General features: G+C 40.2%; 2 protein-coding genes and 3 long non-coding RNA genes across 5 annotated transcripts; 1 reads left to right on the forward strand and 4 right to left on the reverse strand.

Annotated features, from left to right (window-relative positions):
• Positions 1-14,273: 14,273 nt before the first annotated feature.
• LOC112844902 (uncharacterized) lies at positions 14,274-15,238 on the reverse strand. The gene is made up of 2 exons (XR_003217664.1): positions 15,053-15,238; positions 14,274-14,814 (listed from the first exon to the last, which is right to left on the reverse strand). It is a non-coding gene; the product is annotated as an uncharacterized LOC112844902 (long non-coding RNA).
• A 9,026-nt stretch (positions 15,239-24,264) lies between these two features.
• On the reverse strand, positions 24,265-25,965 carry LOC109201355 (coiled-coil domain-containing protein 106). Its single transcript, XM_019357004.2, has 4 exons — positions 25,803-25,965; positions 25,055-25,201; positions 24,732-24,941; positions 24,265-24,636 (listed from the first exon to the last, which is right to left on the reverse strand). Exons 1-4 carry the CDS (start codon positions 25,909-25,911, stop codon positions 24,320-24,322), a joined length of 783 nt encoding a protein of 260 aa, XP_019212549.1. The 5' UTR covers positions 25,912-25,965; the 3' UTR covers positions 24,265-24,319.
• Positions 25,966-26,013: 48 nt separating this feature from the next.
• LOC109201353 (uncharacterized) lies at positions 26,014-28,670 on the forward strand. Its single transcript, XM_019357002.2, has 5 exons — positions 26,014-26,211; positions 26,619-26,676; positions 27,013-27,069; positions 27,149-27,356; positions 27,460-28,670. The coding sequence occupies exons 1-5, from the start codon at positions 26,205-26,207 to the stop codon at positions 27,919-27,921; spliced, it is 792 nt and encodes a 263-aa protein (XP_019212547.1). The 5' UTR covers positions 26,014-26,204; the 3' UTR covers positions 27,922-28,670.
• Positions 28,671-34,443: 5,773 nt separating this feature from the next.
• LOC102076413 (uncharacterized) lies at positions 34,444-37,424 on the reverse strand. Its single transcript, XR_267898.4, has 3 exons — positions 37,245-37,424; positions 35,138-35,222; positions 34,444-34,805 (listed from the first exon to the last, which is right to left on the reverse strand). It is a non-coding gene; the product is annotated as an uncharacterized LOC102076413 (long non-coding RNA).
• Positions 37,425-60,126: 22,702 nt separating this feature from the next.
• Positions 60,127-64,883, reverse strand: LOC112844904 (uncharacterized). Its single transcript, XR_003217666.1, has 3 exons — positions 64,822-64,883; positions 63,676-63,708; positions 60,127-60,800 (listed from the first exon to the last, which is right to left on the reverse strand). It is a non-coding gene; the product is annotated as an uncharacterized LOC112844904 (long non-coding RNA).
• Positions 64,884-72,089: the final 7,206 nt, after the last annotated feature.

Consider the following 72,089-nt stretch of genomic DNA (forward strand, 5'->3'; position numbering starts at 1 on the left):
AACGTCATGCACTTTTTCACCAGCCACATGCAGCAATAATGCTCTTAATCTCGCATCTCCAGTAATGTTCATTGCTGTGGTGTAGTTTTCAAACCTTTGAAGCCATTTCGTCCAGCGAGGTCCGACGGAACCGAGGTCGGTCTCCGTGTCGAAGGGTGGAAGTGGAGTAGCGTGTGTAGCCATGTTCTTGTCTCCTAAGCTCCAGGTAGGGCAACTTCCTTCGTCTTGCTTTGGTTGTAGCCTTTACTCGCCAATGTAATGTTTGCATTCCTCAAACATTAATGATGCAGGGTTCGTACGGGTGCTTGAAATCCTTGAAAATGCTTAAATTCTAATGTCGTCTTTTCAAGGTTTGAAAAGTGCTTGAATTTCAGATGTGGTGCTTAAAAGTGGTTGAAAATGTAAGTGTATTTCATTCACAATAAATAGCTATCTGATTGAATTGTTTTCTTATCAGATAGAGAAATAAAATGAGACGCAAAAGCAAAATCTCCCCGCCTGGGCTGCCTTGCGTCTGTTTCAATATGTGACCCCGCCCCTCCCTCGGACAGTCGGGGATGAGTGCGCTAACATACCTGTAGGTTGCTGTTTTAATGAGTGTTTGATGGAAAACAACAATGGCGGAGTTTGTGTTCTCCAGTCGCATGATAGGTGAGTCCTAGTAAATAATTTTCCAGTACGTGTACGTTACACATGCTATTTTTTTTAAATTATGGTTATTATTTTGCTAGCTATCAAACTCGCTGGAGAAATGATTGAAATGCACTGAGTGTGATGCAGTATGGCAGCGCTATTACGGAATATGCTGTGAACTTAGCTAACATTCCTTAGCAGTAATATGAGTTAATTTACTCAAGTGAAAGCTTTAAACATTAGCCCGATACATAACTAGCTAACTTAAGGCTTTCTGATTAACCCTCTGGGATCGACGGACCCAGAGTCTCCATTTCAACTTGGGTCGAACGTGCGGACTTCAAGCTATATACCAGTTTTTAAATTGTGTTGATAGGTCACGTAAAACCGATGTTTTTTTGGGGGGGGGGAGGGGGTTCTGAATAAAACAGTGGCGTTTATTCCGGGAAGAAACGGTAAAAACGGCATTTTTTATGGAGAGCGCTAGCAAACACGCAAAAAAAAAAAAACACTCCTTCCCTATTGGTGGAAAAATGTACCATGTCGACCAATCAAAAAATGATACGGCAACATGTGGTATTTGGTTGTTGGGAAGAGGGAGAGAGCGAGTGAGCGAAAAAGAGAGAGAGAGTTTTGATACGTGAGAGATTTGTGATGTTTATCATGTTTGGAGTCTCAAGTTAGTGTGTTTTCTTGTGTAGTTAGTGTGTAGTGTAGTCGTTTTGTTTTGTTTTGTGTGTCAGTTCTACTAGTGAACGTCACAGTTGCTGCAACTGTGTGCTGGAAAAGCTTAAAAAGGGACCTTGAAAGTGCTTAAAAAGTGCTTGAATTTGACCCTGAAAAAAGCGTACGAACCCTGATGACACCTTCAGTATTTCCATTCTTTAATTCTCAGGCTTGCAGCGGCAACACAGTCTGCAGCGCTAACTTGTTTATCTCCCATTTTTCGTTGTCCCTCTTTTCTGTATTCTCCTTCCGCCTTACATTTGACCTTTCAAAATAAAATCTCTGTAAACATCACAACTGTGTACCTGGATGGTCTGCTGATAACTGGGACTTCACCCAAATACTCAAATGTTCTGATATTTGTTCTTTGGGTGTTTATTCAGTTGTTGTTTCTTTGACATCTCGCTCACTCACAGCATGATGTCTGTAAACAGTGTGAGCAGCTAGCTTGTCTCTGTCCAAAGATAAAGAGCAGCTGTACCTGGGCCTCCTTGTTCTGATGGTTGTTTGTCCATAACTGACATCTTCACTTCTCACCGCTGAGTAGACCACAGCTGAATCAGTCTCTGTACAACAAGCACATTAAAATTACTGCAGGTACAACTGCAACAGTACTGTGATATTATTACACATTATTATTTAGTTTTATGTGGCTTTTTGAAGATATTAAGTGTTGCCTTTTTATAAACCACGATATCTTTTCACAGTTTTTCCATCCTAACACCTCTGCTGTGAAACTCAGAGTGACCACAAAGAACTGTGGAGTTTCTGAGAAATGCACACTGAAACTCTTCAGAACAGAGCTCAAAGCAAACATGTTCTCACAGCATGAACACTATTATTAGCCACAGTAAAACACACTGTGCTGTGTCACACAGTGTCACCTGCTTCAGACTAAGACCAGTGAACAACAGGAAGTGGCTGCTGTGTATTTTTCACAACTTCAAAGAAGACAAAAAGTTTCATTGCATTAAAAAACATTTGCTTTGTTCTAAAACAGAGTATTAACAGAAATTAGTCAGTGGGCACTAAAACAGCCTTGTTAAAAAGTGAATTCCTCATTAAAAAAAATCTAAAAATGAAAATGCAAAAAAGTCAAATTAAGACTGATGGCCTGTACATGTGCCATGTGGAATATTGCCTATTTAGATTGAATCCATGATGTTCTTGTTCAGCCTAAAAACATATCCATTTGATTGATTAGTGACGGCTGCAGAGTCAGGAAGGGGAACTCTGGCTAAGTTGCCACACTGTCAATGACGCTGCTAAAAAGATGCATTGTGTACGAGCGTCTTTATTGATTAATCCTCTGTTTAGGTAGAGAATATTTCTACTCTTGAACTGTGGAAATATATATGTTGAGCAATTTTCACTCCGTTTGCAAATATACTGAGAGAACATTAGAGATGTTTAGAAGATTTATTTTTTGATATATTGTTGGCTCATGGGCGTAACTTTGTGCTGAACTGTCTAAATAAATAAATATATTGGTTTTAAACGAGGACCACTGGCATTTTTGCTTGTCACCTCTCCACTGCTGTATTCAGAATCAGAATCAGAATAATTTATTAATCCATAAGGAAATTATTCCTAGATGGCAAAAATACCACATGGAGCTTATTTATGTATATATTCAATCATCTACATCATTGTATTGACACCAATAAACTATACCAACAACTATTCCTACATGACCTCGTAGAGCTAAACCTTGCTGAGCTAAGTATTGATGGAACCTACACTCTTCAATAATCCATCTATTGCTTCCTCCTGTTGTCTGGCAACAGCTGAAGAAAGCTGTGAAGCTACAGTGTTTCATTTTGAGCACAGATGTTTATGGCATGGATGTGTACCTGATTTTTTGCATGTGCCTAGAACCTGAAGAGAGCCTTTTTCCAATTTCTAAAGCCTGCACTCACAAAGGCAGGCTCACACTTGCTTGCAAATGTTGACTGATTTGAATAAATTTGGACCAGTAAAAACACAGAACCCCTTGTAGTGGCACTGTAATGCAACCAAGGAAAAGTTGTGAACCCTTTTTGTTTAAAAGACAACACACATTTAGCTCGCTTCTGCACTGCTATAAACTCAGGATCAGGTTGTGCAGGTGATGATGTCTGAAACATCAAATCCTTCTCTGTCCCTGTCATCTGTGTTTGGTTCCTGACATGGGGCTCAAGTCCCTGTGGTAAACATGGCAAGAAAACTTGCCACTCTCTGAAATGACTATATTTTAAATGATTGTATTGCACATATTAACCCACTCCCTACATGCACACAGCACAGCACACTGCCAACCCCCCTCCACCCAACTGAATCATCTGTAAGCCCCTTCCTCACATATACGGCATATTGTTAACGTCAAACTTTGCAGTGATTTATGGTGGCAGACGTCGACAAATAGGGGAAAAAAATATTTTCCTTGCATTGCAATTATTTTACATTTACATTTTTTGCAGATAAGCTAAAGAACAGCTAACCAGATGTTTCTGTTACTCCTCAACTCACCATCACCGTCATAGACTACATCTTTTTGTAACCAACAAGCCTACAATCAGTGTTGGGGAGTAACGCAATACATGCACCAGCATTACGTATTTAAAATCCAATATATGACTAACTGCTACAGTTCATTACAGTTACCGTTATAGTTACTGTTTAAATAAATAGAATACACAGCGGTCATTTCTGGTTTCATATGTTAGTTAGGCTATCCCCTCTCTACACTGAAAAAATGGGAATTGGCAGGCTTTTGAATTTGCACAAATGAATTTAGTTAATGCTACACAAGCCTTTCATGTTTCTCTTATTTACATGATTGAATAAAGTACCATTTACTTGATTATAAACAATACTGAGACTACTTATTTTTCTTGCATTGATTTAAAGTGACTAAATTAGAATACTAAAACCATTGTAATCATGTTTGACCACAACCGGAAATGATGCAATATATTCAAAGACAACAACTAAATATGATTGGATAATAAGATCTAGAGTCTTATCCAATAAGACAACAACATAATTTAAGGAGAGCGCAATTGACCGCCAGATTGTGGAAGACTGTTTTAGCCACATGCAACCTTTGACACTGAGTCAGGCATACTGAGAAGGTAAGTATTTTAAATACATTTGTTTTAGTTGGGTACGTTTTCACAGAATTGTTGTAGTTCATGCTATATGAAAAGTAATCTGTAATGCATCTACATGTTGTTTTTACAGTGCTAGCTAAAGTTGGTATTAGCTTCGTGGCTAAAGCTGAAAAATAGTAACAAATTGCACATAGTCGGGAGAAAGCAGCTGTTGTCAGTCAGATATGGAATTTATGTATGTGACAGAGAGCACTGGCGTTTTTGATAGCTTAGCAAGTTAAAACGTCACTGACAGAGCGCAATAGTGTTTGTGTTACTCGTGCTAGTTATGGCTACAGTGGCTAATTAGTCTGGCTGTAACCGTCAGAGTTTAAGAAGCTGGGAGCGCCACAGTGCCATACCTTAATTCTTGCTGCTGACATGCACTCGAGTTATAATAAGGATCCTGCCACCTTAGACGTGGGTTTAAGAACCTGTGCCCACAAATGCCAAATCATTTTTCCATTTAGTCATTGTTTTAGGTGAAGTGTCACTTACTTGACTATTCTATTGGTCAAGCCTAAATAATATAGCAGATATCTACAAAGAGACAAGTTTGTTCAACAGAGTATGTCTTATTAAGTGATGTATTGTGAATTTTCCAACATTGTCCTAACAAAAATTAGGACCCTTTTTTCCCCCTTTTTTTCTACTTTGTGTAGAACATATGCCAGCTGCTTCTCAAAGCATTATGTATAAATGAGAGAAAGATTGGTATTTTAAAGAAACCATTAATGCTCTTCTGGACTGGAATACCTTTTTTCAATTAAAATTAATGTTTTTTGTGATGGTGGAATTTTTACCTTTATGATTACAGAAGTCAAAACATCAGATGATGATAGCTTACCATCTAAACTCCCCATCTCTTGGCAAGTCTGAATTAGAGGTCTCAGCTGTATCGGCCTTTCTAGTGGATTTGCTTAAAGAGGAGATAGCTTAAGTCATTAGGTACATATTCCCTGACATTCTAGAGGTCAACCTTGCACAGTGTGTGACATTAAAGGGCATAACTTGTAGAAAGGGAATGGTACTGGCCCAAAGGGCAGCAGGTGGATTGCCAGAATATTGGAAAACCATATCTGCATTGTACCACAGCATATTCTACATTGTCAGAGAGCTTGGTGGCTGGTACAGAGAGCACGACAGAGCTTTTGAGCTCAGCCCAGTATCCACAAGAATATTCACTCTCGTTTCACTCTGTGAACTCCTTGATACGTATCCATTGGTTGACTATAAGATTGGATCAGTCCACATTGTGACTTTAAAAAGGTATATAGAAATAAAAGGTGTTCAGATAAGTGTAATAGGTTCAGTCGCATGTATTTCATTAGATAAATTCTTCTTTTTTTTATGTCTGATCTTTATAACTTTGACTATTGGGTATGGATAGCTGTATGAAAACTAAACTGAAATGATTCTTTCTGAATCTCTGATATGTAATTCTTTTTTTGCCTACAGAGTCCTATGGGGAGTCCTGTGGTCCTAAAGACTGTTTTGGCTGACGGAACCTGTCGAAGGCTCACTCTCTAATGGAGCGCCTGAATCAACTGAGGATCTCATCGTTGAAGTCAAGAGACAGGGTGGTCTTCAGGGCAGTTTCAGACTTCAGTTTATGGATTCCTTGTTTGGGAATGCGTTTCTTAACCTTACCTCGGTTTCAGAAGTAGCAGACAAAGGGACTCTTAAAGCTATTGACATGTCAAAGCCCACCACATGGACATAAAAAGAGTAACAGAGTTGGTGAAACTCAAGATGGAAAAGACTTTTTCATACAGAAGACATGAAGTTGTTCGTGATGCACCAATGGTGGAAGCTTTCATGGCAAGATGGCCTGCTCTATTTGATTTCCATGAGGTAAGGTTTGCCTCATACACGGTGTTCTTGTGGTATTAGCCTAAAATGGTTAAGGCACAGTTGTTATTTGACAGCCCACTTCTTCAGCATGAGTGATTGCAGCCTTCTTCCAGGTATTAAACCTTTGAAGCTCATTTCTCTGTGCTCATGTTTTCAGATCAACACTGAGTTTAAGAGAATTGCCACCATCCCCCCTCAAACAAAGTTCCCGGCTCAGCTGGATCTCCACTTGGACAACCTGGTGAAGTTGGTCAATAGAAGAGGAGAGCTCGGACTAATACTGGAAAGAATTGTGGCACAAATGGATAATGTAAGTGATAAAGCCTCAACACTCACTTAACATGATCCTCTTTGGATGAAACTTTATAATTGTGGAAGATTTCAGATGTTTTCCCATGATAAATTCTCTCATTTTGTATTTTTACATCTGCTTGTTTTTTTAACCTTCAATTTGTCAACTTATTAATTGCCAGTAAACCTATTATTAATTTGTGTGCCTTTACTTTAAAAACATTCATGTAAAGTACACTATTAAAACTTAAATGAAGGACAAGGGATGAATGAAGATGCTAATTACATACATTTCATTTCAGTGTGAAGATGATGATGCTGAGTGTGTCAAGGGAGTGTGTATCTACATGGGTGAAGACCCTGGCATGCTTATCCGGGAGTATGTGGTATGTACTTGTCTTTTTTTGGTCTTTTTTTTTTTTACTTTCCACAGTGTGTCATATTACTTACTTGGCATGAAATGACTAACATGGCTTCTCTTTTACAGGGCATGGAAGAACGTGCCATCAATGAGACTGTTGAAGACACCACTGTTCGAATTTATCTTCTTAAAGAGCAAGCTTCAGCAGATGAACAAGAGTTGTCCTTGCAGGCATCAGGGTGGCGAAGAATTTGGATAATGTAGCATTTGCTGTGATAATGCTATTTGGACTCATGTATGCATTAAACCTTGCCTACCCTGCTGACCTCCGCTACAACTTTGACGTTTTCCAGAAGGTTTTCATGGAACTGGATGGAGCTAAACTCTCTAAAGTTCTTGCTTTCAAAAACCATCTGTTTCATTGAGAAGTCAGAGACTGCACTTCTGCAATTCTTTGCAGTTTTTCATTTTGTGTTCAGTAACATTATACTGCTTATGTTTTTATTGCTTTCCCCTCATGTGACTGCAATGCAGGAAGATTTTTCCTTCTGGTATCATGTTGTAAGAAATTTTTACTGATGTTTTTTAGCAATATGTTCTGAGTCAACCTTAATATCCTGCTTACATGTTTAAAAGGAAGATTTAAATTCATATAGGTGTTTGGTATTAGTTATGTAACAATGTCATTTAAGGCTCAACTTAGTTGAAATCTTGTACAGGTAAATACTTGTACAGAAGCTGAAACTGTTGTCAAATAATACACAAGTTATATTTGTGTAAATCTGTTTATTCATAAAAGTGTGTTGCTTTTTTTCAGGTAGTCTTAATTTAGTTTAAATTTTCAATTGTGTAATTAATACAAATGTTATATGTAAGAGATGACAGGATCATCTATAAGCACTTTGTTTTATTTGCTGCTAAGGTCAGTTTTTTGTGAAATATTTGCAAATGTTTTAAATTTTTCTTTTAGTTATTTCTGCAGGCTCTTTAAAAATGTGTTAACAAGTTTATATGGATGTGATTTTGGACTTGTTCAAAGCTTGCTGCTTTCACTGCTGTTACAGTTTAATAAAGGTGAATTGTTCAGTAGCACTCACAGTCTTTGCCTTTTTTGTCAATAATGATCACTTAATATTTCAATTGAAAAAATCAAGTAGGATTTAAAGCCATAATTTGTGTTGCAGGGACATAATTGCAATGTGTTTACATTACACAATATCATTGCGTACCACTGGCAATTAAAAATAAGTTGATGTTAAACATTAAAATGTATTGACATTATGCAATACATTGATATTATGGTAACAGATTAATATTAGTACATCAAACATGATTTTTTAAAGTAATCTGATGTAAATAAAATACTTTGATTTGACAAGCATTAATTACTTGAGGGAAAGTGGAAAATTAAGTCAGTCATACTTATTCATATTATGTGGGACCGATGTACACAATAAAATCAAGTAAATTGAAAGAACTTTTTTTTTCAGTGTATGCCTTCTCCAGTTTGGTGACCTGCGCCACAGTTGGGTGCAGGTTTAGCTCAGTTGGATGGGCATCTATCATATATTGCATGGCTGAGAGTGGCCGGTTTGAGTACGACTTGTGGCCCTTTTTTTTACTCAATTTCCATCTGGGATTAATACAGTTTCTCTGATTCTGAATGCTGGAAACCCAAACAAAACACGCAATAAGAGGCTCTAATGCAGGGGTCGGCAACCTTTCTGATGATGAGTGCCATCTAAATTTTCCTCAGGAGTCAATGTGCCATATGATTGCATTAGCAATAAATTTAATAATGCTGTATATGAACAGTTACACACTATAAAGAACAACTTTCTAGAATTATATTTGTTCGCAGATGTTGGCAGCTATCAGCGAATAGTTATCAGCTATTTTGAAACAAAAAAAGAAGACGCAAGAACTCCATAACAGCAAATGAACTGTACAACAGAAAATGCAAATGCTATTTATGGTCTCCTCACAACAATGATATGAAAAATAAGCTGTGCCAACATGGCATGTTTGTTAATACAGAGATACATATGATAATGTGATCTCTGGTCTCCCACTCAGAGATACAGGTCTCCGAGTGTCCAGGATTCAGACGGCTACCTGAGAGAAAATCTGCTCACACAGATATGTAGAGCCAAATACTGTCAATAAGGCCTCTGCAATGTTCTGAAGACAGTTAAACTTGTCAGGTAGTGATGTCCAGCAGGTGAAAATGCAAGCTCCATGAACACGCACAGCTGTGGATTCCAGCTGCGTTCGTAGTTCTGCAAACTTTGACCCCCACAGAGTCGAGCTTTTCAGTTCAATCAGCTGCATTTCGATGCCCACTGTGTCCAGCCAGTTAATGCGAGACAAATCCAGCTGCTCATTAAAGTTTTCTGGTTTGATCAGAAAAGAAAACATTGGTCCAGACACATGAAAGTCACGAAAACATTGTGAATTCTGTCTCGAGTCTACAGATGTATCCGTGTATTTCTGTGGTGCTGATGCTGTGCTGAGCGGAGAGCTCCTGAAGCATTTGAAGTGTTGGAATGTGGAAATTTCAACATCAGTTGAAAAAACTGCCAGCTAGTAACGTCCCTCTCACCAGTAGGCTAAGTTATTTTTAGCCAATTACAAGTTGAATCTGATAGTTGGGGTTGTTAGCTAAGATATCGTCATTAAGAAGTGGCACAACTAATGTGTCTATGCGAGCTAATTTGCGATGTGCACCGCTGGCCCAGTCATTTATTTTTTAATGCACCTTCTCAGATTAGTTCACTGCGTGTCGTGCCAGCTGTGGCACGAGTGCCCAGGGTTGCCGACCCCTGCTCTAATGTAAGCATCCTGTTGGTGTAATGTTGGTGGCGTCAGTTACACAATGGACCCAGAGCCAGCACAACAGAGCCAGCAGTGCACGGGGAGGAATGCATTTCTTGGCAATTCCAACACCACTTCATAAGAAGAATGGGATGGACGAAACTTCAGTATCGTCGATGTACCATATTGCGGTTTTGTCGGCCATGAAAAGGTTCAACAGTAGTACAATCTCAGCAGCTGCAGCCTCCACTTCACCATCGCCGCAGCACATGTCCAGCTAAATTGCTGGACATGCTGGTAGGCAAGAAGTGAAGCAGCTCATAGCGGTGAGAAGTGACTGTCAGGGGAAAGCAGTTTGCATTAATAGATGATTAATCATGCAACTACTTTGCTGGCAGTAATTGAAATGTTTAAAGAAAATCAACAAGCTATTTAGGCAACAAAATTAATAATTTTATTGGGGGGGGTTATATTGGCTGGATCTCATTATTGGTGTGGTCATAACCCCCCCTAATGTGCCTGGGCATACTGTTAAGCAGCTAGCTAAGCTAAGCCCTCTGCTGGTGAATAGCAGAGAACATCAAGCTACTAGAATGTCTACAACACATATGGTTCTACTGCTCTCTTTACTTTTCAAGGCATAAACATGAAAGACTGCAGCAGATAATACACAAAACTAGTTGAAAAGAGAGTTTTTAGTATTACTTTTTTATCAGCAGAATGATCCCAGACCTGAGGAACCTTTTGTCTCAGCCTTGCTTGGTGACCCTGAGCTCTACTTTCTGAACTCTTCCATCATCACTGGGAAAAGTGTTTGTAACGAGTGCTTTACACCAGTTGCTTTGGGCCGCATCACTCTACTTAAGCAGCCCAGTGTTGCCTTTCTCAATGTTAGGATATAACTTTAGCAACTTCTGACAAGCTTGAAGTGTGTGTAAATGCTTGGATTTCTAGGGACTTCAAAAGTGGTCTGCGAGATGCTGCACTTGCCGCCATTGCTATTTATAGAGATCCTTCCCTGTGAACTACCAGGAGTACATGCCTTTTGAATGAGGAGTCAGACTGGACTAAGTATTTGAGGTGAGTCTCTCTTTTCATATCGGCAGACCAGTACAGCATCTGCATCACTGCAGCCGCAGCACCTATCCATCTGTCGATCTCGGTCCCTGTTCCCCTCGGCTGTGAACTAGACCCTGAGATACATAAACCCCTTATAATACTAATTATATGGTTCTTTCTGTACACACCCTCCACTCAGGGCAGGAACTCGTCCCTGACCTTGAGTGGGTACGTCATCATTTTCCAGCTGAGGACCATGGCCTCAGATTTGGAGGTGCTGATATTTATTCCCACCAACTTCACACTCTGCTGCAAACCATTCCAGTGCGAGCTGGAGGTCATCACTGGAATAAGCCAAAAGAACCACATCATCTTCAAAGAGCAGAGATAGCTATGCCACTTGCCTATGCCTAGAAATTCTGTCCATAAACATTTTGAACAGAATCAGTGAAAAGGGTAGTCCTGGAGTTCATCATCCACCGACTTATGGCTGGCAATACAGACCACGCTCTTGCAATGGGTTAGACACTGCATTCTCCCAAAGCACACCCACGGGACCCCCAAGGTGGGACATGGTCAAATACCTTCTGCACAAAATACATGTAGACTGGTTGGGCAAACTCCCATGCCCCTCCAATATCCTCGAGAGGGTAAAGAGCTGGTCCAGTGTTCCACAACTGGGACAAAACTGCATTTTTCTTCCTGTTTCCGAGGTTCGAATAACAGACGGACTCTCATCCCAGCACCTAGGCATAGACTTTCCTGGTGGAGACTGAGGAGTGTGATCCTCTCTAGTTTGAGCACACCCTCTGATCCCGCTTCTTGGAGATGAAAAGCACCACCCTGGTCTGCCAGTCGAGAGGTACCCCTCCCTAATTTTCCCTTTGTTTTTGTCAGGAAAAAGTGAAGAAATAAGGGAACACGTAAAATGAGCATCTTCCTGCATTTCATTGGTATTAGAGACTGCACAGCTAAATGCAGAATTTATAAAATTAGGAACTGGCTAAAGTGATACCTGTTTTGATTTCCTGTAATTGTGAAGAACAAAAGGTTATAATTAGAATTTATAGTTAGGATTTATAAATCTTAACTCTCTTAACTCTCTTAACTCTTACATCTCTTAACTCTTAACACTCTTTCAATGATGAGGATGTACACATCCTGGACAGGGAAGAACGCTGGTTTGAGCGCGGAGTCAAGGAGGCCATTTACGTGAAAAGAGAAAGACCATCTCTGAATCGAGGAGGGGGCCTAAGGGTACATCTTTCGCCATCTTACAATGCTGTGATTGCAGCCATTCCCCAACTCTCTGTGAATGGTACTCATGGCCATTGATCAGTGTTCTTTGATCAGTGGGTTTTGGTCAGTGATTGTTGATCAATGGTCATGGGAATTTGCATAATTATGATTAAGGAACTGACCTCACAGCCCATTGTTCCCTCAGTGGGCTGGTTTCAGTCATTATGCAAATGTACTGTTTATAAGGTTTGGGGAAACCTGCAGTCAGCTGAGACTGAAGAAGTCACTTGGATGAGTGACGAAACGTTTCTCCCACAAAACGCTACGTCCAGATGAACAGAATCAACTTTTGGAGATTTGGATATTTTGGTTTACAAGGTTACAAAACTCATTTCACAACTACGCAAAATATTAATGACCACAATTTCAGCTCATAGAGCTGGTCTGAATGTGTTCAATGTGTTCTGCTATTATTATTTACATGTACTTGTTCAGTTTGTCATGTTCACTCTTTAATGACTACATGGCACATACATTTATTTGACTTTCTGTAAAAATTAACAGCGTGTTAGCTTTCAGGGTGATTTTTTGATTTGATTTATTTGATTTTATTGATTAGCATTCAAATATCTCAGTGAATACAGAATAATGATTACCATTAAATACACATGCATGCAAAATCCATCAGTATTATCCAACATTTCATCCACACTATCAAGTTTACGCCTCTTAAACAGGATTTTTCTTTTAAGTATTATTAAAGTATTACACACACACGACCAATGTAAAAAAGTTTAACCTTTTTCCTGATTTATTAATCATAACTGAATTGAAACTGAAAATTATTACACCTTTCAATCCCTTGAATCTCTACATTAACACCATTTGTTATATTTTATATATATTTTATACAAAAAACTAGACATCACAAAAACACAAAAGGGAAATTTGCCATATTTACAAATTTACATTTTAAAAAATTTCCCTGCAGCAGAAGTTAAGTAGACGACGTTGGAAAGCGTCAGAGTGTCAGGATCAGACTGAGAGAAATGTCTCAGTCTAAGTTGGATCAACTCAAACTATCTCTATCTGACTATCTCTGGATCAATAATCAGTTTGATGAAGCTGTCATTTTCTCTGACTTTCTGTTTGGAGCTCGACATTTTGTCCAGACTGGGACGGTTTTCAGGTCTGAAAGAGGAAACAACACAGAGCAGAGAGGTTAAAGGTCAAAGTACAATTATGATCAGAATGATTGACTTTAAATATTTTGTTTATTTCCTTTGACATTTGAGTTTTCAGTCATGTTGGATTTAATGAACCTCTGAACATCCAGCAGGTCACCAGTGACCCACTGAGGGGGAATTTTAGCCTCATGCTAAACATGCAAAGTGTCAGAAACTACAAGATTTACTTTACTGTGCAGATTTTCTGATCTGACACTTTGATTCTTATAAAAAATGTGAACATATTTGTGTTTGAATGAATAAAAGAATCTAAATGTCAAACCTGCCTTCATGATATTAAAGGTAAAGCTGAAAGTCAGTAATTATGTAATTAAACAATCTGTCAGCCACACTCAGCACTTCCTGCTTATAGTTTGTTAACATGTTGATGTTTCATACCAGAAGAATTTAAATATGAAGCCAGAGTGATGTGTTAGTGAGCTGTGTCGGGCAAACAGAGTCGTCTCTCTCACAAACCTGGTTAAATCACCATGGTAACGTATGCTGAACACATGTAAATATGAAGCTGAACATTATTCATGTTTGTTCTGTAACAAAAGTTCAATAAAAGTTTCAGAGTATCAGGATCAGACAGAAATCTCTGAGTGTGCAGCTCCATAAATCTGTAGCTTCATAACAATCATAACACTGTGACTGTAAAACACTCTCAGCTGTATTTAATGAAAAGATGATGAAACCTGCTGAGTGTAAAATAAGCAGCATCAGTTACAGAGAGGGTTGTTACACACACTTTGTTTTTCTTCCTGCTGCATTCAACACACACAAAGTTCATAGAAACATGAAAGAGCTCAGTTTGACTGAGACAACATTTCTACATCCAAACTGAGTCACAGCTCATTCATTTGTAACTGATCAATGATCCTGAACACAATCAGGCAGATTACTGATCGTCTAGAATCCACAGACCTTCATCTACACTCAGATCATCACACAGCGTTTGTGTTGTCACTTCATTCAGTGTGTGTAACAGCTGATCTCAGGTCTGTGTTGTTCATCTCTCACAGAACAAGTTCTTACAAACAGCTGAAGCTCCAACACAAAAACACTCACTGACTCTGAGATCAGAGCTCAGAAATTCATGTGTGTTTGTAACACAGTTTGACTTTGTGTCAGTAAATCTCATGAACAGCCTGAAGATGAATAAACTGTAGTTCAGAGTCACTGACAGACAGCACAGACACACACTGTTGGTCTGAGTCTGAACATGATGATCATCAGAGAAATAACATCAGACTCTGAACATCCAGCTTTCTACAGCCGTCTGCTGGATGTTCACCATCATTTATTTATCTTTGTGTTTGTTCATCTGACTCACATTCAGGCTGAAGATGCTCTGCTACATGTGGATCAGCAGGATTCAGATTACAGCTTCTATAGATCAGGAAACCAACAACAGCAACAAGAAACACAGCAGAAACTAACAGACCAACGATCAGTCCAACAGGTCCTCCTGTCTGACCTGCAGGTGAGAAACAGGTGTGAGGTGTCAGCTGTCAGGTAGGTGATGAGTGAAGAACAGAACAGAATCCATTTCCTCTTCAAACTGCTGTCAGACATTATCTACTGCACTCTGATCACATCACTCAGACCAGCTGCTTTCTACAAAGTCTCATCAACAACATCTTTAGAAACAAACATCAACAACCAGGAAGCAGCTTCACCTCTGATCACACACACACTCAACTCTACTCACTCACCTGGAGGAACAACATGAAGGTAGATGATGTTGATGCGCTTCATACTGTCTCCCTCTCTCTGGGCACCACACTCGTATGTTCCAGCATCATTAATCGTCACATCCTTCAGAATCAGAGACACGTCTCCATCCTTCATCTGTCTGTCCTGCAGATCCACCCGGTTCTTAAAAGATGGGTGCTGGTCATCAAGATGTCGCCCATCCTGGTCAACGAATACATGATTATTTCCCAGTTCAGCTCTACTCTACAACTATCTTCTTGTTTGGAGCTTGTTTTATTTTACTTTTTTTTTACCTTAGTACTGAGTGTTTAGCATCAAACAGTCAAATTGAGCTGCAGAGCTTCACCCCCATGTCTGCCATCTGCTAACTGGAAGCTCGTTATGGACACATTTCTGAAGGTTTTGCCTTAAGTCAGTTCTTTCTTGTTCATAAACACAGTTCACTGACTTCATCTTTTATTGCATTCGCTGATTTTTCTCTTGCTGATGTGTTTAAGTTGTCTGTGGCAATGAGCAAGCAGGAGAGTGACCTCAGACTGCAGCACGCCTGAATACAGGAAGTGCTGAGTGGACTGTACCATCATGGGGCCATAAATATTTATATTCAATATGTTCTTCATTTCCTTTGACTTCTGAGTTAGATTTTTTTACATTTAATCAGCATGTTAACTTCTTGAAATACATCAGTGAACACTGAATTCTGAGATTGTTTGAGTTTCCATGAATAGTGTCACAGGGCGACCCTTATTGGCTGGAATCACAGTGAGATGGACCAAGGCAAGTGCAGTGGAACAAAAACTATTTATTTGCAATACAGCTCTCCTTACAAACATTTCACTCCCTCCACTGACAACTGGCAGCCTTAAACACTTTCAGCTGTCACAGGCTAAACCATTATTCCACTCACAGGTAGTTTATTAAATCCCAACCTTCCACCACAGTATACAACACATCAATTTGAATAAATAAATATATAAATACATTTCATATTTTCATCTTAATAAATATTTTACACTCTAACCTTACACCAAACCCCTTATTATAAAAACCCTTTAAATGGTGTCTGGACCCCCGGGGAAACATTTGCCCAAACACCTTGGTGAGAACACAGGAAATAAAGGTGAGTAATCATATCTTACAGTCACTTATTTGCACCACTTCTCCTTACTGGTAAAACCTTACTTTTATCTCAATCACCTTTCCTTCCTCCTAACAGACAACCACCACGTTCCTCGATGAAGAGCAGCTGTGCAGGACCTGGAATAAAGGCTATCAAATGATTTTTAAAATACACAATATTGAATAAATAATTAAACTTCTTGTGTGCAAATGTTCTTCATGTGCAAATGTATGCTTCAAGTGCTCTGGTAAAAAAGTGCTAGATCAGGTTCTTTTAATGCTTTTAATAAAGTGAAATAAACTATCCTGGTCACACTGAGCAGTGACTGTTTGCTCATCTGGACCCTTTGTGTTGTTGTTTAATAGCATCACTGTGTCATAGATCATGTACTTTATTTTGTGTGCTGGTGTCACTGATGGCTGCTGCTGTGTGACAACAAACACACAAACACTTTCATGTGTTTTGCCTAAGCATTTGACCTTGACCTTCGTTGTTTGGGTCAAAGGTCACAGTTGAGCCTGAACAATAATGTAAAGAAACCATGTGGAGAATAATATCTGAAAGGACACGAAGAGAGCTGAACAACACACAATTTATTTTTTCAGGACGTCACAATGACGCCATAAAGTATCACAAAATCACACACTGCATGAAAACATCTTAAAATCTGAATTTTTACAGGTTATAGAAGCCAAAGATTTCCAGTTCTGCTCCAATCATGTGGGTAAAGATAATAAATAAACACATGAGAAAACATCAGAGTTTTAGTAGAGCCTCTTGTTATCTCCTGTAGTCTGAGTGTAGCCATTAGTCCTTCATCATCTGCCAGAAAATGCTCAGGATTTTCTATGAGTCTGTTGTTTCCAGTGCGATCCTCTATGCTGTTGCATGCTGGGGGAGCAGGCTGAGGGTCGCAGATGCCAACAGACTCGATAAACTGATCCGTAAGGCCAGTAGTGTTGTGGGGATGGAGCTGGACTCCCTCAAGGTGGTGTCAGAGAGGCGGATGCTGTCCAAGATAAAGACAATGTTGGATAACACCTCCCACCCACTCCATGACATGCTGGTCAGTCACAGGAGCGCGTTCGGTGAGACACTGAGAGTACCGAAAAGCACGACTGAACGACACAGGAAATCATTCCAGCCTGTGGCCATCTCCTTGTACAACTCATCCATCTAACACACTGTTTACTGCAACAGCTACACCCTTTTTGCACACACTCTTCTTCTTATCCAGCTATTTATCAATAAGTGACTTTTATGTGTATATCTATATCTATATATATATAGATATATATATATATATATAAGATGTCAGTCAGAAAGAAAAGTATATCACATAATCTATCCTAGCGTCTGTGTTTTAGGTTGTAAACAGACAATCAGACAAATAGTATGAAGGTAAATTTTTGCCTGGCTTCTCTAAATAAACATTTAAAGAATTTATTTTCACTTGAATTTTACTTTTGTCAGATTAAAGTTATTTCTGTGTCCACTGTGAGTTTTTCTTTCATTAACCGAAGGGTAAAAAAATTTTGTTCACGTATGTAACCCAAATGTTTTCTTGCAGATAGAATGTTTGGTAAGTGTTTGGGACTTTGTGTCTGTGAAACAGAATTGAGAGCAGTCTGCCTCCTTTAATTATGCTATTAGCTTCTATTAATTATCATTTTATTTTATTTTTTTAATGATTTTCAGTATTTTGCCTCACTAGTTTTTCCTGACTCTGAGTTTGTCTTGTATTTCTTTGATTATGCTAAGTTAAGCTAGCATAAGACAAACATCATGTTAGTTTAGCATGACGGCTGTAAACTGTAAGCTGGATCACTGTCTGCACAATAAAACACAATAAAACACACTGCAGGTACAACTGCAGCAGTATTTACACCACAGGATCATTTCATCACAAAGCAAACCTTTTCTTCTTTTATTGGTTTTTAAATCTTTAAATGGTCTGGCATCTGCATATATGTCTGATTTGCTGAAGCCCTATGTCCCCACTCATTCGCTCCAGTCAGCTGAGCAGCTGTACTGGGGGGGGGAAGGTAAACAAAACTCAGTCCCCAAATCACGGTTAAAACTGAGAGGAGACCGAGCATTCTCTATTGTGGCTCCTAAGCTTTGGAATAATCTTCCTCTTCACATTAGGCAATCGAAATCAGTGATGGTTTTTAAATCCAGATTGAAAATGCATTTTTATTTACTGGCTTTTGACTCAGTGGTTGACTGACTTGTGTTTACTTATATTTTATTGTTTTCGCTTTATTTTATCGTATTTATTATTCTTATAGTATCTATTATGTTTCTATTGTTCAGCACTTTGGTCATCATGTGTGTTTTTAAAGTACTATATAAATAAATGATGATGATGATGATGATGATGAAACTGTTGTTTTTATTAGTGTGTGCATAGATATTTTACTTTACAGGACAGCTCCATTTTTTTCATAGACTCTGACATTTTTTGATTTATCTGTCCCAAACTTCAGTTCCTGATTCATTTTGATGATAAGAACCAATTTGAAGATAAAATGAAGGAGAAGTTATGATGTGTTGAGATGGCCCGGCAGCAATGGAAAAATATTTAATTAGTTTTTTTATGCAGCATTGCAAAGACATTTGCTGATACATTTTATAAACTGCAGCAGCTTTTCACAGTTTTTTTCCCTCATCTTAACACCTTAGAAGTGAAACAGCGCCTGCATAAAAAAAGAACTGGGGGAGTTTCTGAGTAAAAGATGTGGACGACCACAAAGCTCCCACCTTCAGTTAAAACAGGCTTGACACCTTTCACCACAGAGCACGAAGCAAACATGCTCTAACAATATGAACACTATTATTAGCCAAACCAGAACCATAGTGAGAAATCTCACCTATGTCAGACTGACTGCAGTCAACAACAGGATCTATCTGCTGTGGTTTTACATGCAAAAAATAATAATATTAATTATAACAAAGAATACTGCTCATATGTTTTTCAGATGTGAACACGCTGTAATAATTTTTTGACTCCATAAAGCTGCCACAAAGACAAATATGCATCAATTTATGACTGAAAAAACTGCACCATTTTCCTCACAGAGCTGTTTTAGAAAATAAATAAATAAATGCAAAACAGTAACAATCAGAGTGAATTCATGACGATGTTTATGTGAAGCGTAGTTTCGATCTTCTTTTGCTGCTGGTTCGGTCAATATTGTTTGGACAGAGATCAAACTAACAGCTTTAGAATCAGCGCATAAAGGGCGTGAACACAAAGCGCCGACCCGCCGACAGATCAGAATCAGCGAGCTGTCGGCTTTCAGCCCCGAACGTTAGAAAGGCGACATCTCACTGATTCTGATCTGCTGTGTGTTTAAGTCTTTGTGCAGAATCCGTGTTCCTGCTCTCATTTACTGTCTTAGCTGTTTGGTGGTTGTTGAAATTTTGTGCGATTTCACCTGAGATTCTGGCATTTCGGGCAAAATAAATTCACATTAAAAACTCAATTCAGGATTTTAATGAATGGATTTTACGTTATCCAAGCCAGAATCGATTTTAATCAATAAATCGATTATAAAAACCCACCCCTAGACTACGCTGCATCACTGACTACAACAAGGACAACACTGTCAGCGTTCGGCCCACTGCATCTCTCGCAGACGAGCTTAACAACTTCTATGCTCATTTTGACGCAGACAACAGAGAGCAGATCCTCTACCCTCAGGAGGACAGTGAGGCTGCAACTTTAACTCTGAAAACAGAAGCTGTGAGATGGACCTTCAAAAAGGTCAATCCTCACAAAGCTCCACGACCGGACGGCATCCCACGGTGTGGGCAGACGAGCTGGGAGAGGTGTTCACCAACATCTTCAACCTCTCCCTCAGGCAGTCAGTGGTCCCCACGTCCCTCAAAGCATCCACCATCATTCCCGTTCCCAAAAAATCAGTGGTCTCCTGTCTGAATGACTACCGTCCTGTTGCACTGACATCCGTCATCATGAAGCGCCTGGAGCGGCTGGTCAAAGGTCACATCTGCTCCTCCCTCCCTGACACACTGGACCCTCTTCAGTTTGCCTATCGGACAAACAGAGCCACAGAGGATGCCATCGCCCTGGCAACGCACACCACCCTCACTCACCTGGAAAAAGGGAATACATATGCAAGGATGCTCTTCATCGACTACAGCTCGGCACCATCATCCCCTCAAAACTTGCCACGAAGCTCGTCGACCTTGGGCTGGGAACACCGATCTGCAGATGGATTCTAAACTTCCTCACAAACAGGCCCCCGGTGGTGAAAGTTGGTAAGCACACCTCCTCATCACTCATCCTAAACACAGGTACGCCACAGGGTTGTGTGCTTAGCCCCCTCCTATATTCCCTGTTCACACACGACTGTGTTGCTAAACACGAGTCCAACATCATCATCAAGTTTGCGGATGACACAACCATCATAGGCCTCATCACAGGCAATGATGAGACGGCCTATAGAGAGGAGGTGATGGCACTGTACGAGTGGTACCTGGAAAATAACCTGACTCTCAACATCAGCAAAACCAGAGAAATGATAGTGGACTACCGGAAACGACCAGTCAGGGAACACCAGCCCATCCACATCAACTGTGTCAAGGTCGAAAGGGTCAGCAGCTTCAAGTTCCTTGGAGTCACCATCACCGAGGACTTCTCCTGGACCCTTCACACAGACACTGCTATCAGGAAAGCTCGCCAGCGGCTTTACTTCCTGAGGAGGCTGAGGAAGTTTGGCATGAACGCCAGCATCATCTCAAATTTCTACAGGTGTGCAATCGAGAGCTTGCTGACGAGCTGCATTACAGTTTGGTACGGAAGCTGCTCTGCCAGCAGCTGTAAATCACTACAGAGGGTGGTGAAGGCAGCAGAGCACATCACTGGCACGAGGCTTCCTGCCATTCAGGACATTTATCTCCAGCGATGCCTCCATAAAGCACACAGCATCATCAAGGACCACAGCCACCCAGCACATCAGCTCTTCTCCTTGTTACCATCTGGCAGACGTTACAGGAGTCTGTCTGCTCGGACTACAAGACTTAAAAACAGTTTTTACCACCAAGCCATATGACACCTCAACCACAACACTTAAACACACACAACAGTCCACAGGACGCACTCAGAAGCTACCTTGCAGCTTCACAAGTACTCTGTTTAATCTGCACTGGTCATTCCACTTTATTGTTATTGATATTTATATTTAAAAAGTGCAATTGTTGCACACTTGGACAAATGACACTTTCAGGCATGCATGAGTTCAGAATCGTTCTCTTTACTTGCTCATTTGCAACTGCAAATACATTGGTATTTTCCTACCAATGTTCATATTACAATATTCTGCACACTCGCATGCTCCTCCAACTGGTATTGTTGCGCATGGAGACTACCCTCTCGATCCCCTTATTAATCATTTGTGATGTGACGTCCCGTTTAACACCAGTTCAGGTACATCATGTAAATCAAAAAACTCCAACATTAGCGTTGTGTTCCATTAATGACAGTACCTTACTCTAATACATTTCTCATACATCACCATCATTCTGTTTATCAACACATTACTTGTGCTCACCTGCAAATACAAAACACAAGCACTTCAGTTCAGCGTAGCTGCACTCTGCAGGCTATCTGTGCAGTAGAACACACAGGACCCCAGCTGCCCGATTCAGTGCCTGCGTGAGCACCACCCGTGGGAATCATCATTGACCAGAATATCCTAGCTGGATTGCCAGTGAGCACAGTATGTGTCAGAAATAGTAATAAAGAACTGAATGCATAACGTAACAATGATAATCTCCAAAAGTTGAATCTGTTCATCTGGACGTAGCGTTTTGTGGGAGAAACGTTTCGTCACTCATCCAAGTGACTTCTTCAGTCTCAGCTGACTGCAGGTTTCCCCAAATCTTATAAACAGTACATTTGCATAACGACTGAAACCAGCCCACTGAAGGAACTATGGGCTGTGCGGCCAGGAAGAGGGTGATAGACTGTCTGAAGCTGTTGGAACAAGACAAGGCTATCGACCGGACCTCATACCACAGGCTGTACCCAGGGGAGTCTACACCAAGTCTGTATGGTTTACCAAAAATACACAAACAGGGTGCACCTTTAAGACCGATTGCATGATCAACTCTGTCACCTATAACATCTCCAAGTTTCTGGCTTCGATACTCAACCTGCTGGTGGGCAGCTCTGAACACCACATCCAGAACACCCTGGATTTTGTTGAGAAGGTGAGAGATGTCATTATGGAGGCAGATGAAACCATGGTCTTGCACGACGTTACATCTCTCTTCACTTGCATCCCAGTCACGGAAGTGTTGGAGGTAGTCCGTAAGAGATTACAGGACGACACCAACCTCAGCAACAGGACCACTCTCAGCATCGACCAAGTGTGTTTGCTTTTGGAACTGTGTCTTCATTCCACCTACTTCACATACAAGGGTCAGTTCTACAGGCAGAAACATGGGTGTGCCATGGGCTCAAGGGCGTCGATTTGGCATGGACAGAAGGGACATGTCCCCACCAATATCCAGCGATTATTGAATTGTCCCCACCAATAATTTGATCTCTTCGAGTAAAGAAATACAAACCCGATAGAAAGAAAAAAAAAAGATCTGTCAACGTCTCATTCGCCCAGCGGTGCAGAAAGAGTTAAATTACGTTCTCTACTGGAGTCCTACCTCATGTGACAAATATGGCCAATGTGATTGGCTGTGCCTTTCAGGGAGCTCTGTTTAGTTTTAGCAGCGGCAATCCTGCACTGTGAGGACCTACAAGGAGGAGAGGAGGATGGCAGCAAAAAGGAAGAACCTGGATATAGGAAAGTATTTTTCAAAGAAACCTGTAAGTCACTTAAAGTCAAGTTCACTCATAAAATGTGTCCGTCTTAATAACGTTACAGGCAATACCAGGCCATACATGCCAACAATCCCGATTTTTCCGGGAGAATCCCGAATTTCAGTGCCCCTCCCGAAAATCTCCCGGAACCACCATTCTCCCCAATTTCTCCCGATTTTCCACCTGGACAACAAAATTGAAAAACCATATCCTAGATTGGCCGGTAACACTTTATAATAAGTGCACACTATTAAGCATTAGTTAATCATCTGTTAAGCATTAGTTAATGGTTACTTAATTCTCTCTACAGCATCTACAAAGTATTTCTCATAATCAGTTAATAGTTTACAAGCACTGACTTAAACACTTTATTCATGATTAATAAGCTAATGTACAACACTTTTTATTAATTATGTTTTCATGTTCTAAAACTCATTGATTAATCATTTATAAACACTACTCTGCATCAGTTACAAACCACTCATTTCAGGATGTTCAGTGGTATACAAAATCATTGGTAAAAGGTAAGTAAATGGTTAACATACCCTACATAATACTATAAACTCTACATGTACTACACATAGTAGTTTCATACTAGATGTTTTATAAACACTGAATATCAGGGTTACATCAGTCAGCTGCTATATCTTAACAGATGTCTTACAATACATTTATAACTGTCACTTAAAGGCTGCCAAAGCTGTAACTCACTATCGGCCAACTTCTTTTTCGATAGATTATCTATAAATACTCATAAATACCTTAATAAACTTATTTAGGAAGTTACAAACCATTTGCTACTTGTTAGTAAAGTATCTTGAGTGAGCCCATCTAAAGTGGGGACCATATATACCTTACAACCTATTTATAGATGTGAAAGTTTTTAAAGTACATTGTAACAAAAAATAAATGACAACACACTGGGTAGATCCAGAACGCACTGTATTTTTAAGATGCCAATCACAAAAACATGAGAACAATGCTTACAGATTGGACACACAAATATAAAAAGTATCATAAACTATCAGCCAATATTTGAGGTAATACAGAACACGGCTGGATGCAAACTATATGACCTGTAGCTCTTTACATTAAGTGTATCACATGTGTGATCATTAAAATAAAACTACAGAATGTATAAAAGTAAAATAATAATAAAAAACATACAAACCAAAAAATCAAAAGTGTCATCTTTTTAAACAAACAATTGACCAATCAACCAGAATACATAACTTGTATTTTTTTAAGCTGTTAACAATGGTGGACTCTCACCACATTTCACCATGTAAAAAAAACAAAGATCTAATCTTTCTTTGTTTTAAGAGGAAGCAACTTCCCTGAAGACTTATACGCTTTGAATTTTTCCTCTGTTTCTGGATCTGCACTGATTGCTGCAGCACACTGTGTAGCAAACAATGAAAGTTTCTGTCCCTGCTTGTTTTTTTCTAATTCCTTATACCTCTCAGGTGCAACAATGAATAGCTCAGCAATTGGAGCAGTTGCCACAATCGTGTTCCGGTCCACTCCCAGACGTTTAAAGGCAGCAGACATGGTGCCTCCTCTTTTGAACAGCCTCAAAATCTTGTTATACCGGGTGACCACTTGCTTAGGATTCTGGACTGCAATTGAGAGAACATAATCATTAATGTAATGTAACAGTGTAGTAACGTAACACACCGCATGCAAAATCAAACTGTTGAGTTAATCACTTTACCTCTTGTTCTTTGTTTTTGGTCATGTTTCTTTGACTTCTTGTGCTTTTTTGCTTTGCCCTTCTTCTTCTTCTTCTTCCTGTCTTCATCTGATGAAGTTGTGCTCATGGAGGAGTCAGAACTCTCATCAAAAGACCCATCAGAGGACGGTGAAGATATGCTGAATACCTCACTGGAATCCTGGACAGAACTTGTGGGTTCCTTTGAGAGAGCTAGTAAAACAGTTAAAAAGACAACACAAAATTACTCAACAGAATGCTTGCGTAAGTGCTCAAGCAGAGCAAGTATGTGACAAGCTATGTAATGTTTTTAAGAGTGGACTTACATGCTGCTAATTGCTCCTTTAGATAGTCTCTTTCTTTGGTGAGCTCATCAATCTTATCCTTTTGCCACTCTAGCCTCATCTTACAGATCTCCAACTCTTGTGATTTTCTTCTGTCTGCCAGCTGTGCAGGTGGGGCAACAGTCACACCTAGAGAAAATTAAAAACAAAATGAGACTTGGCTATAAATAAAATTAATAAAACAAATACAATAATAATAATAATAATAATAATAATAATAATAATGATGATGATGTACACTTTGTAGAATTTAAATAACAGTAAAAGCATTACAGTGATTGATAAATAGCCTACACTGGCAATATTACAAAATATAATGAGTTACGTATTTAGAAACTGGCCAATTTGACTATAATTATATATTAATGTATTTCAAACATAGTGCATTAGATTGTACAATGTAGAGCATTTATTGTGAATTTATATTGCATAGAAATGCAGCAAAACAGCTGGAGAAGGCCTGACAAACTAAATTAGAGAAAGCACACTTTTAAGTTACAGCCCAGAGTAACACCAAAGGCGATAATCCTCATTTAATTCTTGAGCCACAAGAAACAACTAATAAAATAAATTGAACTGTGTTTTTGCCGATTTCTAAATTTGAAATGTAGCTAAAAGCTAAGCTAAGCTAATCGCCTAATAGCAGCTAACGAAAAGCTACCTGCTAATAGACGGTGGGTGTTTACAATGAAATACGGTAATACAATGAGGTAAAAAAAAAAATACTCACCACTGGTAACACGAACATCCATCTTGTCCACGTTATTATTCCCCCTTTTTGCCCGGGTTCGCATGCCGGTAGATCGCTCGAGGCTTGTCGTGTTCACAGAGGAAGCCATTACTCCAACTTGATTATGACCTACAGGTGAGAGGTCACAGCATCGCGGTCTCCTATTGGTCATGCAGGAAGCAGCAAAAGCGTGGCTTCCTCTGTTGGCTTAACAACAAACTGGCTAAAAAATGGGAAATCTCACACGACTGAAAAAACTAATTAACGAGGAGATTTCGAAAAGAGGCCCACTGAAGCTTATAAAATATCTTCAGAGGAAAAAGCTACTTAAAAGAAAAATAAAATGCAAAGTCTGCCAGCAGAAAATGGAACTGAAGAAAAGGGTGAACAACGGAGACCAATATGCTTGGTAAGATATCTATATTAATTTTCATATTATGTTTTTAGACTCAACCTCATACGAAGTGACACACTTACTGTAAAATTTATTAGTATTATTTGTTTTCACACCAAAATTCTCCTTAAAACGGAGCTAACAGTGGTTTCATTTAAAGCGCGTGGTCTGGCAAATTAAAGCAAGTGAAGTCAGTTAGATTATCACCTTAAAGACTTGTCATTAACATTACAACTACACAGAGTCCCTTTTATCACATTTTTCTTATTTGATAAAAAGACACAATGGTAAATTGAAGGCTACAATTAAACAAAACAAAGAATGACAAAATTTGTCTGCAAGTGCACATTAAGTTTAGTTTAAATAAATACTTATTGCATATAATTAAACATACATATTTCATGTTACTATTTTGAAAATAGGATCTGTCGTGGAGCAGCACATGGTGGAACACGTCAAACAAACCTCCGTCAGACACAAATGGTAAATGGCCTGTATTTATATAGCGCTTTTATGGTCCCTAAGGACCCCAAAGCACTTTACATATCCAGTCATTCACCCATTCACACACACATTCATACACTGGTGATGGCAAGCTACGTTGTAGCCACAGCCACCCTGGGGCGCACTGACAGAGGCGAGGCTGCCGGACACTGGCGCCACCGGGCCCTCTGACCACCACCAGTAGGCAACAGGTGAAGTGTCTTGCCCAAGGACACAACGACCGAGACTGTCCGAGCCGGGGCTCGAACCGGTAACCTTCCAATTACAAGGCGAACTCCCAACTCTTGAGCCACGATCGCCCCTTAGACACAAGTCACTTTTCAGCCGTTCTAAAGTCTCACTTCAACGCTGGATGCAATTTATCTACAGGTGAGCTTAAACACTACAGAAAAAAATAACGAAATAGGTTTAAATTACTCTTTGTAAGGATGGTTTTTTTTCTCTCAAGATTTTCTCAGGATCTGCGATTACGTCAAATCGACATGATAGATGACACCATTGCAGGCAGCACAACAACACTTAGTAAAATGTCCAAAAAAATAAGGAGGGTATGTGTGGCTGCAGTTCAAAGATTGAGACGTCGTACAGGTCAGCAGATTGGTGGCCGAAGGGAGTTTGTTGTGATTGATGAGAGTCACTTTCGTCACAAACGAAAGGTAAGTTTTTGTGACTGTAATTTAATATTACATCTATGTATTTATCAACCTTTCATAGTATCATTTAGTCATTTTTTTTTTCATTTTTTTGTTACTGCATCAGTATGGGAGAGGAAGAATGGCTGGGGGATGGAAAAGAAGAAAGTGGGTCTTTGGAATGCTGGGCATAAAACGTCGAGGGAAAACGAGGCCTATCTTGCGACTTGTGGAGAAAAGATCTCGAAGACATCTTGTTCCTGTGATTACCCTTCATGTCCGGATTGGTTCCTCAGTGATAAGTGATGAATGGCGGGCCTATCGTGTACTCCCAAATTTAGGGTATGAACACCATACTGTTAACCACAGCAGGTGGTATGTTGACCCTCGTACAGGTGCCCATACCCAACATCTGGAGAGAGCCTGGAGGTCTTACAAGGAGCAAATCTGGAGACTCAGGGGTAACAGAAATGATAGACTACTGTCAGAACACCTTACAGTTATTGAGTGGAACGAGTGGCTCGCAAAAAAGCACACAAATGGTACATTGGGGAGACTGATATATGACATTTCTAAAAAATACAGATAATTCTAAAAGTTAATGTTGCTACTGCTTTTTTTTTTCTTTTTGAAAATGTTATTTGAAAACTTTATGTAAAGAGCTACAGGTCATATAGTTTGCATCCAGCTGTGTTCTGTATTACCTCAAATATTGGCTGATAGTTTATGATACTTTTTATATTTGTGTGTCCAATCTGTAAGCATTGTTCTCATGTTTTTGTGATTGGCATCTTAAAAATACAGTGCGTTCTGGATCTACCCAGTGTGTTGTCATTTATTTTTTGTTACAATGTACTTTAAAAACTTTCACATCTATAAATAGGTTGTAAGGTATATATGGTCCCCACTTTAGATGGGCTCACTCAAGATACTTTACTAACAAGTAGCAAATGGTTTGTAACTTCCTAAATAAGTTTATTAAGGTATTTATGAGTATTTATAGATAATCTATCGAAAAAGAAGTTGGCCGATAGTGAGTTACAGCTTTGGCAGCCTTTAAGTGACAGTTATAAATGTATTGTAAGACATCTGTTAAGATATAGCAGCTGACTGATGTAACCCTGATATTCAGTGTTTATAAAACATCTAGTATGAAACTACTATGTGTAGTACATGTAGAGTTTATAGTATTATGTAGGGTATGTTAACCATCTACTTACCTTTTACCAATGATTTTGTATACCACTGAACATCCTGAAATGAGTGGTTTGTAACTGATGCAGAGTAGTGTTTATAAATGATTAATCAATGAGTTTTAGAACATGAAAACATAATTAATAAAAAGTGTTGTACATTAGCTTATTAATCGTGAATAAAGTGTTTAAGTCAGTGCTTGTAAACTATTAACTGATTATGAGAAATACTTTGTAGATGCTGTAGAGAGAATTAAGTAACCATTAACTAATGCTTAACAGATGATTAACTAATGCTTAATAGTGTGCACTTATTATAAAGTGTTACCGATTGGCCCAGCCAATAACAGTTTCCAACAATGGCTACTACTACTGGAGCTACTTAGTATTAATATTACTCTTATTACTCTTTCTGGGTCGCGAAATAAACTAACATATTTTCAGGCGAGAATGTAGCTGTGTAAACTTCAAATAACTTAAACATGTTATTGTTTGGCCTTTTTCAGTGTTTTATTTGTTCGTGAGTAAATCGGTTTGGCTGAGATTAAAGTTATTAGATTAGATTAAATAAAACTTTATTAATCCCTCGGGAGGGTTCCTCCGGGGTTTTCAAACAGAAGTGTGAGATGGTCGAGAATCTACGCAAGCGTCCGGTTATATTTTATTTTATTTAGACAGCAAGGAGCAGACGGCAGAGGTGACGTAATTATGAAGGCTAGACCTCCCAATTTCACAGTCACTCATTTCCGGTCTACCCGGCTTTCGGAGGACCCGGCCCACTTAGACCGCGAAGGCCGGGTCCTCAGGTGGACGCAGCCTCTGAATTTGGACACCCCCGGCCGGTGACATTTAACTTATTTTTTTCCGATAAGTAAACACTGTAAAAACCCCTTTGAATGTCTCCCTAATTCTGAGGTCTCAAGGTTGGCAAGTATGTGCTTTGGCCCACATCAGTCTAAAACTGTATGTAACCATGAAAAAAGTGTTGCCATGTCCACCAGGACAGTTTAGTATAGACAGTATAGTATAGACTCCTTCACATAGTGGACATTGAGTTGTTGTGTGGGGCACCAGTAGTCCATGTGTGTTGCTGTAACAGTATTTCATGTTTAGAATAAAAAGTCCCAGCTCACTGATTTGATCGGGACAATAGTGCCTAAAATGTTGCATAATTTTGCTGAGAGATCTTTTACTTTGTGGTAATCTTAGATGAGTAGTTTTATGGACAAAAACCACCAGGTCAGTCAGTGTTCCCTTAGTGCTAATGTATAAGAGATGTTGGTGTACTATAACTGAAGTAATGTTGTTAAGTCCTTAAAGTCATATTCTTTTATTGTCATGACTCTATTTAAAGCTATTTTTATTTTTGTATGATACCTGATTTATATGGAATATGAAGTAAACTAAAGTCTAAAATACTTAGTCATTTGTTTAATAGTAATTTAACATTATATAATTCACATATAAAACTATGAATTGTAATTTTAAATGGTTTAAAAGCATGTAGAATAGCATATGGTGGCAAGTATATTTCTCTTTCTTTTTTTTTCTTTTTTTTAAAATCAAGAAGCAAAGACAAAAAGAAAAAAAAAAGAAACGGGGCAGGGTTCGGTGGTTGAATCATCCGTCCCCACCAATGCCAAAACCAAATCTACGCCCTTGCATGGGCTCCCCAGTTTCACCCATCGTGGCCAATTTGTACATAGAAGAAGTGGAAAAGAGGGCTTTGCTATCCTACCCTGGAACACCACCAAGCCATTGGTTCAGATATGTGGATGACGCCTGGGTGAAAATCAAATCTCAGGACGTACTACATTTCACGGATCACATTAACTCGGTGGACCGACACATCAAATTCACCAGGGAGGATATGAAAAGTGGCAGGTTAGCCTTCTTAGACTGTGAGATTTCCATCAGTAATGGGGGACATCTAAAGGCTGACGTGTACCGTAAACCTACACATACGGATCAGTATTTAAGGTTTGACTCTCATCATCCACTGTAGCACAAACTGGGTGTCATCAGGAAGCTACAACACAGAGCGAACACCATCCCCACTGACACAGCGGCCAGGGAGGCAGAAGAACATCACATCAAGAAGGCACTGAGTAAATGTGGTTATCCCAGCTGGAAAGACACCTAAAGAAAGCTCCAGCCGATCCAGGAGAGAAGGACAACCGCTGCCCAAGCGAAAACCTGTAGTGATCCCATATGTGTCAGGAGTATCGGAGCAGTTGAGACGCATTTTTTCTAAACACCGGGTCTCTGTGGCTTATAAACCCCAAAACACGCTGCGCCAAAAACTGGTCCACCCCAAGGATCGGGTCCCCCAACACAAACAGAGTAACATAGTGTACGCTGTTAAGTGCCAGGAGGATTGCCAGGATTTATACATCGGGGAAACCAAACAACCTCTGGCGAAGTGGATGGCACAACACAGAAGAGCAACCTCATCAGGCCAGGACTCTGCAGTCTATTTACGCCTACAGGCCAGTGGACACTCTTTCAAGGATGAGGATGTACACATCCTGGACAGGGAGGAACGCTGGTTTGAGCGCGGAGTCAAGGAGGCCATTTACGTGAAGAGGGAAAGACCATCTCTGAATCGAGGAGGGGGCCTAAGGGTACATCTTTCACCATCTTACAATGCTGTGATTGCAGCCATTCCCCAACTCTCTGTGAATGGTACTCATGGCCATTGATCAGTGTTCTTTGATCAGTGGGTTTTAGTCATGGTTGTTGATCAATGGTCATGGGAATTTGCATAATTATGATTAAGGAACTGACCTCACAGCCCATTGTTCCTTCAGTGGGCTGGTTTCAGTCATTATGCAAATGTACTGTTTATAAGGTTTGGGGAAACCTGCAGTCAGCTGAGACTGAAGAAGTCACTTGGATGAGTGACGAAACGTTTCTCCCACAAAACGCTACATCCAGATGAACAGATTCAACTTTTGGAGATTTACTTTCCTGGATGATTGAGCATCAAGACGTAACAATGATAAGAATGCATGAAATTACGGAGGGGGGGGGGCAATATCTATTACAATGCTGTAATTTTCTGCTGCTCATTCCTGTGCAATATCCCATCTACACCCCCCCCTCCCCCCCCCCCCCCCCCCCCCACACACACACACGTCATATTGCTTTTCAGGATTTTCTTATTTAATCACTAGTGTACATATATTTATATTTATAGATACATATATATTTAGTCATCTTTTCTCTTTTACCACGTCTCTAATATTTTGCTCTTTACTAATTTTTCTATTTGTTTTTTTATTATTTTATTTTATTATTTTTTCTTCTACTGTACCATGCTGCTGAGTGACTGCTGCTCGTCAAACACATTTCATTACAATGTTGACCCTTTGCTAACTTGCATATGACAAATAAAAAAACTGAAACTGAAAGATTTCAAGTCTTAGGAGGTTAAAAATAAGACTGCATTAAACCATTTCAAAACTTCATATCTTTATATCTTTAATGTGACCTTTAACCTCTACGATTCACCTGAAAAACAAACAAACCTGTTATGGAAAAAGATGGTTGCGCAGTTACTTTGTTGAAGCACGTTTTAATCACAGTATTCTTGGGCACAAGTCTATCAGCACATCTTGACTCTGCAATATTTGCCCACAGTCAGATTATGAGGGCATCTGTTGTTCACAGCTGTCTTCAGGTCACTCCACAGATTTGGATTTAGGTCTGGATTGTCTCATTAAATTAAAAGGTGGTTCAACAAAGTATTAGTTTAAGGGTGGACACACTTATGCAACCTGCTTATTGTACATTTTCATCATATTCACATTATTAACTTTTTTTTGTTGTAAAAGTTTTGTTCGTTTTTCACTTAAATTTTACAGGTTATAGGTTTCATCAAAGATTGGAAGAGTTTTGAAATCATTTATTGTGGTCTGATTTTTTATTATCCCCAAAACCTTTTTATCTTCATAGCACACTGTTCATACTGTAACATAAAGCAAAGCCTCAGTTTCTGGCTGTAAAAGTGAATCTTGATATAGACAAAGAAGAGCAGCTGTACCTTTAGTCTTTGATTTATTCTTCCTGTCTTTGATGATGATTGGTCCATAACTGATGTCTTCAGTTCTCACTGTTGCGTAGACTTCAGCTGGATCACTGTCTGCACAATAAAACACACAGAGAACATTTCAGGTCACAGCAGAGCAGATCATATGTAAACTGCTGCTAATGCTGCAGTAATATTTGTTGATGTTTTCTCCAAGGATTAAGATTTTTTTTTTATTAGTTTAGAATAATTACAAGCAATCAATCAATCAAGGCTTTATTCGCCACATGCAGGTATGCCCTGCAGTGAAATAGGTAGCGTTACAGAAAAAAAACACTGAAATATACAATGGGAAAGTACAAGAGGAGAAAAAGACACCTCTACTCATCCCTAACATCCTAGATGTGTAGGGGAGGGACAGAAAATATCTGAACGTGCAATCATGACAAGGTTTACAATTTTAAACATGACAATGACTTTTATCACAATCGGTCTTAACAGTCTCCATGGAAAACTGTTTTATCACTCATCCAAGTGACTTCCTCAGTGTCACGGATGAGCGATGAATGTATCTCCCACTGAAAACCATTGTGCCCAGTAGGGCTGGGCCATATCATAACATTCACGGTAATACCGGTATAATGTTAAGCAATGAAAAGATAATGAAATATAACGATATAAATAAATAGATGCGCAGTGCCTTTGTTTTCATACACATATGGCGGAAAAAGCATGGCGCGACGGAGAATAAGTAGGGCGAAAGCCGATCATTGAATGAAACGGATGAACCAGAACTGGTTTATAAAAAGGTGCAAATTCAGTCGTGTGGAACTGGTTTAGCTTTTGTCCGTCAGATACACAACAAAGCATTATTTTTGGTGGAACATGCAAGTGGGTCATCGTTATTACCGTGTCTTTTGGAAAATAAGGCAAACTTAAAACCCTTTGATTTTCTGAACAATCGACAGTGCGCCTTATAATCCGGTGCGCCTTATGTATGAATTCTGGTTGTGCTTACTGACCTCGATCCAATTCTATGTGGTACACGGGGCTCAAAAATCTGTTAAAAATGTTTTTGTAACACTTTGGAAAACGATGAAGCCGAACCACTTGATGGTTTGTTGGAGAATTACGGCAACCGTAGTCAGGAGCCTCATGGAGTGATACTCACTGTGCTTCAACATAATATTACCGTATTGTGTGTATAACCTATTTTTAAGTTTTGTGGATATTATACATGGTTATGCTCAGGATATGTCGGCCCATTTCCACTGGAAATGCCTTTTGGTTAAACTTTGCACATAAAAAACAGCTGCTTGTTTAAGTGTAAATACATTGATTTTTTGTTGTTGCACTTATAAAGTTGTGGAGTTGTAAAGTATTTTGTCTAGTGTCAGTTATGTCATCAGTTATATCGTTATCGCAAATTTTCAAATATATATTGTGATAAATATTGTTGGCCATAATGCCCTGCCCCAGTGTTCAGTTAAAGTCAATTGAGTTTTTTAAGGACAGTTAGATGCTGTGTTCATGAGGACGATGGGTTTTCATTTGCTGTATTGTATTATTATTGTAATGTCCTCCATACAAATATTCTACTACTGAAGAATTATATCTGTTTTTTAAAAGAAAAATGTAAATAATTAATTAATAAATAATAAAACAAATGTAATAATTAATAAAATTGAAATGTTGACCATGTCAGTGTTTGCTGGTTGCTTCCTGGGTGACTAAGAAAAAAAGAGCTAAAAGTCTTCAGTCTCAAACACAAACATCCTGCACTGAAGCTTCTCTGTGTGGTTTAAAGAATGATGCTCCGGCTGTTTTTAGGTTGAGGTTGTGGTTCAGTCTTTAACCTTTGTTTTCTTGAGCGAACACCGTTGCGTTTCAATTAACCACAACCAAACTGGAACAAGTCAAATTTTCTATTTGAAACCTTTGTGAAACCCACAGAACCACAGGAGGAAAACATCTGAGACCAAACATTTATTAATCCTGCAGAGAAACTGCTGTGGGAACAAAAGCCAACAAACATCAAGTCAAGAACTGACTTCTAGTAAGTATTTCTGGGTCATCAGAGTCTAATTCAGTGATAAAAAGACATAAAACATATAAAAATCTTGAACACGTGGATGTCCTCTGGTCTGAGGTACTGGGGGGACCAGTTAGGGACCAGCAGCTGGACGTCAGTGGTTGGACTGGTGGACTACTTCAATGAAGAGTAGACGATGTCTGGCTCTGGTTTAAAGTCTGAACACAAACACACACAGTTCAAACAACAGGAAACATGATTACAAGCTTTGTAGTTCAATCAAGACCTCCAATCTCCACCTTTTTGCATCACACACAGTCCCAGTTCAGACTTTACTGGGAACCAGCTCAGATACAAATCACAGAGCTTCTATAAATGTTCTAAGTCTCTTCCTGTCCTGCTCTGTGCAGCTTGATGTGTCTTATCCTCCAAAAGTCTCATCTCGAGCTCTGAGTCAGGGTGTGGTTAGCTTAGCTTAGCATGATGTCTGTAAACAGGGTGAGCAGCTAGCTTGTCTCTGTCCACAGTCAAACATAAAGAGCAGCTGTACCTGGGCCTCCTTGTTCTGATGGTTGTTTGTCCATAACTGACGTCTTCAGTTCTCACTACTGAGTAGATCACAGCTGAATCAGTCTCTGTAAAATAAACACATTAAAATTACTGCAGGTACAACTGCAACAGGACTGTGATATTATTAGACGTCTTTTCACAGTTTTTTTTCTCTGCTGTGAAACTCAGAGTGACCACAAAGAACTGGGTTCAGTTTCAGAGAAAAAGGCAGGTGGACGAGCACAAAGCTGCATCTTCTTCCAGTGCACACTGACACTCCTCAGCACAGAGCTCAAAGCAAACATGTTCTCAAAGCATGAAGACGATTATTAACCAAACCAGAACACACTGCAGTGAGAAGCTCATCATCAGCTTCACACTAACTCCAGTCTAAAGGAAGCTGCTGTGGTTTTACCTGCAGAAACAGTATAATAGAAATATTTAAAGAGTGAAAACACAGAGTTCAGGATTGTTGCTCTGTTCACCCTTTTTTATGTCTCATATTAACAAATTCCAACACCTTGTGTATGAAAACCAGACGACACACATCTGGGCCTCATCTGAGTTGTTTTTGTCATTTATGGCTCAGCGAGAGCTGAAAGTATAAAACTTTGTATAAATGAACTAAAGTTTTTCAAACAGTGCAGAGACGTCAGTGAGAGTTGTTGGTTTAATAAATATATGAAATACAGGAGAAAGTGACTGACAGCAGGGCTGTGAGTGTCCATCATCAGGATGAAGGTTTAATATTTCACGATGTCACCAGAGGCGGAGCCAGACATTTTATACACCTGGGACTAAAGCCCTAAAGGGTAATATACATGTGGGATTGGGGGGTTAGAAATGACTGAAAGATTTATTAGGCTCTGTTTTGACTTTTGTTCTAAAAAAAAACCAACTTAATATCGGAAAAAATATATATCACATATGCAGGACATCTTAAACTAGTTTTTTAATTAAGCAGCAAGGCAGAACAAAGTCGGGCTGTATCAAGACACGAGGACTGAACCCCAATTCAACCAGACCCAGAACTGATCCAGAATTAAAACAGGACTACAACAGTTCAAAATCAGGACTACTTAGGACTTAACCAAGACTGAACCAGAATAACTATTTAGCCTTGTTGTGCATATAAGCCTGCATAACTTAATAAATATAGAATTTGAAAAATAAACCTAAAAAGATACACTAAGTACTGGATACATGTTCTGATTAGTTTTGGTAAACAACCATTTGACTAACATGTGTGTCTCACCTGCTCTTGTTCCCTCTCTGTTCTGTCCTCTCTCTCCCTCTTTGTGTTGACAATCAAGCCAAACACCAACATCATATATTTACATATTTACATACTCTTCAGATCAAAACACAAACACTTTTTAATAGTAAAACATCAAATCAGACTAAATGTTTATTTTTTTTAGATTGATAAATATAAAAAAACATATTTGTTAACTTTAAGAGTAAAGAGAGAAACTATCTGTATTTCTTTATTGTAACTGGCACCAAATTGTATTCAAAATTGATCCACACTTATGGAGCTCCACAATTCTGTTCCTGGTGTTTTGGTTGATATCTCTTGAGTTTCCCATGTCACAGAAACAGGCTCTGTGTTTTGCCTTATTTGCATCCACAGTTGTGCCACCTCTTTTTATTCTGACAGTCTCTCAGACACTTCACCTACTGGTGATGGTTTATTATATTATATTATATTATATTATATTATATTATATTATATTATAAAGCAGTGTCACAGTGCCTACATCCATCTTTCACTGATGGAGCAGACACTGGGCTCGCTCATGTTATAGACTCAGTTATCCAAGAAAAAATCACAGGAGTTTAAACTATTGTGAACCTCAACATGAGTCAGTTATATTTTTGTGTTTCAAATCAGAAACGAAGTTTTAACAGGACATGTAGATTATTACTGAAACAAAAGGCTCGACATCAAAGTTTATGTGGAAGTTTTACAAACATGTAAAACAGCTTTAAGTGAAGCTGAAATGTTCAACCTTCAAATGTGTGTAAATGTTAACATGTACATAGAAACTAAATACAATTTAAAATAAATGAAATAATTTTTTAAAGTCCAGAAGTCTGAGTCTCACCTTCAGGTTTCCTGTGAACACATGTTCTCACCAGCAGAGCCAGTAACACCAGTAAAACCACAACACAGGCTGATCCAACAGATGACAACACAGGTATGAGAGGGGAACCAGGAGGAGGTGTGGATGTAGATGGATGTGTGGATGTAGGTGGAGGTGTGGATGTAGGTGGAGGTGTGGTGGTGTGTTTGTCTAAAATAAAGCAAACACAGTCATTAAGTTGTCGTCACATTGTGAATGTTGAAAGCTGCAGAAACACAGACAGGTGAGTGTGTCACCTGTGACAGTGATCCAGCTGGATGGAGACTCTCCATGACCGCTGATGTCACACTTGTAGAGGCCTTCATCAGACCTGGAAACATGCTGGATGGTCATGTGACCTGTAGGCTGCTTCCTGATGAGGGAGCCATCTTTATAGAAAGCAGCTGGGAGGTTGGAGGGAGTGGTCTTTGTTTTACAGAGCAGAGTGACGTCATCTCCCTCCATCACAGGGAGGACAGGACTCTGCAGGATCACTGATCCACCTCAACACAGAGACAAACTACAGCATTTCATCCATTTACACACAGCTTCATCAACACTAACTCCACACACTCAGCTTACCAGTGACTGTCAGGTTAACCATGTTACTGATGGGACCCTCTCTGGACTCACACCAGTAAACTCCACTGTCTGACAGGAAAACAGTGATGTTACAGGAAGAACCAGCTGGTTTTCCCCCCCCATCTCCACACTGAGCCCTCTGTCGTGTGCTTGTGTTTCTCCTCAGAGTCCATCCAGCAGAGCTGTCGTCCTCCTCACAGCTCAGAGACACAGAGTCTAATTCAAAGAACTGAGAGCTGCTGGGACTCACAGTCAGACGAGCTGTGAGGGTTAAAATGAAAAACTGATGATCTGTTAGACTTTACATTGTAAAACATGAACCCAATCAGGTCATATCAGTGAGCATTTATCAGGTTTAAACTGTGACAGAAGAAGGTTACTGACCTTGGTTTGTTGTGCTTCAGAACTAAAGAGAAACGACACTCAGGTTGATTTGAGGTCAGTGTTGGGGAGTAACAGAGTACATGTACTAGTGTCACGTATTTAAAATACAAAATATGAGTAACTGTATTCTGTTACAGTTACTGTTCAAAAACGGGATGTTCAGAATACAGTTACTTTGATGAAATAAAGGGATTACACAACTTTCATGTTTCATATATATGAGGCTATTTTTGGTAATTCTACATTATTCTAAGTTCTATTGGTGGAAACCCAAACAAAACACGAATTAAGAGGCTCTACGAGATCGTACCTAATGTCCACCTACTGTTACTCATTTTATATTAAGATTTAAAAATCTAGTTGGTATTGGTATGGCGAGAAACCTTCAGTAACAGTAATAAATCACACAGCAATACTGCATTCATGTAGTTGTAAAAACCATGATAATATATTAAGTAATCCAAAGTATTCAGAATGTGTTACAAATACATTTTGAGCCATGTAATCTGTAATCTGTAATCTGTAGTGGAATACATTTTAAAAGTAACAGATAAATAATGAAATCAAAGAACTATTCCCGGTGTTCACTGCCTACCAGAGAAAAACAAAAATAATAAATCAACAAAAATCTTATATCAATACAGAACATTGTGGGCAGTGAATGATCTTAATTTCTATAATTTTACACATTTGTCATGTAGATAACTGAGATGTTCTAATTTTCAGTTGGAAAGAAAAAATCTGGTAGAAGAGTAAGAGTAAGTCTTCAAACAGCTGTGTTGATATAATGAGTGAATGATTTGAGCTTTTCACTGCCTGCTGTGTTTCCTCGACTCCTGAGCAAAGATAAAGAGTCAGTTCAGACCTGCAGTTGGTCCTCGTGGTGTTTTGAACTTGAATTCAGCCTGATTTGTTTTTCATGTCTTCTCCTCCATCATCAGTTATCAGGAGAGCAGACAGTCAAAGTACAAGAATTCAAACAAACACAGAGATTCTACTTACAGAGCAGACACAGCACAGATGTTTCCTTCATCGTCCTTCTCACTCATTTGAGCTTTTTTTCATTTCTGTCACTGACACCAAGTAAAGCCCGCCCTCTTCCTCTGAAGATGTCCTCTTCCTTTGTTAGAACAGAGACAGTTGGTACAACTACGCTACCAGAGATGGTGATGCATGAACTTCATTAACAAAACTATTCTGAAATATACAGACAGTCACATCGCTCGTGTATCTAAAAACATTAAATGTTTTATGTGAGGATAAATAAATCACATCATACTCAGTGAAACTTCTGAGTTTATTCACAAACTTTCAAGAGAATAAAGTCTCCTCTGTTCTCAGTGATCTGCAGTTTGGTTGATGAACAAATCCATTTCCATGTAGTGGACGTCTCCTCTTGTTTTTCAGGATTTTCTCATTTCTCTAATTTGTCCCTGTGAAATGAATGGACCCCACACAGCCTCAGGTGGCAGTTTTGTTGTTTTATTTGCACAATACATCCTTTCTTTATGTTGGTCAGCTTTTCAGCTGCTTCTCCACTCCTAACTCAGCTGCTCTCTCAAGGCCCTGTGTCATTGAAATAGTGACAGTCTGATTACTGAGTGGCAGCAACTGCCCCGTCAGTCACCCTGGCACTGCCCCTTGAGCCCACTGCACCACCTCCTCCATTGCAGTGGGCCACAGACCTCACCCCTGCTACAGTTCCCTTTTTCTCCACTGTTTCCTGTCTTTGACCTGATTGCTTTTAGGTATATGTGTCTGTGATGATGATGATCAAAGACATCAATACAACACAAACTCTTATACAGGACATAAAGTCAGAGATATGTGTTTTGAAACAATAAGGAGCAGCAGGCACATCTAGTACACACATCTAGAAAGCGCCTTGACTCACACTGCACTGAAGCAGTACTGTCGCAATCCTCCATCTTTAAAATGTATCACCCTTCCAGGACCTGAAGCTTGGCAAAGTGAAACCACAAAACCACAAAACCACAAAACCACTGCATAAGCCAAACCCATCTGTTCTCTGATTGGCATGACACTGACCAATCAGCTGGAAGGAAGGAAAATCAGGTTAAAATTTGTGCTCTTAAGTTGAAACTGACACACAAGCAGGAACTTGTAATTTTTTCATTTATATCTGTAACCAGACAATAAAATTTGTAACTCATGTAAATCTTTTTTACACACACACAAATTCTCTTCTTAAGATGCACAAACATAACATTTACAGATATTTTGATTTACCAAACTTCACAACTACAGTCTGATTTACAAATACAAAATATTTATGAGCACAACTGGAGCCCATAGAGCTGCTCTGGATGTTTTACATGTACTGGGTCAGTTTATCATGTTCACTGTTCAATAACTAAATGTCACAAATATTTGATTTATTTCACTTTCTGTAAAATTAACAGTGTGATAGCTGTTAGCATGTTTCTCGACACATGCAGACAAAATGCATCAGTATTATCCAACATTTAATCCACACTATCAAGTTAGCGTCTCTGACACAGACAGAAACACTTCACTAAGTCCAGAAATGTTTCAAACCTCAGTATATGACAAAAATCCACAGTGTTAATAACAAACACACAGAGACATCAAATCTACATTTAAATCTGTGGTGACATGTGGCTGATGTAAGGAGGCTGGGCATAAAACTTTGGGCAGGACAGATGAATAGGAAACAAGAAATATTTCAGTCTAATTATATATCTGTTCAAAGTGATCACATGATTTATCTTCTCTGCCAATGACACAAATTAAAAAGGAATAATTTAAAGTGAAGAATTGAGCACAGCATCCCAGGATGAAAAGATGGTCTCCAAACTGATGGTTCACAATCCTTTTACTGAACAGCTTTGAATGTGATCACACAGTAAAAGCTACAAAATATACAGAATAAAATTACCATTGGTAACTTTAATCTTTTTCCTTATTTATTAATCATGAATGAATTATTTACTTTAAATGATGACACCTTTAAGGCCCTTGAGTCTCTACATTGAGCGCTTTTGCCGTGTATATTTATTCAACCCTTCTAACATTTAGCCTCTTACCTTTTCTATACCCTGAGATAAAATACACCACATTACGATTGTCTTTGACCTTAAAAAGCATATAACAGTGGATCTTGTAAACCTTTGCATCGCTGACTAAACATGACAAATGTACCGAGGTGTGAGCGCCCTCTAGTGGGTGAAAACTTAACCGTTATGCTCAGTAGCAGTCAGCAGCTTTATGCTCTGTGAAATAACAAAGTGCACATTTACACAACAAACTTTGATACCAACCTTGTTCCCTCATCAACCAGGTGCCAGGGAACTATTTGCAACATAGAATTCCACCTTAACAGCCTTTTCCACATTTCTTAACCGTTGAGCAAACCTCTCTGTACGTTGGATCAAGATGTTTGACACCTGGTCGTTCTACTTTCCAAATAAAAACATTTACTGTGTCCAAGCTATAACAGAATAATATGCACGTATGAAAATATTAATGAGCTTATTTACGATAAGTGACTAAGACTCATTGATGAAATGACAGAGGATGATAACAGGATCAGACTAATCCAGTAGTTTATTATTTCAAACACAGAGACACTCACACACTGACCTTTGTTCTCTGTCCTACATGCAAACATTTGGAGCTCACAGACTCTGTGAACACTGAGTTTTCAGGCTTTTCTAATGCTGTGTGTGAGCAGCAGGAAACACAAACACACATACAAGACCAAACATACAACACAAGCAGCTACACTTTTTAAACACAAATGTTATGATCCAATGTTGTCAGTGTGTTGTTTTATGCGTGACTCCTCCCTCCATAAGATGGTTGTGGGTTTTTTCCCCTTTCTCTTTTAGGTGGACACCTGGGCGTGCCTGCTGAGTAGTTGGGTGGAGTCTCTTCCTGTCCTTGGATTGGATAATTGGCTAATCACCTCCAGTATTTAACTACCAGATGACAGCCACCTGGCCCCTCTCTCTACTAGCCTCCACCATCCTACAAATAGCATGTGCTTTTGATTCGTTTTTTTTTATAGAGTGTCTTTGCCCATTGATCTGCAAGTATAACCGTGTGTGTGTGTCTGGTGTTAGTATCTTAATTCTGTAAATGGCTGTAAATAGATTTGTAAAGTAGCAATTGTGTATTTTGTTCACCTTGTATATATTCTTCACTGCGGCAGCCTAGCAGGCGTGAGAAGCCATTTTTGTTGATTAAGTTTTCTCCTGTTTTTTTTTTCATGTAGAAAGTTAGGTAAGTGAACTGTCGTTTGGTTGATTTTCATTTGTGTAGGAACGAAAAGGGACCATTAGGGAGTTTTGTTTGTTATTTTTGGCATGGCTCACTGCTGAAGCAAATAAATGGCTGCTTAGCACTTTAAAAGATACCACTGTTTGTGTTCTTTCTTGGGTGGTGCGGGAGTGGGCCAATTTCTTGTTGCGTTCAATACATGCCTAGACTAAGAACGTAACACAAATAATAATGTTAAAAATGCCTGAATGAAGGAAAACAATCACCATTTGTAACATTTGTGTTATTAATGAACAAACAAACTCTGAGTGCATCATTCAGTTGAACCTGATCACTGAATCCTGAGCCAGACTGATTATCATTAATCTGCAGCACTTCATAGAAACTCAGATTTACAGTTCCAGTGACGGGGCTCAGGAGGTATGCAACCATCCACGACTGTGTTTCATGCAAATACCACCGTGTGGTCTCCACAGAAACCTTAGACTCTTAGAGGCTAAATATCCATATAAACCCCCAAAACACATCTAAGAAGTCATAAAAATATAAAACTTTACAATATCTACAAAATTTACATTTCTTTTATTCTTCCTTCAGCAGAAGTTACGTAGACGACGTTGGAAAATGTTAGAGTGTCTCTCAGTGTGACTGAGAGAAATGTTGGATGAAATGGAGTCTATGTTGGATCAACACTCGGGCTGATGAAGCTGTTGGCTCATTTTCTCTGACTCAGCTGTTTGGAGCTCGTGACATGTCAGAGTGACATCTCTACTGTGATGTTGTTCTGACCTGAAACAAAACAGAGCAGAGAGGTTAAAGGTGAGCAAAAGAAGAAGAGACTGATTCATAAATGTCTTTGTTTCTGCTCTAACCTTACCCAAACAATGCTGCTCTACAACTCTAGACTACCAGCCACAAAGACAACAGCTGGAGAAACATCTGTCTACCTCTGACATCCACCAGCTCATCCATACAACAAACACACATCAACAACCAGGAAGCAGCTTCACCTCTGATCACACACACACTCAACTCTACTCACTCACCTGGAGGAACAACATGAAGGTAGATGTTGCTGATTAGAGTCACAGGTCCTCTCACTCCCTGGACAACACGACACTCGAATGTTCCAGCATCATCAATCGTCACATCCTTCAGAATCAAAGACACGTCTCCATCCTTCATCTGTCTGTCCTGCAGATCCACCCGGTTCTTAAAAGATGGATGCTGCCCTTTTGGATCAAACTGCTCATCCTGGTACAAAAGCACATGTTTATCTCCCAGGTCAGCTCTGCTCCACTTTACAACTCTGATGTTGTTGTTTGGAGCTCGACATGTCAGAGTGACGTCCTGTCCAGACTCAGCTGTGATGATTTTCTGGTCTGAAAGAGGAAACAACACAGAGCAGAGAGGTTAAAGGTCAAAGTACAATTATGATCAGAATGATTGACTTTAAATATTTTGTTTATTTCCTTTGACATTTGAGTTTTTAGTCATGTTGGATTTAATGAACCTCTGAACATCCAGCAGGTCACCAGTGACCCACTGAGGGGGAATTTTAGCCTCATGCTAAACATGCAAAGTGTCAGAAACTACAAGATGTTAGCTTCCATTTTATTCCTTTTATCCCCGAATGAAGGAATTCAGGAATAAAAGGAATAAAAGATTTTCTGATCCAACACTTTGATTATTATTAAATAAAAATCTTAAGATAATGGTGTAGAGAACCTAAAGAACTTACATTTCAAACCTGCCTTCATGATAAAGATAAAGCTGAAAATCTGTAATTATGATAAACAATCTTTCGTTTCATGAAGGATGGATTTAAATATGAAGCCAGAGTAATGTGTTAGCGAGCTGTGTCCAAATTCATGGGCTGCATCTGTAGGCCGACTACGTCACAGTGACGTGACAAAGGCTGCCCGAATTCAAAGACTCGTTCCTTTTTCCCAGATTTGAAGGATGTGTTGGGTGTGTCCTTCGTGGCCCAACCTATCCCAGAATTCTAGTTTCCAACAATGGCGGCAGCTAGTTAGTTTCAATATTACCCTGATTACTCTTTCTGGGTCACAAAACAAACTTTAAAGATATTTTCAGGCGAGAATCTAGCGGTGTAAACTTCAAATATAGGTAGCCGGGGCGAGAATAATCCCTGACACATCATTTTCAAACCTTTCGTTACTCAGGTTAAACGTGATGTATAAGTCACTTAGATAACTTAAAAATGTTATTGTTTGGCATTTTTCAGTGTTTTATTTGTTCGTAAATCCGTGACAGCCAAAAAAACGTCACACAGAAATACAACGCTGTGATTGCAGCCATTCCCCAACTCTCTGTGAATGGTACTCATGGCCATTGATCAGTGTTCTTTGATCAGTGGGTTTTGGTCAGTGACTGTTGATCAATGGTCATGAGAATTTGCATAATTAAGATTAAGGAACTGACCTCACAGCCCATTGTTCCTTCAGTGGGCTGGTTTCAGTCATTATGCAAATGTACTGTTTATAAGATTTGGGGAAACCTGCAGTCACCTGAGACTGAAGAAGTCACTTGGATGAGTGACGAAACGTTTCTCCCACAAAACGCTACGTCCAGATGAACAGAATCAACTTTTGGAGATTTACTTTCCTGGATGATTGAGAATGCATCAAGACGTTTACACAGAAAGCAGATTAAACAGAGGTGTGACATGATTGAGAATTTAATCCAGTGTCCTAAATTTTAGAGAGCAACGAGCAGACGGCTGAGTTTATTAAACCCCACAGAGAGTGGAGTTTAATAAATCGGACCACACACTGTTGGTCTGAGTCTGAACATGATGATCATCAGAGAAATAACATCAGACTCTGAACATCCAGCTTTCTACAGCCGTCTGCTGGATGTTCACCATCATTTATTTATCTTTGTGTTTGTTCATCTGACTCACAATCAGGCTGAAGATGCTCTGCTTCATGTGGATCAGCAGGATTCAGTTTACATCTTCTGTAGATCAGGAAACCAACAACAGCAACAAGAAGCACAACAGGAACTGACAGACCAACTTTCAGTCCAACAGATCCTTGTGTCTGAGCTGCAGGTGAGAAACAGGTGTGAGGTGTCAGCTGTCAGGTAGGTGATGAGTGAAGAACAGAACAGAATCCATTTCCTCTTCAAACTGCTGTCAGACATTATCTACTGCACTCTGATCACATCACTCAGACCAGCTGCTTTCTACAAAGTCTCATCAACAACATCTTTAGAAAAAAACATCAACAACCAGGAAGCAGCTTCACCTCTGATCACACACACACTCAACTCTACTCACTCACCTGGAGGATCAACATGAAGGTAGGTGATGCTGAGAATCTTCAATGAGTGTGTTTCTTCCATGTAAACACGACACTCGTATGTTCCAGCATCATTAATCGTCACGTCCTTCAGAATCAAAGACGCATCTCCATCCTTCATCTGTCTGTCCTGCAGATCCACCCGGTTCTTAAAAGATGGATGCAGGTCATCAAGAGGTCGACCATCCAGGTCAACAAATACATGATTATCTCCCAGTTCCTTTGCATAATGGCTAAACCATTATTCCACTCACAGGTAATTTATTAAATCCCAACCTTCCACCACAGTATACAACACATCAATGTGAATAAATAAATATATAAATACATTTCATTTTTTCATCTTAATAAATATTTTACACTCTAACCTTACACCAAACCCCTTATTATAAAAACCCTTTAAATGGTGTCTGGACCCCCCGGGGAAACATTTGCCCAAACACCTTGGAGAGAACACAGGAAAGAAAGGTGAGTAATCATATCTTACAGTCACTTATTTGCACCACTTTTATTCCTAGATTTTTCACACACTTGTGTTACTTCTCCTTACTGGTAAAACCTTACTTTTATCTCAATCACCATTCCTTTCTCCTAACAGACAACCACCACGTTCCTCGATGAAGAGCAGCTGTGCAGGACCTGGAATAAAGGCTATCAAATGACTTTTAAAATACACAATAAATATTAAATAAATAATTAAACTTCTTGTGTGCAAATGTTCTTCATGTGCAAATGTATGCTTCAAGTGCTCTGGTAAAAAAGTGCTAGATCAGGTGCTTTTAATAAAGTGAAATAAACTATCCGAGTCACACTGAGCAGTGAATGTTTGCTCATCTGGACCCTTTGTGTTGTTGTTTAATAGCATCACTGTGTCATAGATCATGTACTTTCTTTTGTGTGCTGGTGTCACTGATGGCTGCTGCTGTGTGACAACAAACACACAAACACTTGTGTTTCGCCTAAGCATTTGACCTTGACCTCCGTTGTTTGGGTCAAAGGTCACAGTTGAGCCTGAACAATAATGTAAAGAAACCATGTGGAGAATAATATCTGAAAGGACATGAAGAGAGCTGAACAACACACAATTTATTTTTTCAGTACGACGTCACAATGACGCCATAAAGTGTCACAAAATCACACACTGCATGAAAACATCTTAAAATCTGAAGTTTTACAGGTTATAGAAGCCAAAGATTTCCAGTTCTGCTCCAATCATGTGGGTAAAGATAATAAATAAACACATGAGAAAACATCAGAGTTTTAGTAGAGCCTCTTGTTATCTCCTGTAGTCTGAGTGTAGCCATTAGTCCTTCAACATCTGCCAGAAAATGCTCAGGATTTTCTATGAGTCTGTTGTTTCCAGTGCGATCCTCTATGCTGTTGCATGCTGGGGCAGCAGGCTGAGGGTCGCAGATGCCAACAGACTCGATAAACTGATCCGTAAGGCCAGTAGTGTTGTGGGGATGGAGCTGGACTCCCTCAAGGTGGTGTCGGAGAGGCAGATGTTGTCCAAGATAAAGACAATGTTGGATAACACCTCCCACCCACTCCATGACATGCTGGTCAGTCACAGGAGCGTGTTCAGTGAGACACTGAGAGTACCGAAAAGCACCACTGAACGACACAGGAAATCATTCCAGCCTGTCTCCCTGTACAACTCATCCACTTAACACACTGTTTACTGCAACAGCTACACCCTTTTTGCACATGCCCTTCTTGTTATCCAGCTATTTATCAATAAGTGACTTCTATGTATATATAAAAAAAAACACCCATCTCGCCCCTGCGGGCGGTTTATCCTTCAAGCTCGGGTCCTCTACCAGAGGCCTGGGAGCTTGAGGGTCCTGCGCAGTATCTTAGCTGTTCCCAGGACGGAGCTCTTCTGGACAGAGATCTCCGATATTGTTCCCGGGATCTGCTGGAGCCACTCGCCTAGCTTGGGAGTCACCGCACCTAGTGCTCCGATTACCATGGGGACCACCGTTACCTTCACCCTCCACATCCTCGCGAGCTCTTCTCTGAGCCCTTGGTATTTCTCCAGCTTCTCGTGTTCCTTCTTCCTGATATTGCTGTCATTCGGAACCGCTACATCGATCACTACAGCCGTCTTCTTCTGTTTGTCTACCACCACTATGTCCGGTTGGTTAGCCACCACCATTTTGTCCGTCTGTATCTGGAAGTCCCACAGGATCTTAGCTCGGTCATTCTCCATGACCCTTGGGGGGCGTCTGTGCTGGATTGTCTCTGGGGCATCTTTACACAGCCTGCACCTGGGGTCTTGCCTGGTGTGATAGACCCCAGCCTCTATGGATCTTGTACTCAGAGCTTGTTCTTGTGCTGCCATGATCTGTGCCTCCGTGCTGTCTTTCAGTCCAGCTTTGTCCAGCCACTGGTAGGATTTCTGGATATCAGCCACCTCCTCTTTCTGCCGGTGGTACATACCGTGCAGGGGCCTGTCCTTCCATGATGGTTCCTCACCTTCCTCCTCTTTCTTGGGTTTCTGTTGCCTGAGGTATTCACTGAGCACGCTATCAGTTGGGGCCATCTTCGTGATGTATTCGTGGATGTTTCTTGTCTCATCCTGGACTGTGGTGCTGACACTCCCCGGCCCCCTTCCTTCCGCTTAGTGTACAGCCTCAGGGTGCTGGACTTGGGGTGAAACCCTCCATGCATGGTCAGGAGCTTTCTTGTCTTTATGTCAGTGGCTTCTATCTCCTCCTTTGGCCAGCCTATTACCCCAGCAGGGTACCTGATCATGGGCAGGGCGTAGGTGTTGATGGCCCGGATCTTGTTCTTACCATTAAGCTGACTCTTCAGGACTTGCCTGACCCTCTGCAGGTACTTGGTGGTTGCAGCTTTCCTAGCGGCCTCTTCATGGTTCCCATTCGCCTGCGGGATCCCCAGGTACTTGTAACTGTCCTCTATGTCTGCAATGTTGCCTTCTGGTAGTTCAATCCCCTCAGTTCTGACTACCTTCCCTCTCTTTGTTACCATCCGACTACACTTCTCCAGTCCGAATGACATTCCAATGTCATTGCTGTATATCCTGGTTGTGTGTATGTCGATGTCTTGTTTAGTCTTGGCATACAGCTTGATGTCATCCATGTACAGGAGGTGGCTGACAACCGCTCCGTTCCGTAGTCGGTATCCGTAGCCAGTCTTGTTAATGATCTCACTGAGGGGGTTCAGGCCTATGCAGAACAGCAGTGGAGACAGAGCATCTCCTTGGTAGATCCCGCACTTGATGGTGACTTGTGCTATGGGCTTGGAGTTGGCCTCTAGTGTTGTATGCCACATCCCCATTGAGTTCCTGATGAAGGCTCTTAGGGTCCTGTTGATCTTGTACAATTCTAGGCATTCCAGTATCCAGCTGTGGGGCATTGAGTCATAGGCCTTCTTGTAATCAATCCAGGCAGTGCACAGGTTGGTCAGTCTGGTCTTGCAGTCTCGGCTGACTGTTCTGTCTACCAGTGGCTGGTGTTTTGCGCCTCTGGTATTCTTGCCAATCCCTTTCTGTCCCCCGCTCATATATTGACCCATGTGCCTGTTCATCTTAGCCGATATGATGCCTGACTGGAGCTTCCATGTAGTACTGAGGCAGGTTATTGATCGGTAGTTGGATGGGACCGGTCCCTCTTGGGGTCCTTTGGGATCAGGACCGTCCGACCTTCGGTTAGCCATTCCGGGTGACTCTCGTTAACTAGCAGCAGGTTCATTTGTGCTGCCAGATGCTCGTGGAGTGCAGTCAGCTTTTTCATGTATATCTATATATATATATATACATACATACATACATACATGTATATATATATATATATATATATATATATATATATATATATACATATATATATATACATACATACATACATACATACATGTATATATATACATACATACATATGTATATATATACATACATATATATATATATATATATATACATATATATATACATATATACATACATATATATACATACATATATATATATATATACATACATATGTATATATATACATACATATATATATATATATATATGTATGTATATATATATATGTATGTATATATGTATGTATATATATATGTATGTATATATGTATGTATATATATATGTATGTATGTATATATATATATATGTATGTATGTATATATATATGTATGTATATATATACATACTTGATGGTGACTTGTGCTATGGGCTTGGAGTTGGCCTCTAGTGTTGTATGCCACATCCCCATTGAGTTCCTGATGAAGGCTCTTAGGGTCCTGTTGATCTTGTACAATTCTAGGCATTCCAGTATCCAGCTGTGGGGCATTGAGTCATAGGCCTTCTTGTAATCAATCCAGGCAGACATATATATATATATAGAGAGAGAGAGAGAGACAGAGAGAGAGAGAGAGAGAGAGAGAGAGTTTGACAGATAGATAGATAATTATTCAGCAGTTAGTGGAATATTACTGTATTTGTTCATAAATTCATAAGGTTTTCATAAGTCTTTGACTTTTTTTAAGTAACTAATACAACAATGTTTTGCACTCTTGATAGTCCCTTCAGCCCGGTGCTAATTATGAACTGCTAAGATTAGCATGTGCAATGCCTTTTGACCTCCCGAGGGAGTTCAGCTCAGTTCTCCTCTCAGCTGGACTTGAGAACAAAAATCCAGAAGCTGGCTTTATTGTGCTGGGAGACTTCAACAGAGCCAACATGAAGAAGGTTCTCCCCAAATAATATCAGCACATCTCCTTCCCCACAAGAGGTGATCAAACATTGGGCCATTGTTGCACTCCATTCAAAGAGTGCTACAAACCCCTTCCCGCCCAGCTTTTGGTAAGGCAGACCATTGTTCCATACTGCTGCTGCCTGCATACAGACAAAGACTAAAACAGGAAAAACCAGCTTCCAGGGTTATTTACAAATGGGGCAGTGAGGCTGAGGCGGTCCTGCAGGACTGCTTTGAGACAACTGACTGGCAGATATTTGTGGATGTGTAACACGGGCGCCACTAAAGCGGTCGCGCCAAAACGTCACGCTAAAAAGAAAGATTCTTTAAAATACAAGGGGGAGCAGGCGAGTCAGATACCACGGGCACAGAGATGAAGCAGGTCTTATCAGAAACAGTTTATTACTAGGCCAGGGAGCACAAATAAAAACACCCTTAAAATGTATGGAATAAAATGTTATCTACTAAAACTAAATAAAACAATTCTAAAACCCATAAAACTACAATTTTCTACATTCATTAAAAACCCCCTGCTATAATTATGCCACATGTTCATTATGGGTCCATCAGCAGGCCGGGAATTCCTTCTTTAGAGCCGAGTCCACGCCAGCCTCGTCTTCGGCAGACAAGGAAGAGCCTCCCATCTTCTTGTCCTTCTGCTGGCCCATCACTTCCCAGCCCGGCTTGCATTCTGCACCCGAACCCATCATGCGACCACCGCCACAGCTCCCCTTGCGTCGGTGTCCTGTAAAATAACAAATAGGGGCCAGAACAACAGTCCCAGAAGCGGCCCTAACTCATGGCCATGGCGATCTTCTCCCCATCCAGCTGCACCCAGTAAACAGCAGTAGAGACCCTACTCACAAATGCAGGCAGAGGTAAACCTCTGCCCTGCTGCCAATCACACGCGTTGTCTCCTACTGTTGCCATTCCATGAGGTCAGGACTGGGTCACTGGGTCGCTGGGTCGCCGGGTCGCCGGGTCGCCGGGTCGTGCTGGCCATCTAGCACTAACCTTCCAGTCTGGGGCCTCTCTCCTTCAGCGCTCAGCTAGCCTGCTTTTAAAAGGTCTTTACACAGCTGATAGGCCACCTCTGGACACACCCATGCCTCAGCAGGTGGTCCCTATCAGCTAATTTGTCCCATGTGCAGCCAGTCCACAGTGGATAAAAACCATGTCACATAAAACCCTAAAAACCATGCAATAGAAACAGAATAAAACCATGCAAATAAAATGACACTCATTAAGAACCACTAAAAATCAGAATAAAAACAATATACAAGATAAATACAAATTTCCACTGTGTGACAGATGCAGCTGATGGCAACATCAATGAACTCACAGACTCTGTCATTGGATATATTGGAAAGTGCATGCATGATACCATCTCTAAAACCACCGTCTGCATATATCCAAATCAGAAACCCTGGGTAAATAAAGACGTTCGGGCCAAGCTAAAAGTGCGGACCTCTGCCTTTAACTCCGGGGATGCTGATGCATACAAAGCAGCCAGGTATGACCTCCGAAAGTCCATAAAAAAGGCCAGAAAGGGCTACAGGGACAAAATGGAGTCCAGCTACCACAGCTTTGACACCAGGCGACTGTGGAATGGACTACGCTAGGGCTGGGTATCGTCACTGATTTCTAGAATCGATTCAATTCCGATTCACAAGGTCCCGAATTGATTCGATCCACAATTCGATTTCATTCGATTTGATTCCATTCAATTCGATTTGAATCTGGGAAATTTTGACAGTCAGAAATATTATAATTCAGATCAGTACATTTACATATTTTTGTATCAATAAAAAGGAAGCTGACACACGCAAGACTTTATCAAAGGTGTGAGCGTCACAGCAGATGCCTTTGTGTCAAAGTAGCTGAAGATAAAACACAGAAAAACATGAAGGTGATTTTCCTGGCCTAGATTTTATAAAATTATTCTGAAGAACATCAAAAACGAAAGAAAACCATTAATCAACATATGAAGGTTACCTCTGAAGTTATAGGGGGAGTTTTTTGATACACGGTAAAGTGTTTTGCATAATTTTAAAAAGTTTGAATTGGTTCAGTTTTGAATGGCAGAAATTAGGTTTTCTTTTAGGAAGAATGTAAAAGGGAAAAAAAACAATAGTGGCCGACAGCGCTGTAAACAACAGTAGACTTGTACGTAACAAGCAAGTGAATAATGCAGAAAACAGATTTTTAGATGGGAAACTGTTGTTGAAGCACGGGGGGGGGGGGGGGGGGGGGGGCTGTGCATCGTGGTGGAAGTAAAACAGTAACAATCAGAGTGAATTCATGACGATGTTTATGTGACGCGTAGTTTGGATCTTCTTTTGCTGCTGGTTCGGTCAATATTGTTTGGACAGAGATCAAACTAACAGCTTTAGAATCAGCGCATAAAGGGCGTGAACACAAAGCGCCGACCCGCCGACAGATCAGAATCAGCGAGCTGTCGGCTTTCAGCCCCGAACGTTAGAAAGGCGACATCTCACTGATTCTGATCTGCTGTGTGTTTAAGTCTTTGTGCAGAATCCGTGTTCCTGCTTTCATTTACTGTCATAGCTGTTTGGTGGTTGTTGAAATTTTGTGCGATTTCACCTGAGATTCTGGCATTTCGGGCAAAATCAATTCATATTAAAAACTCGATTCAGGATTTTAATGAATGGATTTGACGTTATCCAAGCCAGAATCAATTTTAATCAATAAATCGATTATAAAAACCCACCCCTAGACTACGCTGCATCACTGACTACAACAAGGACAACACAGTCAGTGTTCAGCCCACTGCATCTCTCGCAGACGAGCTTAACAACTTCTATGCTCGTTTTGACGCAGAGAGCAGATCCTCTACAAAGGTCAATCCTCACAAAGCTCCACGACCGGACGGCATCCCACGGTGTGGGCAGACGAGCTGGGAGAGGTGTTCACCAACATCTTCAACCTCTCCCTCAGGCAGTCAGTGGTCCCCACGTCCCTCAAAGCATCCACCATCATTCCCGTTCCCAAAAAATCAGTGGTCTCCTGTCTGAATGACTACCGTCCTGTTGCACTGACATCCGTCATCATGAAGTGCCTGGAGCGGCTGGTCAAAGGTCACATCTGCTCCACCCTCCCTGACACACTGGACCCTCTTCAGTTTGCCTATCGGACAAACAGAGCGACAGAGGATGCCATCGCCCTGGCAACACACACCACCCTCACTCACCTGGAAAAAGGGAATACATATGCAAGGATGCTCTTCATCGACTACAGCTCGGCATTTAACACCATCATCCCCTCAAAACTTGACACGAAGTTCATCGACCTTGGGCTGGGAATCTGCAGATGGATTTTAAACTTCCTCACAAACAGGCCCCCGGTGGTGAGGGTTGGTAAGCACACCTCCTCATCACTCATCCTAAACACAGGTACGCCACAGGGTTGTGTGCTTAGCCCCCTCCTATATTCCCTGTTCACACACGACTGTGTTGCTAAACATGAGTCCAACATCATCATCAAGTTTGCGGATGACACAACCATCATAGGCCTCATCACAGACAACGACGAGACGGCCTATAGAGAGGAGGTGATGGCACTGTACGAGTGGTGCCTGGAAAATAACCTGACTCTCAACATCAGCAAAACTAGAGAAATGATAGTGGACTACCGGAAACGAATAGTTAGAGAACACAAGCCCATCCACATTAACGGTGCCAAGGTCGAAAAGATCAGCAGCTTCAAATTCCTTGGAGTCAACATCACTGAGGGCTTCTCCTGGACCCTTCACACAGACACTGCTATCAGGAAAGCTCGCCAGCGGCTTTACTTCCTGAGGAGGCTGAGGAAGTTTGGCATGAACGCCAGCATCATCTCAAATTTCTACAGGTGTGCAATCGAGAGCTTGCTGACGAGCTGCATTACAGTTTGGTACGGAAGCTGCTCTGATAGCAGCCGTAAATCACTACAGAGGGTGGTGAAGGCAGCAGAGCACATCACTGGCACGAGGCTTCCTGCCATTCAGGACATTTATCTCCAGCGATGCCTCCATAAAGCACACAGCATCATCAAGGACCACAGCCACCCAGCACATCAGCTCTTCTCCTTGTTACCATCTGGCAGACGTTACAGGAGTCTGTCTGCTCGGACTACAAGACTTAAAAACAGTTTTTACCACCAAGCCATACGACACCTCAACCACAACACTTAAACACACAGCACAGTCCACAGGACGCACTCAGAAGCTACCATGCAGCTTCACAAGTACTCTGTTTAATCTGCACTGCAAGGGCGTCGATTTGGCATGGACGGAAGGGACATGTCCCCACCAATATCCAGCGATTATTGAATTGTCCCCACCAATAATTTGATCTCCTCGAGTAAAGAAAAACAAACCCGATAGAAAGAAAAAAACGATCTGTCAACGTCTCATTCACCCAGCGGTGCAGAAAGAGTTAAATTACGTTCTCTACTGTAGTCCTACCTCATGTGACAAATATGGCCAATGTGATTGGCTGTGCCTTTCAGCGAGCTCTGTTTAGTTTTAGCAGCGGCAATCCTGCGCTGCGAGGACCTGCAAGGAGGAGAGGAGGATGGCAGCAAAAAGGAAAAACCTGGATATAAGAAAGTATTTTTCAAAGAAAGCTGGAAGTCACTTAAAGTCAAGTTCACTCATAAAATGTGTCCGTCATAATAACGTTACAGGCAATACCAGGCCATACAGGCCAACCCTCCCGATGTTTCCGGGAGAATCCCGAATTTCAGTGCCCCTCCCGAAAATCTCCCGGAGCCACCATTCTCCACAATTTCTCCCGATTTTCCACCCGGACAACAAAATTGAAAAACCATATCCTAGATTGGCCCAGCCAATTCCAGTTTCCAACAATAGCTGCTACTACTGCAGCTACTTAGTATTAATATTACTCTTATTACTCTTTCTGGGTTGCGAAATAAACTTTTAACATATTTTCAGGCGAGAATGTAGCTGTGTAAACTTCAAATAACTTAAACATGTTATTGTTTGGCCTTTTTCAGTGTTTTATTTGTTCGTGAGTAAATCGGTTTGGCTGAGATGAAATTTATTAGATTAGATTAAATAAAACTTTAATAATCCCTCGGGAGGGTTCCTCCGGGGTTTTTACACGGCTGAATAAATGTCAAACAGAAAACTGATTAAACAGAAGTGTGAGATGGTCGAGAATCTACGCAAGCGTCCAGTTATATTTTATTTTATTTAGACAGCAAGGAGCAGACGGCAGAGGTGACGTAATTAAGAAGGCTAGACCCCCTAATTTCACAGTCGCTCATTTCCGATCTACCCGGCTTTCGGAGGACCCGGCCCACTTAGACCGCAAAGGCCGGGTCCCCAGGTGGACGCACCCTCTGAATTTGGACACCGGTGACATTAAACTTATTTTTCCCGATAAGTAAACACTGTAAAAACCCCTTTGAATGTCTCCCTAATTCTGAGGTCTCAAGGTTGGCAAGTATGTGCTTTGGCCCACATCAGTCTAAAACTGTATGTAACCATGAAAAAAGTGTTGCCATGTCCATCAGGACAGTATAGTATAGACAGTAGTATAGACTCCTTCACATAGTGGACATTGAGTTGTTGTGTGGGGCACCAGTAGTCCATGTCTGTTGCTGTAACAGTAGTTCATGTTTAGAATAAAAAGTCCCAGCTCACTGATTTGATCGGGACAATAGTGCCTAAAATGTTGCATAATTTTGCTGAGAGATCTTTTACTTTGTGGTAATCTTAGATGAGTAGTTAAAAACCACCAGGTCATTCAGTGTTCCCTTAGTGCTAATGTGTAAGAGATGTTGGTGTACTATAACTGAAGTAATGTTGTTAAGTCCTCAAAAGTCATATTCTTTAATTGTCATGACTGTATTTGAAGCTTTTTTTTTATTTTTGTATGATACCTGATTTATATGGAATATGGCTGAAGTAAACTAAACTCTAAAATCAGTCATTTTTTTAATAGTAATTTAACATTATATAATTCACATATAAAACTATGAATCGTAATTTTAAATGGTTTAAAAGCATGTAGAATAGCATATGTAGGCAAGTATATTTCTCCTTCTTTTTTTATCAAGAAGGAAAGACAAAAAGGAAAAAAAAAAAAGAAACAGCGCAGGGTTTGGTGGTTGAATCATCCGTCCCCACCAATGCCAAAACCAAATCTACGCCCTTGCTGCACTGGTCATTCCACTTTATTGTTATTGATATTTATATTTAAAAAGTGCAATTGTTGCAAACTTGGACAAATGACACTTTCAGGCGTGCATGAGTTCAGAATCGTTCTCTTTACTTGCTCATTTGCAACTGTAAATACATTGGTATTTTCCTACCAATGTTCATATTACAATATTCTGCACACTCGCATGCTCCTCCAACTAGTATTGTTGTGCATGGAGACTACCCTCTCGATCCCCTTATTAATCATTTGTGATGTGTAACCTGCAGTCAGCTGAGACTGAAGAAGTCACTTGGATGAGTGATGAAACGTTTCTCCCACAAAACACTACGTCCAGATGAACAGATTCAACTTTTGGAGATTTGCTTTCCTGGATGATTGAGAATGCATCAAGACGTAACAATGATAAGAATGCATGAAATTATGGAGGGGGGGGGGCAATATCTATTACAATACTTCCATCTGTGTCCACCTATTACATGAGTCCCACACAATGCTGTAATTTTCTGCTGCTCATTCCTGTGCAATGTCCCATCTACACCCCCCCCCCACGTCATATTTGTTTTCAAGATTTTCTTATTTAATCACTAGTGTACATATATTTATATTTATAGATACATATATATTTAGTCATCTTTTCTCTTTTACCACGTCTCTAATATTTTGCTCTTTACTATTTTTCTATTTATTTATTTTATTATATTTTCTTCTACTGTATCATGCTGCTGAGTGACTGCTGCTCGTCAAACACATTTCATTACAATGTTGACCCTTTGCTAACTTGCATATGACAAATAAAAAAAGCTGAAACTGAAAGATTTCAAGTCTCAGGAGGTTAAAAATAAGACTGCATTAAACCATTTCAAAACTTCATATCTTTATATCTTTAATGCGACCTTTAACCTCTACGATTCACCTGAAAAAAAAACAAACAAACCTGTTATGGAAAAAGATGGTTGCACAGTTACTTTGTTGAAGCACGTTTTAATCACAGTATTCTTGGGCACAAGTCTATCAGCACATCTTGACTCTGCAATATTTGCCCACAGTCAGATTATGAGGGCATCTGTTGTTCACAGCTGTTTTCAGGTCACTCCACAGATTTAGATTTAGGTCTGGATTGTCTCATTAAATTAAAAGGTGGTTCAACAAAGTATTAGTTTAAGGGTGGCCATACCAAGCTTTGTTGTAAAAGTTTTGTTCGTTTTTCACTTAAATTTTACAGGTTATAGGTTTCATCAAAGATTGGAAGAGTTTTGAAATCATTTATTGTGGTCTCATTTTTTTATTATGACAAAAACCTTTTCATCTTCATAGCACACAGTTCATACTGTAACATAAAGCAAAGCCTCAGTTTCTGGCTGTAAAAGTGAATCTTGATATAGACAAAGAAGAGCAGCTGTACCTTTAGTCTTTGATTTATTCTTCCTGTCTTTGATGATGATTGGTCCATAACTGATGTCTTCAGTTCTCACTGTTGCGTAGACTTCAGCTGGATCACTGTCTGCACAATAAAACACACAGAGAACATTTCAGGTCACAGCAGAGCAGATCATATGTAAACTGCTGCTAATGCTGCAGTAATATTTGTTGATGTTTTCTCCAAGGATTAAGATTTTTTTTTAATAGTTTAAAATAATTACAACCAATCAATCAATCAAGGCTTTATTCGCCACATGCAGGTATGCCCTGCAGTGAAATAGGTAGCGTTACAGAAAAAAACACTGAAATATACAATGGGAAAGTACAAGAGGAGAAAAAGAGACCTCTACTCATCCCCAACATCCTAGATGTGTAGGGGAGGGACAGAAAATATCTGAACGTGCAATCATGACAAGGTTTACAATTTTAAACACAACAATGACTTTTATCACAATCAGTCTTAACAGTCTCCATGGAAAACTGTTTTATCACTCATCCAAGTGACTTCCTCAGTGTCACGGATGAGCGATGAATGTATCTCCCACTGAAAACCATTGTGCCCAGTAGGGCTGGGCCATATCATAACATTCACGGTAATACCGGTATAATGTTAAGCAATGAAAAGATAATGAAATATAACGATATAAATAAATAGATGCACAGTGCCTTTGTTTTCATACACATATGGCGGAAAAAGCATGGCGCGACGGAGAATAAGTAGGGCGAAAGCCGATCATTGAATGAAACGGATGAACCAGAATTGGTTTATAAAAAGGTGCAAATTCAGTCGCGTGGAACTGGTTTAGCTTTTGTCCGTCAGATACACAACAAAGCATTATTTTTGGTGGAACATGCAAGTGGGTCATCGTTATTACCGTGTCTTTTGGAAAATAAGGCAAACTTAAAACCCTTTGATTTTCTGAACAATCGACAGTGCGCCTTATAATCCGGTGCGCCTTATGTATGAATTCTGGTTGTGCTTACTGACCTTGATCCAATTCTATGTGGTACACGGGGCTCAAAAATCTGTTAAAAATGTTTTTGTACCACTTTGGAAAACGATGAAGCCGAACCACTTGATGGTTTGTTGGAGAATTATGGCAACCGTAGTCAGGAGCCTCATGGAGTGATACTCACTGTGCTTCAACATAATATTACCGTATTGTGTGTATAACCTATTTTTAAGTTTTGTGGATATTATACATGGTTATGCTCAGGATATGTCGGCCCATTTCCACTGGAAATGCCTTTTGGTTAAACTTTGCACATAAAAAACAGCTGCTTGTTTAAGTGTAAATACATTGATTTTTTGTTGTTGCACTTATAAAGTTGTGGAGTTGTAAAGTATTTTGTCTAGTGTCAGTTATGTCATCAGTTATATCGTTATCGCAAATTTTCAAATATATATTGTGATAAATATTGTTGGCCATAATGCCCTGCCCCAGTGTCCAGTTAAAGTCAATTGAGTTTTTTAAGGACAGTTAGATGCTGTGTTCATGAGGACGATGGGTTTTCATTTGCTGTATTGTATTATTATTGTAATGTCCTCCATACAAATATTCTACTACTGAAGAATTATATCTGTTTTTTAAAAGAAAAATGTAAATAATTAATTAATAAATAATAATAAAAAAATGTAATAATTAATAAAATTGAAATGTTGACCATGTCAGTGTTTGCTGGTTGCTTCCTGGGTGACTAAGAAAAAAAAAGAGCTAAAAGTCTTCAGTCTCAAACACAAACATCCTGCACTGAAGCTTCTCTGTGGTTTAAAGACACTGAATGATGCTCCGGCTGTTTTTAGGTTGAAGTTGTATTTTAATCTTTAACCTTTGTTTTCTTGAGCGAACACCGTTGTGTTTCAATTAACCACAACCAAACTGGAACAAGTCAAATTTTCTATTTGAAACCTTTGTGAAACCCACAGAACCACAGGAGGAAAACATCTGAGACCAAACATTTATTAATCCTGCAGAGAAACTGCTGTGGGAACAACAGCCAACAAACATCAAGTGAAGAACTGACTTCTAGTAAGTAGTTCTGGGTCATCAGAGTTTAATTCAGTGATAAAAAGACATAAAACATATAAAAATCTTGAACATGTGGATGTCCTCTGGCCTGAGGTACTGGGGGGACCAGTTAGGGACCAGCAGCTGGACGTCAGTGGTTGGACTGGTGGACTACTTCAGTGAAGAGTAGATGACGTCTGGCTCTGGTTTAAAGTCTGAACACAAACACACACAGTTCAAACAACAGGAAACATGATTACAAGCTTTGTAGTTCAATCAAGACCTCCAATCTCCACCTTTTTGCATCACACACAGTCCCAGTTCAGACTTTACTGGGAACCAGCTCAGATACAAATCACAGAGCTTCTATAAATGCTCTAAGTCTCTTCCTGTCCTCCTGCTCTGCTCTGTGCATCTTGATGTGTCTTATCCTCCAAAAGTCTCATCTTGAGCTCTGAGTCATGGTGTGGTTAGCTTAGCTTAGCATGATGTCTGTAAACAGGGTGAGCAGCTAGCTTGTCTCTGTCCACAGTCACAGATAAAGAGCAGCTGTACCTGGGCCTCCTTGTTCTGATGGTTGTTTGTCCATAACTGATGTCTTCAGTTCTCACTGCTGAGTAGACCACAGCTGAATCAGTCTCTGTGCAATAAACACATTAAAATTACTGCAGGTACAACTGCAACAGGACTGTGATATTATTAGGTCATCTTTTCAGTTTTTTTTGTCTGCTGTGAGCACAAAGAACCGGGTTTAGTTTCAGAGAAAAAGTCAGGTGGACGAGCACAAAGCTGCATCTTCTTCCAGTGCACACTGACAGTCTTCAGCACAGAGCTCAAAGCAAACATGTTCTCACAGCATGAAGACGATTATTAACCAAACCAGAACACACTGCAGTGAGAAGCTCATCAGCTTCACACTAACTCCAGTCTAAAGGAAGCTGCTGTGGTTTTACCTGCAGAAACAGTATAATAAAAATATTGAAAGAGTGAAAACACAGAGTTCAGGATTGTTGCTCTGTTCACCCTTTTTTATGTCTCATAGTAACAAATTCCAACACCTTGTGTATGAAAACCAGACGACACACATCTGGGCCTCATCTGAGTTATTTTTGTCATTTATCGCTCAGCGAGAGCCAAAGGTATAAAACTTTGTAAAAATGAACTAAAGTTTTTCAAACAGCGCAGAGACGTCAGTGAGAGTTGTTGGTTTAATAAATATATGAAATACAGGAGCAAGTGACCCACAAGAGAGCTGTGAGTGTCCATCATCAGGATAAAGGTTTAATATTTCAGAATGTCATCAGAGGCAGAGCCAGACATTTTATACACCTGGGACTAAAGCCCTAAAGGGTAATACGCATGTGGGATGGGGTGTGTGTGTGTGTGTGTTAGAAATGACGGAAAGATTTATTAGGCTCTGTTTTGACTTTTGTTCTAAAAAAACAACAACTTACTATCGGAAAAAATATATATCACATATGCAGGACATCTTAAACTAGTTTTTGAATTAAGCAGCAAGGGAGAACAAAGTCGGGCTGTATCAAGACACGAGGACTGAACCCCAATTCAACCAGACCCAGAACTGATCCGGAATTTAAAAAAAAGACTACAACAGTTCAAAATCAGGACTTCTTTAGGACTTAACCAAGACAGAACCAGAATAACTATTTAGCCTTGTTGTGCAAATAAGCCTGCATAACTTAATAAATATAGAATTTGAAAAATAAACCTAAAAAGTTACACTAGGTACAAGATACATGTTCTGATTAGTTTTGGTAAACAACCATTTGACTAACATGTCTGTCTCACCTGCTCTTGTTCCATCTCTGTTCTGTCCTCATTCACCTCTCTCTCCCTCTTTGTGCTGACAATCAAGCCAAACACCAACATCATATATTTACATATTCACATACTCTTGAGATCAAAACACAAACACTTTTTAATGGTAAAACATCAAATCAGACAAAATGTTTATTTTTTAGATTGATATATATATTAACAAAAATTGTTAACTTTAAGAGTAAAGAGAGAAACTTTCTGTATTTCTTCATTGTAAATGGCACCAAATTGTATTCAAACTGAGCCACACTTATGGATCTCCACAATTCTTTTCCTGGTGTTTTGGTTGACATCTCTTGATTGTCCCATGTCAAAGAAACAGGCTCTGTGTTTTGCCTTATATGCATCCACAGGTGTGCCACCAATTTACTCACATGGACTCTACTAACCAATCAGAAACTTCTTCAGCTCAGAATGGAATCGTCTGGAGTTTTCTTATTAATTAACAATAAACTTAGTGTACATGTACTCCTAAATTTGATGAAAGTGATAATAAATAGACAGCTCTGTCTCTCTCTTTATTCTGACATTTAACTAATTCAAAAGATATTTAAATATTTATTTATCCAAAACAAAAAAGTTTGTGATAAATATTGCGGCTCAAGAGTTGTGTGTTCGTCTTGTAATTGGAAGGCTGCCGGTTTGAGCCCCGGCTCGGACAGTCTCGGTCGTTGTGTCCTTGGGCAAGACACTTCACCTACTGCCTACTGGTGATGGTCAGAGGTGCCGATGGCGCGATATGGCAGCCTCGCTTCTGTCAGTCTGCCGCAGGGCAGCTGAGGCTACAACTGTAGCTGAAGTGTTTTATTTCTGTCAGAAACAGGATGCTGGACGCCTGCAGAGCTGTTAGCTTCAGTTAACCACAGACCACAAACACACAGTCCAGCTCACAGTGAACAACACTCAGTAAGGACAGAGTTAAACACACATGATATTCACACAGTCAGAAACAGTCTTCATGAACATGTTTCTTGTTTTAGCCATTATCCTAAATCTAAGTAAATTATTTGAAGGGTCAAAGGTCAGAGGAAATGTCCTCATCATCCAAACTCATGAAAACTGTCACTCCGACTTTAAATTAATGTTTCTTCACCAAAGTCCTGACAGAAGAAAATCTAACCACTCAGCAGCCATGTTGGTGACACATGTGGGCAGATGTTTGGGCAGTTACTTTGAAGCCTGCATTTAAAAGCTGATGAATAAAATGCAAACACAGAGGCTTCAAAATGACGAATCTCAAACCATCAGGTGGTGTCACAGTGCCTACACCTGTCTTTTGCTTAGATTTGATGGAGCAAACATCATAGTGATAAATACATTTACTGCATCTGTACTACAACAAAAAGCAGCTGAAACTGTTGTGAACTTCAACATGAGTCACAATCATGTTTCACTGTTTCAGAGGTGTTGATTGGTTCTTTGGGACCTTTACCTCATGGAGAAAACACTGAAGTCATTCAGAGAGAGAAGTGTGCACTGAACAAGCAAAGAAACTGAAACAGCAGCAGAAGAAAAAGAAGATTATCTACAGAACATCTGGACTCGAGTGAGAAAATAAAAATAAAACATGAAGATTTGACATCAAAGTTGATGTGAACACAGTGTAGCTGAAAAGAAGAGACAAGAAAAAGGAAGCAGCTGGAAGAAAAGCAAGACAAATAAGAAAGAAACTCTACCTGTTGTTTCTCTTCTTTCCTCTTGTTTACCTGCTGAAATAAACCAAAGTACCGTAATTGTCGGGCTATAAGCCGCTACTTTTTGCACAAGCTTTGAACCCTGCGGCTTTTAGTCAGGTGCGGCTTTTCTAAGGATTGTCCATGATTTTTGTGACATCGTAAGACGATTTGTTTTGTTTGTTCCGCTGTTCTACGGCACTACGTTGCCTGGCGGAAGGATCGGGGTTCAAGAGTGGTATGTTGGTCATATGTCCGTCCGACAGGCAACATAGTGCCGTACGAAGTAGCGCGAAAAACAAACTTCAAAGTAGCGCTACGCGTTCAGTGGGAGGCGTGGATGATGAGCGGCGATAAACTTGCGAAAAGCAAGTTATGCCCAACTCCACCAGTGGATTCTGACAGCGTGGAAAAGTGTGAAAACATCCACGATCACCAACGGATTTCGAAGGGCTGGACTGCTGCATGATGGAGAGGAGGACACCACCACGGCCCTTCTGAGGGTGTTCGACTCAGACACTGACAACGAGGATTTCTTTGGTTTTGAAAGTGACAACAAAGTAGAGAAGCGGAGAGTGGATGACGAAGCCATCCTGAGCCTGTTCGTATCCGACACTGGAGAAGAGGACTTTGGTGGTTTTAGTGCGCAGGAAGATGGTGGTGAATGACTGACCTAAAAGGTTGGCTGAATCTATTTTTCTGGTGCGCTGTAGGTTATTGTTATGTACTACATTTGTTACTCATTTATGAAGCACAGTACATGTTTCGTACTTGTAATTACCAGTACTTGTACATATACCTAAAAAGTTATGCAAATATGTACCCGTAACTTGTTTTTCAAAATATTAATAAAAGAGATGTGTCTCCAAACAGCCATCTCTTTCCTGACAATTCCCTTTGTGCATATTCTCTTACATATGATAAATCAACATTGAAACACCTGCGGCTTTTAGTCAGGTGCGGCTAATGTATGTACAAAACAGGATTTTCCCCTGATTTTAGCTTGTGCGGCTAATATTCAGGTGCGCTTTGTAGTCCGGGAAATACGGTAAACAAACATCATCATTTTAATATCATTTAAGAATCTAAAAGGACCAAATGATGACACGTTTACAGAATCAATAAACAATATCACAAATATGTACAAACCTGCAAGTTTCCCGTGAACACATCATCTCACCAGCAGAACCAGTAACACCAGTAGAACCACAACACAGACTGATCCAACAGACAACACAGAGAGAACAGGAGCAGAGATGGATGTAGGTGGAGGTGTGGTGGTGTGTTTGTCTAAAATAAAGCAAACACTGTCATTAAGTTGTCGTCACATTGTGAATGTTGAAAGCTGCAGAAACACAGACAGGTGAGTGTGTCACCTGTGACAGTGATCCAGCTGGATGGAGACTCTCCATGACCGCTGATGTCACACTTGTAGAGGCCTTCATCAGACCTGGAAACATGCTGGATGGTCATGTGACCTGTAGGCTGCTTCCTGATGAGGGAGCCATCTTTATAGAAAGCAGCTGGGAGGTTGGAGGGAGTGGTCTTTGGCTGTGTCCGAATTCAGGGGAAGGATGCTTAAAATGCCATATTTGGAGGCAATGACGTCACAGCGACGCGACGAGGACTGTCCGAATTCAAAGAGCACTCAAAATGTGGCGACAAATGTGTCCTACTTTTCCGCGAATTTGAGGGTTAGTTGTGTCCGAATTCAGGGGAAGGATGCGCCAATGCCATATTTGGAGGCAATGACGTCACGGCGACCCGACGAAGGCTGTCTGAATTCAAAGAGCACTCAAAATGTGGCGACAAATGCGTCCTACTTTGCCCTGAATTCTAAGGATGGTCTGATGTATCCTTCATGTCCTACTATATCCCAGGATTCATTGCGGGTCATAGAGGAGATTTGTTTCTGATAACGATGGTGGTCGAAGCAGGAGAGGAAAACACTTTCATATGTAAGTATATGAAAATCTGGTTGTACAAAAGTTAAATTGTTATATCGGTCGTTTTGTTAAGCTTTGGGCATCTGCATAGACATGTTTCTTTTCTTTAAAATAACCGTAAACCAGCTTGTATCGGGGGTCCCGCGATTTTTCATGTATTGCCGCTTACATACAGCTAATTTTGATTTTTTCGAATTGGTGATATGTTGTGGGAAACAAAGACCAAACGGCTTAATTTATTAAAACGAGGAGAAAACGATCACCTCTTCACTGGGGTGAAGAATTGGGCCGCTACGGCGTGGAGGTACAAGAATAAATCAATGTACACATCATATTCATATGAGTACGGTCCTATTAGCCCTCATGCTCTACAGCAGCGGTCCCCAGCCTTTTTGCGCCACAGACCGGTTTATGTCAGACACGGAGCGGCCTTTAAGGTATCGCGGATAAATACAACCACATAAAATGATCCGACCAAGACAAAAACTGTGGTATTTTGTAAATATAATAATAAACGTGAATGTACTGTGTAACTGTGTAACTTTATTAGAAGCGTCCTCCTGAAAATGCGCCAATATTGACAGTAACATCCTCCTCTCTGCCACTTAATGCTCTCTGGTCGCTATGGTAACGTGTAAATATTTCTTTCAAAATAAGACACACAACTACAACAAGGGAAAGACTCAGGGAAACCGAGTTAACGATAAAACCCCTGAAAACCATAAATTTCACACCGGAGCCTCAACTCTCGTGGCCCGGTACCAAACGACTCACGGACCGCTGCTGTACAGAACCTGTGATGTCCAGACGGTATTCCTCTGGTGTTCTGCTGTGAAAACCTTTGGGCTTAGGGATTAACATAGTTGCCATGGTGTCCTTTCTTCTCTTATTTGTTGTGTGTGATCAGGACAATTCTGGAGAGGATGGGCCTGCAGGGGAAAGTCACCCCCTTGCAGGCCAGAAGACATGAGATAACTTTAAAGAATACAAAGTACGTATGTGTGTTATCAAGAAGATAATTCTCAAGAACACAAGTTAATAAATGTGCAATTACTAAGAGTTGTTGTGGTGTTTTTATTTGCCTGCTGTCATTTTTGATTTCCTCTGCCTTTAGGATTGCAAGTATCCAGGCTCAGGAGAGGGGGTCAGTGGGAAGCCCACTGCTGCTACTTGGCCCTGGTTTGCCCTCATGGATGAGGTGATAGGACAGATGCCTTCCATTAAGCCTCCTGTCCTAATTTCCTCTCTCCCTGAGGACACTCCAGGGCCAAGCACAGCAGTGGGTGACCAAAACGACAGCGATGACGAAGCGGCTCAGCCACCCACGACAGGGAGAAAGAGGAAAAGAGACGGGGATGATGAGCTGCTAGACCTCATCAGAGAGGACATGAGGCAGCAAAGAGAGGCTGAGGAGAGGAGAGCAGGGAGAGGACGGACAGACTGTTTTCACTTCTTGAAAGATTAGTTCCCAAATGAGTTATGTATTGAGAAATTTATTTATTTGAATATATTTGTTACATTGTTATATGTGTTGCATTAGTTTAAAGGTTTTATGTTATTAATAAATTGATTCAAACAAACAGTAATTGTCACTGAACTCAATTTTTTATTTACAGGCATTTGTAACACGTATAAACATAACGCTAACTTTGAACAATATTACTTGGATATTTATTTGATAGCAATAAAGTAAATAACAATAACAATTAAACAAGAATATTTCAAATACACAGTATGTAAAGATGGAAAAACAATATTTTCAGTTGTTCACACAGCATTAACCTGAGTGACCTGTTCCTGGACCGTTTCTTTAACAACTGTAATAGATTACAGGAAGTCTCTGGCAGTGTTGCTGAATCTGCCCGAGCAAGATCAGACATGGATGAGCTGCAACTGAGACCTGTGGTTTGTCTTTTCTGGTGGGCGAGTGGAGAATCACACAGGGTGGTCTGCAAAGAGAGCTTCAGGATGCTTCCTCCCACTGTCCACTGCATCGTCCATCCACAGGGTTTGCAGGGCTGGCTCACTCATGGCTGCCACACCACTAAGATGTTTACAGAGATATGCAAGCAGGAGATGGTGGATGCTATATTATTAGTATAATACTTGTAACTCTGTAGCAGACAACAGTTTGATAAAGTGCTATGTAAAAAAACAAACAAACAAAAGATTAGATTCTATACGTTTCAAAGATATTTAGTTTATATATTTTATATGATACAGTACATGTGTGAGAATGACCGATGTTGTGGCAAAAAATGATCGTCTGCCAAAAACTGATTTCCATTTTTTGCCCTAAACTGATTGCTTGTATTTAACCTGCCATGAATAACTTGTTGGTCTATAATATGTGAAACATGTCAAATGTGTCCCTCATTAATGATATCAAGTCACCTGCCACCAGCAACATTCCTGTAACAAGGTAGAAGCTGCAATCAGTTTTTGGCAGTGACCTTTATATATCCTTTATTTATCCAGTTAAAAAAAAATCTTATTGACATTAGAAATTTATTTTTAGGAGAAATCTGGCCAAGAGGACAGCAGACAGCGCAACAAATATATCAATTGTACCTACATTATAACCAGAGTTATAAAGATACTTGAACAACAGGTAATTATTGTATATATAAAACCCCTTAGTAAACCATGTTCACCGAAGTCTATTTACCAATATACATGAAGATGTTTCACATATTACACTCGGAAACATTGGAAATCAGTTTTGGCAGGCGAACACTTTTTTGGCACAACGCCGGCAATATTTCAATTATCCGTGTAATTAGCTAAGTAATTCCTAAATGCGTGTAGATTAAAGGAAATTATTTTACCTGGATATGATTGTCTCTGATGAGCCTAAGGTACAAAACGTGCGGGCGGCGACGATAAGGTTTTTCTAGCTCCTTGAGAAATAAAATTGTCCAAACAACGGAGCGACATTTCTGGGTCCATTTTAAAGTTTTCGCGCTGTGGCGCTAGCGTCCGGAAAAACACGCAAGTAAGGGCGGAGTTGAAGGCTAGGAGGCTGTCCACAGCCCATCTGTTATGTTGGATACTCATTGTTTGTTCAATAAAGTTTCTATGGAGAAAAAAAGGGGGCTGTCCAGGCCTTCTCACTTCCTGACTACCCGTCCGTCTAAGGACACTACCTTGTGACGTAGGTAGGTAGTGTCCTTATGAGCATCCTTCCCCTGAATTCGGACACAGCCTTTGTTTTACAGAGCAGAGTGACGTCATCTCCCTCCATCACAGGGAGGACAGGACTCTGCAGGATCACTGATCCACCTCAACACAGAGACAAACTACAGCATTTCATCCATTTACACACAGCTTCATCAACACTAACTCCACACACTCAGCTTACCAGTGACTGTCAGGTTAACCATGTTACTGATGGGACCCTCTCTGGACTCACACCAGTAAACTCCACCATCCTGTAGGTACATGTACCTGATCTTACAGGAAGAACCAGCTGGTTCTCCCCCCCCCCCCCCCCCAATCTCCACACTGAGTCCTCTGTTCTTTGCTTGTGTTTCTCCTCAGAGTCCATCCAGCAGAGCTGTCGTCCTCCTCACAGCTCAGAGACACAAAGCCTCCTTCAAAGAACTGAGAGCTGCTGGGACTCACAGTCAGACGAGCTGTGAGCAGGGGCGGAGCGGGGGGGGGGGGGCGTGGCTTACTGGGCTTAAGCCCGGGTTGTTTTTTCAGAAGCCCGGGGTCTTTTGGAGTGTAATTTTTTCATAGTTGGATGCCTGTCTGACAACTGTATAAAACAAAAAACTACACACAATATTCGAAGCATGTAGTGCACACTGTGGGAATTTACGACTGTGCGTAAATCCCCCCTAATATTGGTATGATCCGAGCTCAGGCACTAAGCGACTGAGCGAGGGGGCGGGGCAGCTGCTGCCTGCGAGTGCGCTGAGAGAAACGGAGCCAGGCAGACAGAGGAGAGTTGAAGTTTGACCAGGTACCAAAGGAAATCATTCGTACCGTACAAATAATGTAAATATGACGGTTTATCATGAAAGATTGATATCAAACTGATCACTTGACCCATATTACATTACTTGCTCTTCAAGTGAATCAACAAATGGCGAAATGAAAAGCCGACAACAACAATGCTGTTTTTTTTTTTTTTTTTTGTTAGAGAGTCTTAGCTTACATGTATGTTTATTTCATATTTTCAGTTGTTACCCTCCACGGCTAAATAAATGGGTTTCAGTAATGTACTGATATACAAGAATGGACATAAGGAGCTTCTTTCAAAGAAAAAACTCTGGTAGATGTTATTTTATATATTATGCTTTGTATGTTGTTCAGTATATTTCTATGCAAAACAAGAGGAATTTCAATACACAGCAGTATATTCACAGTTTAAACCAGATATTTACATACACTTTATGGAAAACACAAGAACATTTTTTTACTGTACAACGTCAATTTAGAGTAAACTTGTTTTGTTTTGGATAAATAAATATTGAAATATCTTTTGAATTAGTTAAATGTCAGAATAAAGAGAGACAGAGCTGTCTATTTTTTATCACTTTCATCAAATGTAGGAGTACATATACACTAAGTTTATTGTTAATTAATAAGAAAACTCCAGACGATTCCATTCTGAGCTTAAGAAGCTTCTGATAGGTTAGTAGAGTCCATGTGAGTAAATTGGTGGCACACCTGTGGATGCATATAAGGCAAAACACAGAGCCTGTTTCTTTGACATGGGACAATCAAGAGATGTCAACCAAAACACCAGGAAAAGAATTGTGGAGATCCATAAGTGTGGCTGAATTTTGAATACAATTTGGTGCCATTTGCAATGAAGAAATACAGATAGTTTCTCTCTTTACTCTTAAAGTTAACAAATATGTTTTTTATATTTATCAATCTAAAAAATAAACATTTAGACTGATTTGATGTTACAATTAAAAAAGTGTTTGTGTTTTGATCTGAAGAGTTTGTAAATATCTGGTTTCAACTGTATATTTGATGATTGTCAGCACAAAGAGGGAGAGAGAGGAACAGAGAGGGGGAGAGAGGAGCAGAGGGGGGGAGAGGAGCAGAGGGGAGAGGAGCAGAGGGGGAGAGAGGAGCAGAGGGGGAGAGAGGAGCAGAGAGGGAGAGAGGAGCAGAGGGGTGAGAGAGGAGCAGAGAGGGGGAGAGAGGAGCAGAGGGGTGAGAGAGGAGCAGACAGGGGGAGAGAGGAGCAGAGGAGGAGAGAGGAGCAGAGGGGAGCAGAGGGGTGAGAGAGGAGCAGAGAGGGGGAGAGAGGAGCAGAGAGGGGGATGGAGAATGAGGACAGAACAGAGATGGAACAAGAGCAGGTGAGACACACATGTTAGTCAAATGGTTGTTTACCAAAAGTATCACCGTATCATAGGTACTCATGTATCTCGTACCTAGTGTTTCTTTTTAGGTTTGTTATTTTTCAAATTCTATATTTATTAAGTTATGCAGGATTGTTTGAACAACAAGGCTAAATAATTACATAAACTTTTCTGAATCTAAATAGTGGACTTTGGTAGAATTAAAAAAAATAAGTGTAGTGCAGGTCTATGATGATTTTTAGTGCTACTGTCATCTAGTTCTGATTCTGGTTCTGTCTTGATTAAGTCCTAAGTAGTCCTGATTTTGAACTGTTGTAGTCCTGTTTTAATTCTGGATCAGTTCTGGGTCTGGTTGAATTGGGGTTTAGTCCACGTGTTTTTCCCTATATGAAGTCAATCTGTTTTGAACAAAACTCAAAACAGAGCCAATTAATCTTTCAGTCATTTCTACCCCCACCCCCCCAAAGAAAAAAAAAAATCCCACATGCATACTACCCTTTAGGGCTAAGCCCCAGGTGTTTCAAATGTCTGGCTCCGCCTCTGGCTGTGAGGGTTAAAATGAAAAACTGATGATCTGTTAGACTTTACATTGTGAAACATGAACCCAATCAGGTCATATCAGTGAGCATTTATCAGGTTTAAACTGTGACAGAAGAAGGTTACTGACCTTGGTTTGTTGTGCAGCTCAGCAGTGAGATCAGAACTAAAGAGAAATGACACTCAGGCTGATTTGAGGTGAACATAAAGAACAACTCCACACAAACAGCTGACAAACACACAAACTCATCTCTTTGATATATCTGCTCATTTTCTGTTTGATGCCAGAAAAAAATGCAATAAAGTTTTACAAAAGACTAAAAGAAGAAGAAGAAGAAGAAAGAGCATCATTCATCCTTTTCATTCATGTTTCATCTTTTCTTGAGGAAAATGTGGAGTCCAGCTGTCAGTGGTTGAACTGTGACATGTTACTGATCAGCTGCAAGTTTTCTGTGGCAAGAAACAGATTTTAAAGAGTCTCTGCTCCTTCTTATTTAAAGAACTCTTTACACCATCATTATTGTTACTGTAGGTGCACTGGCAGCACTGTGGAGATATAGAGAAAAATGTGCACTAATTATAAATATTACTGTTACACTGTCCCACT

The sequence above is a fragment of the Oreochromis niloticus genome, unplaced genomic scaffold, assembly GCF_001858045.2.
Source record: "Oreochromis niloticus isolate F11D_XX unplaced genomic scaffold, O_niloticus_UMD_NMBU tig00002041_pilon, whole genome shotgun sequence".
Taxonomy (NCBI): domain Eukaryota; kingdom Metazoa; phylum Chordata; class Actinopteri; order Cichliformes; family Cichlidae; genus Oreochromis; species Oreochromis niloticus.

What these genes read in the sequence shown, in the direction of transcription:
- LOC109201355 (XM_019357004.2), bottom strand. Translation starts at nt 25,911, where the DNA reads ATGGCTTCCTCTGTGAACACGACAAGCCTCGAGCGATCTACCGGCATG. An exon ending in GGATGTTCGTGTTACCAGTG is followed by an intron (nt 25,202 to 25,802) that starts GTGAGTATTTTT and finishes AATTTTCTCTAG; the next exon opens with GTGTGACTGTTGCCCCACCT. An exon ending in AAAGGAGCAATTAGCAGCAT is followed by an intron (nt 24,942 to 25,054) that starts GTAAGTCCACTC and finishes CTGTTTTACTAG; the next exon opens with CTCTCTCAAAGGAACCCACA.
- LOC109201353 (XM_019357002.2), top strand. An exon ending in TGGATGCAATTTATCTACAG is followed by an intron (nt 27,070 to 27,148) that starts GTGAGCTTAAAC and finishes TTTTCTCTCAAG; the next exon opens with ATTTTCTCAGGATCTGCGAT. An exon ending in ACTTTCGTCACAAACGAAAG is followed by an intron (nt 27,357 to 27,459) that starts GTAAGTTTTTGT and finishes TTACTGCATCAG; the next exon opens with TATGGGAGAGGAAGAATGGC.